Source organism: Lolium perenne, chromosome 2 (assembly GCF_019359855.2).
Source record: "Lolium perenne isolate Kyuss_39 chromosome 2, Kyuss_2.0, whole genome shotgun sequence".
Taxonomy (NCBI): Eukaryota; Viridiplantae; Streptophyta; class Magnoliopsida; order Poales; family Poaceae; genus Lolium; species Lolium perenne.
The window spans coordinates 290,136,778-290,208,227 of NC_067245.2; the positions used below are offsets into that span (position 1 = coordinate 290,136,778).

At 44.9% G+C, this 71,450-nt stretch overlaps 3 protein-coding genes and 2 long non-coding RNA genes across 6 annotated transcripts; 2 read left to right on the forward strand and 3 right to left on the reverse strand.

Annotated features, from left to right (window-relative positions):
• Nucleotides 1–11,191: 11,191 nt before the first annotated feature.
• On the forward strand, nt 11,192–13,333 carry LOC127336298 (uncharacterized). The gene is made up of 3 exons (XR_007873242.1): nt 11,192–11,373; nt 12,442–12,527; nt 12,934–13,333. It is a non-coding gene; the product is annotated as an uncharacterized lncRNA (long non-coding RNA).
• A 9,929-nt stretch (nt 13,334–23,262) lies between these two features.
• Nucleotides 23,263–27,009, reverse strand: LOC127336296 (cation transporter HKT1;1-like). Its single transcript, XM_071826731.1, has 4 exons — nt 26,628–27,009; nt 24,548–25,490; nt 23,757–23,981; nt 23,263–23,580 (listed from the first exon to the last, which is right to left on the reverse strand). The coding sequence occupies exons 1-4, from the start codon at nt 26,944–26,946 to the stop codon at nt 23,307–23,309; spliced, it is 1,761 nt and encodes a 586-aa protein (XP_071682832.1). The 5' UTR covers nt 26,947–27,009; the 3' UTR covers nt 23,263–23,306.
• A 2,851-nt stretch (nt 27,010–29,860) lies between these two features.
• On the forward strand, nt 29,861–33,277 carry LOC127336297 (uncharacterized). Its single transcript, XR_007873241.1, has 3 exons — nt 29,861–30,048; nt 32,409–32,494; nt 32,907–33,277. It is a non-coding gene; the product is annotated as an uncharacterized lncRNA (long non-coding RNA).
• Nucleotides 33,278–33,489: 212 nt separating this feature from the next.
• On the reverse strand, nt 33,490–36,317 carry LOC127336293 (cation transporter HKT1;1). 2 transcript variants are annotated; one of them, XM_071826732.1, is made up of 4 exons: nt 35,941–36,079; nt 34,835–35,738; nt 34,009–34,233; nt 33,490–33,832 (listed from the first exon to the last, which is right to left on the reverse strand). In XM_071826732.1, the coding sequence occupies exons 2-4, from the start codon at nt 35,722–35,724 to the stop codon at nt 33,595–33,597; spliced, it is 1,353 nt and encodes a 450-aa protein (XP_071682833.1). In that variant the 5' UTR covers nt 35,725–35,738; nt 35,941–36,079; the 3' UTR covers nt 33,490–33,594. The 2 variants fall into 2 exon arrangements, with proteins under 2 accessions (XP_071682833.1, XP_051219050.1); XM_051363090.2 differs by having other exon boundaries at nt 34,835–36,317.
• A 1,147-nt stretch (nt 36,318–37,464) lies between these two features.
• LOC127336294 (probable cation transporter HKT1;4) lies at nt 37,465–45,047 on the reverse strand. Its single transcript, XM_051363092.2, has 3 exons — nt 43,740–45,047; nt 39,300–39,521; nt 37,465–39,152 (listed from the first exon to the last, which is right to left on the reverse strand). The coding sequence occupies exons 1-3, from the start codon at nt 44,972–44,974 to the stop codon at nt 38,954–38,956; spliced, it is 1,656 nt and encodes a 551-aa protein (XP_051219052.1). The 5' UTR covers nt 44,975–45,047; the 3' UTR covers nt 37,465–38,953.
• Nucleotides 45,048–71,450: the final 26,403 nt, after the last annotated feature.

The following is a 71,450-nucleotide window of genomic DNA, read 5'->3' on the forward strand; positions in this document are numbered from 1 at the left end:
TACCATGAAGGAGTGCCTTTTTATTTTAGTTTTATTATGATGATGACACTCCCCCCAACCTTTGCTTACACAAGCCATGGCTAACCGAATACTTCGGGTGCCGTCCATCAATCACATACCATGGAGGAGTGTCTATTAATTTAATTAATTTGGGACTGAGAATCCCATTGCCAGCTCTTTTTGCAGAATTATTGGATAAGCGGATGTAGCCACTAGTCCATTGGTGGAAGTTGCCCAACAAGATTGAAAGATAAAACACCACATACTTCCTCATGAGCTATAAAACATTGACACAAATAAGAGATACTAAGTTTTGAATTGTTTAAAGGTAGCACATGAAGTATTTACTTGGAATGGCAGAAAATACCATGTAGTAGGTAGGTATAGTGGACACAAATGACATAGGTTTGGGTTAAGGTTTGGATGCACGAGAAGTATTCCCTCTCGACTGGTCTTTGGCTAGCAAGGTTAATTAGCAAGCATAAGAGTCGAGGGAAACAAACTAATATACATGTGATAGAAACAATCATGCATCTTCCTTGTAAGCACAAACAATTTTACTTCAGAATAGTAAGCTATGAGCTAACAAGAAAGACAATGAAACATCTACAGGTATTTCTCTTTTCTATTTAAACCTTAAAGTGTTGTTGCTATTGACCCATGCTAAGTTTGCCAAAACCAAATAGATTTATTCAATGCTCCCAAAGTGATACCAATACTAACAACAAGGTGAATCATATAGTAAAGATTGCAAACTAAAATAAGATGTGCAATATGTAAATGATAAGTCTTCTCATTAATATTCCATAACGATAACTCACACCAAGGGATACATAGACAACCAACTAAAGGAGAGATACTTCCAAACGCAACCCATCTTATATGATAACTTCCCTACTCATGATATGACACTACTTGACAATAAAAGTAAAAGGTAGTGATAATGTGATACCGCGGCACTCCCCCAAGCTTGGAACAAACCAAGGGGATGCCAATACCGATGATGAATTACTCCTGCGGAGATGGTGGTGATGAATTCCTCCCGAGCTTCTTAATAAGCTCCTTCGTCTTGATTTCTCAGCTTGATAATTCTGCACTAAGATTCGAAGAGATTCATTGTTATCCGAAGTTGGCGATGACGACCTTGTAACGCGAATCGAGTGGTATTCAATCAATCTTCGGAGACGGCAGTTCTCCTCCTGGAGTATCTCCACTTCTCTTTTCGAGCCCGATATTGATCACACAACTCATCGGTAACCCGTAGAACGTCTTCCATCATGGGGAAAGAGTCGAGGCTGAGAGCGGGTGGTAGAGGTCCCTGCAAGTTATGAGAAAAAGAACGTCGAGTGTCAACAGATCCCACCAAGATTTGCTTGCTCCCTCCGGCTTGCTGATCTTGTCTTGATGGCACCTCCTTCTCTTCCTCCGAAAGCCCCTTGCCCTTGTTGTTGGAGGCCATGGTGCTTCTAAACCGAAAACAGATCCTGGCAGACACAGCTCGCAACAACACACGGCAACAACACCATATACGCCCCTCCAGGGGTACGGGAGATTATAGAGCACCAATTTTCGCGAAATAAGGACCATACCAGATCGAACCCAGTCGGAAAGGAGCGACGGGCGGCCAAACCATAGGCGGCGCGGGCCCAGTCAGCCGCGCCGCCCTATGGTGGCACCCCCTCGTGCGTCCTTTCCACTCCGTTTCGAACTCGTAATTTCGCATATTTTCCAAAAACAGCAAAAATATTGTTCGGAAAGTAAATTGCGTACTTTTCATTACAGTCATCATTACCTATTCAAAGTCGAGTTACGTGGATTTGTCAATTTGCCCTTTGATGAAATCCTCCGGTGTTTCCACTTGAATAATATCAACATCAACATTATAGGAATCACCTGAGATATAATGCTTGAGTCTTTGTCCATTCACCACTTGCGTAGCATTGCCTTGGAGAGAGCTAATTTTGATTGCTCTGAACGATACACCTCCTCGACAACATATGGTCCTTCCCATTTCGAGAGTAATTTCCCCGCAAAGAATGCGAGACGAGACCGATACAATAGGACTTTATCCCCAATATTAAATTCTCTTTTGATAATCCTCCTATCATGCCATTTTTTAACTTTCTCTTTAAAGAGTTTAGCATTTTCATAAGCTTCACTTCTCCATTCATCTAGGGAACTCAATTGCAACAACCTCTTATCACCGGCAAGTTTAGGATCTTTATTTAATTCTCTAACAGCCCAATAAGCTTTGTGCTCTAGTTCTAAAGGTAAATGACAAGCTTTCCCATAAACCATTTTATAAGGTGACATTCCCATGGGATTTTTATAAGCAGTTCTATAAGCCCAAAGTGCATCCTTCAATTTACTAGCCCAATTCTTTCTAGTTTTATTAACGGTCTTTCCCAAAATAGATTTAATCTCTCTATTTGATAATTCTACTTGACCACTAGTTTGAGGATGATAAGCAGAAGCAATTCTATGATTAATACCATACCTAGCAAGAGTTTTTCTAAAACCTCCATGAATAAAATGAGAACCTCCATCAGTCATAATGTATCTAGGTACTCCAAATCTAGGAAAAATAATATCTAAGAGCATTCTTAAAGAGGTCTCACCATCAGCACTTTTTGTAGGTATAGCCTCCACCCATTTAGTAACATAATCAACAGCAACAAGTATATGAGTGTTACCTTCTGAAGACAGAAAAGGTCCCATGAAGTCAAATCCCCAACAATCAAACGGTTCAATAACAAGAGTATAATTCATAGGCATTTCATTGCGTCTGGAGATATTACCAACCCTTTGGCATTCATCACAAGATAAAATAAACTTTCTCGCATCTTTGAAGAGAGTTGGCCAATAAAAACCTGATTGTAGAACCTTTTGCGCGGTTCTTTCTCCGGCGTGATGTCCTCCATAAGCACTACCATGACATTTACTCAATATCTCCTGTTGTTCATATTCGGGAACACATCTTCGCATAATACCATCCACTCCTTCTTTATATAAGTGTGGGTCATCCCAGAAATAATGCCTCAAATCATAAAAGAATTTCCTCCTTTGCTGAACTGAAAAGGTTGGAGGCAAGTACTTGGAAACAATAAAGTTAGCATAATCAGCATACCAAGGACTGTCTCGCGAGCTCACCTTTATTACAGCCAATTGTTCATTTGGAAAACTATCATTAACAGGACCAGGATCATAAGCAATATTTTCCAATCTAGACAAATTATCAGCAACAGGATTATCAGCACCTTTCCTATCTACAATATGTAAATCAAATTCTTGCAAAAGAAGTACCCATCTAATAAGCCTTGGCTTAGCATCTTTCTTTGTCATTAGGTATCTAATTGCAGCATGATCAGTATGAATAGTAACTTTTGAATCAACAATATAAGATCTAAATTTATCACAAGCAAAAACTACAGCTAATAATTCATTTTCAGTTGTAGCATAATTTCTTTGAGCAGCATCAAGAGTTTTACTAGCATAATGAATAACATTCAGTTTTTTATCTACTCGCTGTCCAAGAACAGCGCCTACAAAGAAAATCACTAGCATCACACATAATTTCAAAGGGTAAATTCCAATCAGAGGGTTCAACTATAGGAGCAGTTGTTAAGGCTTTCTTAAGAGTTTCAAACGCTTCCTTACAATCATCATCAAAAACAAATGGTACATCTTTTTGAAGAAGATTAGTAAGAGGCTTTGAAATCTTAGAGAAATCTTTAATAAATCTCCTATAAAACCCAACATGACCAAGAACACTACGAATACCTTTAACATCCCTCGGATAAGGCATCTTCTCGATTGCTTCAACTTTAGCTCTATCAACTTCAATACCTCTCTCAGAAATTTTATGTCCCAATACAATTCCTTCATTAACCATAAAGTGGCATTTCTCCCAATTAAGAACAAGGTTAGTTTCTTCACATCTCTGCAAAACTTTATCAAGGTTTCGCAAGCAGCTATCAAAAGAATTCCCATAGACGGAAAAATCATCCATGAATACCTCTACAATACTTTCACAAAAACCATGAAAAATAGCAGACATGCATCTTTGAAAAGTAGCAGGAGCATTACATAAACCAAAAGGCATGCGTCTATAAGCATAAGTTCCATAGGGACAGGTAAAAGTGGTTTTCTCTTGATCTTTAGCTTTAACAGCAATTTGTGAAAACCCAGAATAACCATCAAGAAAGCAAAAATGAGTATTTTTAGATAATCTTTCTGGCATTTGATCAATAAAGGGTAAAGGGTAATGATCTTTTTTAGTAACTTTATTAACTTTTCGAAAATCAATGCACATTCTATACCCTACAACTACTCTTTGAGGAATGAGCTCATCATTATCATTAGGCACAACAGTCATACCTCCTTTCTTGGGAACACAGTGCACAGGACTAACCCATCTAATATCTGCAATAGGATATATAATACCAGCTTCAAGGAGTCGTAGTACCTCATTCCTTACCACTTCCTTCATCTTTGGAATTAGACGACGCTGAGGTTCAACAACAGGCTTTGCATCATCTTCCATATTAATAGCATGTTGGCAAATAGAAGGAGAAATCCCCTTCAAATCATCAAGAGTGTAGCCAATAGCGCCTCGATGCTTCTTCAATATTTCCAATAACCTTTCTTCCTCAATCTCTGAAAGCTTAGAACTAATAATAACAGGATATATTTTCTTATCATCAATATGAGCATATTTAAGATTATCAGGTAAAGGCTTTAAATCAAAAACAGGATCTTCCTTTGGTGGCGGTGTTGTACCCAAATCTTCCACCGGTAAATCATGCTTGAGAATAGGTTGGCGAAGAAAAATTTCCTCAAGCTCATCTCTTTCTTTCCTAAAAATTTCGCTCTCGCTATCCTCCAAATGTTGCTGCAAAGGATTATTAGGAACAAGAACAATAGATGCACATTGCTCCATTTTAATATCATTACTAGGCAAATCAGCTTTATAAGGAGTTTTAGTAAATTTAGAGAAGTTAAACTCATAAGATTCACCAGCAAATTTAGTCAAAATTTTCTCTTTCTTGCAATCTATAATAGCTCCACAAGTATTTAGAAAAGGTCTACCAAAGATAATAGGACAATAATCACTAGCGGCAGAACCAAGTACCAAAAAGTCAGCAGGATATTTAATCTTACCGCATAAAACTTCCACATCTCGAACAATACCAATTGGAGAAATAGTTTCTCTATTAGCCAGCTGAATAACCACATCAATATCTTCAAGTTCACAAGAATCAATTTCGTGCATAATCTCCGTGTAAAGCTCATACGGAATAGCACTAACACTTGCACCAATATCACATAATCCATAATAGCAATGATCACCAATTCTAACAGATAGCATAGGAACACTAGCTTGTTTGGGTTTATTAGGATGTGAAACAATATGAGAAGCATCTTCACAGAAAATAATATGACCATCCTCCACATTTTCAGTCACAAGATCTTTAACTATTGCAACGAGTTCAACTTTTATTTGTTCTTCAGGTTCTACAGGTTTCTTTTCACTTTTATGAACCGCACTATTTATAACAGAGTACTCCTTCATTTTAGCAGGGAAAGGAGTTTTTTCAATATAAACCTCAGGAATAACATGATCAGCAGTTTCAACTACAGCACATTCATTAATAGATGAATCAATTTTATCTTTATACGGTTCATGATACTTATCAAAATTCTTCTTTGGCAATTCATAATGAGAAGCAAAAGCTTTATAAAGATTTGCAGCAACTTGAGAATCAAGACCATATGTAGCACTCATATTACGAAATTTATCAGTATCCATAAAAGCTTCAATGCATTTATAATCATAAATTATACGATTCTCGATCTTTGTCGTTCTCCCATCCTTCAGTATTTTCTTGGATTCGATCAAGAAGGTCCCTTTTAAACTCTTCTTTGTTGCGTGTAAATGATCCAGAACAAGAAGTATCCAGCAAGGTCTTGTCTTGAAAAGAAAGTCTTGCATAGAAATTATCAATAATAACATTACCAGGAAGCTCATGAATGGGGCATTTGAGCATTAAAGACTTCAGTCTCCCCCAAGCTTGGGCAATACTCTCTCCATCATGAGGCCAAAAATTATATATGCGATTCCGATCCTTATGAATTTCACTTGGAGGATAGAACTTAGAATAAAACCGGGGCACAATATCATTCCATTCAAGAGAATCCCCATTATCCAGTAATTTATACCAATGCGCCGCTTTACCAGACAGCGATAAAGAGAATAGTTTCTTCCTCACTTCATCCATAGCAATACCTGCACATTTGAATAACCCGCATAATTCATGCAAAAACAGTAAATGATCACCGGGATGGACAGTTCCATCCCCTTCATAGCGGTTATCCATAACACGTTCAATAATTTTCATAGGTATTTTATATGGTATTACTTCCTCACCTGGCGCTTCATCCACTACCGTTGCAGTAGTAGTAGATTTCCCAAATAGAAATTGAAGAGAAGATCTCTCCATAATGACTTATAGCAAGAAAGCGAGAAATAAAATCAGCACTGTGATAAAGGTTTTCCTTACCAATTCCACTTACCAATAGCGCTTCACTCCCGGCAACGGCGCCGAGAAAATAGTCTTGATGACCCACAAGTATAGGGGGTGTATCGTAGTATCTTCGATAAGTAAGAATGTCGATCCCAACGAGGAGCAGAAGGTGTTGACAAGCAGTTTCGATGAAGGATTCACTGTAAATGCTCACAGACAAGTATTCAGGGGGGTTTGATGTAACAGTTGAGTAAAGTACGAGTATGTAAAGTGCGAGAGTAATAATTGAAGCGAGTGGCCCAATCCTTTTTAGCACAAAGGACAAGCCGGTTTGTTTACTTATAATGACCAAACGTTCTCGAGGACACACGGGATTTTAGTCTAGTGCTTTCGCTACATACGGCTAAATAATCTTCATTGTTGTGATAAGTGTTGTGTGGGTGAACCTATGCTAATGTACCGCCCTTCCTAGGACTAATACATACTTGTGATTATACCCCTTGCAAGCATCCGCAACTACAAGAAAGTAATTAAGAAATAAATCTAACCACAGCCTTAAACTCTGAGATCCTGCGATCCCTCCTGCATCGATATACAAACGGGGGTTTAGGTTTCTGTCACTCCGGCAACCCCGCAATTGGCAAACGAATACAAGATGCATTCCCCTAGGCCCATAAATGGTGAAGTGTCATGTAGTCGACGTTCACATGACACCACTAGAAGAATAACACCACAACTTAAATATCACACCATTGAATATTACTCATCCATAGTTCACTACTAACATTTAGACTTCACCCATGTCCTCAAGAACTAAACGAACTACTCACGAGACATCATACGGAACATGATCAGAGGTGATATGATGATGAATAACAATCTGAACATAAACTTGGTTCAATGGTTTCACTCAATAGCATCAACAACAAGTAGAAATCGATACCGGGAGAGTTTCCCCTATCAAACAATCAAGATCAAACCCAAATTGCTATGGCGGTGACGGTGTCCAGCGGTGATGACGACGGTGATGATGGTGGAGATAATGATGATGGTGATGGCGATGATGTCCAGCTCGATGACGGTGACGATGGCGTCGATTTCCCCCTCCCGGAGGGAATTTCCCGGCCAGTTCACCGCCCGCCGGAGAGCTCTTTTCTCTCTGGTGTTCTCCGCCCCGCAGAGGCGGCTGTAACTCTTCGCGAGGTACCCTCTGTGGCTTAGGTCTTCGGGACGAAGGGTTTGGCGAAGAAAAGGAGGCGAAAGGGGCCGTGGGCCCTCCACACTACATGGCGGCGCGGCCAGGGCCTGGGCCGCGCCGCCCTAGGGTGTGGGCCCACCCTGGCTCCTCCTGGCTCCTCCTTCTGGCTTCCTCCGTCATCTTGAAAAATAGGATTTTTGGTATAATTTCCTTCCAGAGTTGATCTTCCGAAATATTGCGTTCTGACGGTGCTTTTTCCAGCAGAATCCTGGCTCCGGTGTTCGATCCTCCAATAATGATGAAACATGCAAAATAGATGAAATAACATAAGTAATGTGTCCCAATATGAAATATATCAATGAATAACAGCAAATTATGATATAAAATAGTTATGCAAATTGGACGTATCACGTGGCACACAAACAACTAGCAGCGATAAGGTGGCAATGATGTGGCGACCCGGGATGCGAAAAATCACTATGATGGCAAGTGTCTCAAACTGATCCCCGAGGTCTAAAAACAGTATAGCCTCAGAATTTTTTTTTTGAAATTTCGGAAGTGCCCTGGAAAGCGCGCATGCGCAAAAAAAAAGTCGCTATAATGGCCAGTGGCGAAAAGTGATCGCCAAGGTCGAAAACCAATGTAGCCAGAAATTTTTTCCAGACTTTTTTTTTGCTCTCCTTCATAATTCTTTACCGGCGGCCGAAACTTATCTCTCGGAAATTTTTTGAACAGCATGGACGAAATTAGAAGGCAACGGCTAAGGAGGAAAAACAATAAAACCTAATTCTACACGTACTCTGTCGCGGCAGAGAAACAACAACAATCTGTGTCACGGTAGGGAACATGGTATATGGTAGATGTGGAAGTATATGGCAGGTGTATATGGTAGGTGTATATGGCGATGACGGAAGTATATAGAGGGTGTATATGGCAGTGGCAGAAGTATATGGTAGGTGTATATGGTGATGGCAGAAGTATATGGCGGGTGTATATGGCGATGACGGCGGTGATCTGCATATGGTGCGAGCGGCGGCAGTGGCGTGACTAATTATGAACAGAACTCGAAACTCTAGAGGAACTAGACGCTAAGACCAGCAACTCGACACGAAGATGCAGACACAAATTCAACTATGAAAAACTGAAAAGACAATGTAAGGCGTGGCAGGGGGTTTATGGGACGATGATCTAAAACCCTAACAGTATTTTTGGCTTTTTCGTGGTTTATGTGTATGATGGCAGACGCAATCTATACTAGGAAAACTGTAAAATCTCACCGAGCAACCTGAAATCTGATACCACTTGATAGGGCAAAGGTGGCCGATCTTTCGATGAGACGTGGATAAATTGATTTGTTGGTGGAGTTCATGCTTGACGATCCGACTACACGTGCAAAGCTCGTGCGCCAATGCAATCGCTGGAACAATCTCCAGGAGTTACTGATCTTGCAGATGCACGATCAGCTTGACCAGCGAGGGTCTTAATTCCTACATGAAATCGGGAACAAGTAAGAAATAATGATGCAATCAGAATATTGCGGATATAGATAAAAGATTTATTGAAAAAAGGTGGGATTCCGAATAGTCGGTCTTGTTCTGGGCGTTGGCCTCAAAATAAGTACACAAGAGTTGCAGCAATGGCTAACTTTTAATCTAATCCAAATCCGAGTATAAACGTGACGGCTATGGGGGTATTTAAATGAGGAAAAGGTGGGGGTTCGGCCAGCTATATGTATGGTGGCCGAACCAAACCCTAGAGGATCTTTCTCTCTTCAATACGGACTCTAAAAAGTGGCTGACTTAATTCCTGCGAAAATGACATGGGCCTGACCCAAAACTAAAGGTGACACAACACCATATTATGCTATGGACGAAATTATGAAGTGTAATCTTGTATATTTCGTCCAAGTCTTCAATCATCATTATGGTGGCTTCAAAGTTCTGAAATCTTCACTTGCGTCCTCTTCAATCCTCACATGTTTGCTGCCATCTCCTCCATGCGTGATCATGCTCCAATGCTTGTCCTCCTCGTCCATGCTAGGTCCATCATTCCTAAGAGTAACAAACACATCTAATTTAGGCAGCACTATATTCTCATGTATGTGAGGAATAGTTTCAAGAAACGAAAGTACCTGATAGTCAAGTTGTTTAGCACGAGCTCGAGTGATTGGTCCTTTTATTTGTGTGGCTATAGGTACAACGGTTGTATCAACAGATGAGATGTCCTCATCAATGCATGTTGGTTGTGGTTGCTTCTTTTATTGGGATGACACTTAGACATCATTGATATTTCATTTTGTTATTTCTAGTGTAAACATTGATAAAAAAATTGCAACATAAATGACAAAATGGACTATAAGTGCGATTTAGGTGGGTTCCCATTTACACCTATTGCCGCAAGAGAGTTCATGATATTTTGAAGTGAAGCATTTTAGATTAAGGTCAGCTACAACCTGGAGAGAGTTGAACATCTTACTGTGACTTGGTTAGGTTTGGGACCTGATGTTGTTCTTCAGTTTCTTAAGAAAGACCATCTTGCAACCCTCTGTGAGTAATAAAGCTTATTCTTACCTAAAAAAAGTTTTCCAAAAAATAGAGCTTATGCAACCTCATCACCATGTCATCCCCAAGCAAGCCACTCTACCAGGCCGAACCCTATTTTATCGCCCGCATGCGTGTGTGGCCACTTGGGCCACGACCCATTTAACGCGGTGATATGTTATTTTTCCAGTTTTGGGAAGGTTTTTAAAATCTTTTGGTTGTGGTTGTGGTTCTCTCATTTTTCTAGTTCCTTCGGTTATTTGGTGGTTCTTCGAGTTCATCATTTTTTCGGTTTTTGTCATTTTTATGTATTTTTTCTTTACTTTTTTTTATTAAAAATGCTATTTTTAAAATATGAATATTATTTAATTTGATTTTTTTATAAATTTTGTTCCCATATGTTGAACAGTTTCCAAATTGAAAAAATTTGTAATTGAAAAAATTGAAAAATTGTAAAATTTTCAAAATCTATAAGTTTTTCAAAAAGAAAAGCAAAAACAAAATAACAGAAAAAAGAAAAACAGTAGGAAGCAAGCTGTTACCTTCATGAACAATTGTCAGTTTTGAAAACTTCTCAAATTTGAACATTTTTAAATTTGAATATTAATAATTTTTAAATTTGAACAGTTTTTGAATCTGAACAATAAAAAAACCGAATAATAGAAAACCCTAGAATCCGAAACAGGGGAACGACGCCGCCCATGTTCGTGTGAAGGAACATAGCGATGCTGCCTACGGACTGGTAAATGGGCCGTCCGGATCCTTTTCTTTTCAGCGGCGCCAAGCTTAGGGGCCGCACGAAGCGGCCTATAGGAGCCCGTGAGAACCCTATCTTGCTAACATGGCCCATTTCCACCGGGGCCATAGTCCGGCGCGCTTCTCTTACGCTCGTCGTCTACCTGCTTCGTTACCCCCTCCGACCGCTCGAGAGAAAAAAAAAAATCCCACCCCGATCCAAATCCCTCACCGGCCGGCGTCGGTGGGGTGGTGACCTCAGCTTCCCCGACGGAGCGGCGGCCGCGGGGGGGAGGGATGATGGTTTCGGTAACGCACCCAATGAAGCAAAAGCCGCGCGGCGGAGCTGCAACGGTCGGAGTCGCCGGCAGGTCGGGTAAGCGGTGCAGTACAGTGAAACCTTTAGTCCCGCATCGATAGTTTTGGGGTTGACAACGCCGGGTTCTACTTCATTTCTCTTCTCAGTACTTCATTTGGCTTCCAGTTCTTCATCTACACTTTTCGACGGCAAGCACTGCAAGCACGCCATCTTCACAAAAAGAAGGAGCATTTGATGTGTGAATAAACGAAACATCAGCTTCATACTAAATCCTTTACTACATCGTCAGGATCATTTTCATGCATATAGATCAACATATCCAAGCCAGTGGAAGAAGCATCAGGAAATCTTCATGGTGTCCAGCAATATGCGCTGGCGGTGCTGATGCCGATAGTTTCACTGCAACTCTACCAGTCAAGACACCGATGTGCTACATCTACATTGGGGCATCTTGGACGCGACACTGCTGTCACGCGGATGGGCTGACAGCAGCTCTGCTTCGATTGGCTGCAGTACATGTCAGACATGAGCGTGGGCTGCTGCCATACAAGTCTAGCCCCCAACCCTGCTCGGCGAGCTCCTCATCGACCAATCCCACGCCGGCACGCTTCGCCCTCCCTGCACCCTGCTCGGCCGGCAGCACCCATCACCTCCCCTGCCTCGCGCTGCGGCGCCCCTGCTTTTCGTCATTCAGCTATGACGGGTGTATATGTGGGAGCTATGCTCAGGGTGGTGGTAGGGGTATGGGGCTATGCCTCCCAGCTCCCAAGACGGTGGAGGGGGGTATAGGGGGCCCTATGCCCTAGGGGACGGGCTGGGGCGGGTGCTGATATTGGTTCTGCGCACCCAAATAACAAGGATTGATATGGTTGTGCAACCATAAAAGAAATTTAAATAAGAGAACAAAATGTCCCTTTCCACTTTTTGTCCTCAACTCTCCAATCCTTTTTTTTTGTTTTCCCCAATTTTTGTAGGTCTCTAAAGATTAGATTGCCATTTTTGCGTTTTCCCTTTTTTTGAGCGTCTAACTTGGCAAGTTTGACTAACCAAGAAAAAATCTCAGTACTTTTGACAGTTCTATGTTTTTCAGTACCCTATCATTGTTTAATCTCCTTTGAATCGCAGGATTCCCCTAGCAGAAACTATGAGGTAGTGACAGTTGCAAGCCTGCAATGACTATATCCTGATCTTTCAACAACGACGAATATGATGTGAGCCTTCTGCCTTTCTCCCTACTGAAATAGCTACACAATTCAGTGTCGTGGTTCTCTAAAATGAGAAGAATTAGCAAGTTCAACGATGGTTCTTTATGTTTCAGCCCGTCCAAGTTTTTTTAAGAGTATGCACTCTTTAGAAATGTTAGAGCTTTTACCACCTTCATGGTTATTAAATTATCCAGTCTTGGTGGCTACAAATCTTTGCTTATTTTTTTCGGCTACGTGTAGAAACTTTAGGTATTAGTTTTGTACATGGTTAATAAGATGAAAGGTGCCAAACAGATCCCACTAAACAACGTGACCAGGAAGTGTGCCATTTGCGTGCCCTGGCATTTAGTCTGTGACCATATCTAGAAAACTTCTCTATTGTTTTTAATGTACCAATTATTACTTCATGCAGAATCATCTGAAGCAAAGGCCATCTGAGCAGATGAGCATCATCAGAGTTATGCAGTTGTAAATCAGAAGAGCATCACCTGCAATTTAAATGCCGAACACGGATAAGATGCGAGGTACCAAATAGGATGTAAAATAGACAATGTGATCAGGAAGCACACCATTTGCGTGGCCCGACATTTAGCATCTTACCCGCAAATTCATCCTATTCTATGCTTATGTGCATTCTACATGTATTTATTTTCTATTGTGGCTAGTTGTGGAAAATGTGATCATGGCGTACGTTGTGATGTTAGTATGTCGAAACATACGAGGCTTGTGTTGTGGTGTTAGTATGTAGAAATATGAGGCGTATGCTGTGATGTTAGTATTTCGAAATATACAAGTCAGTAATTTGTATTGAATCTGAAATTGTCAATAGCATGAATAGTGTATGCAATTCTTTACCCTTTCGAGAGGCATGCTATTTTTTTGCCACAAATCTCTCTGAGGCAGACTGCTGGGTCTGCATTGGCATGTTATTAATTGACTATGTTGTTTTTCTGAACCTGGTGTGTCTTATAAAACACAAGAATAGATTGGTTTGCCGTATGCAACCGCATAGGCCTGCCTCTGTATTTATATGTCAAGGGATTAGGTTACAAGGTACAGAATCAATCTACAACAGAATTGATGTCTATCTAAACAGCTATACAACGTGTACCTGCTAATCTAGATACACCAGGATCGATATGTAATCTGTTAGGATCTTGCTCACTAGCGCACGCCAACCTTTGCCGATTCCCATTAGATCGGTTGCTTAACAGTCCCCCTCGATCACGACCGGTCAAGCACAGGTTGAGATCGTACTTCAAACGAACAAAAGCATCACGAGGCAAGGCCTTGGTAAAGATGCCAGCTATCTGATCAGCTGACGATATGAACCGTACCTGTAGAGCACCAGCTGCAACCTTTTCGCGAACGAAGTGGAAGTCTATTTCGATGTGTTTGGTGCGTGCATGAAACACGGGATTAGCAGCGAGAAAGGTTGCCCCAAGATTGTCACACCACAGTGTAGGAGCCTGAACTTGTTTTACACTAAGTTCTTTCAACAGTGACTGCATCCATGTAATCTCAGCAGTCGCATTGGCAATTGCCTTATACTCGGCTTCGGTGCTTGATCGTGAAACTGTGGGTTGCTTTCTCGCACTCCAAGATACCAGATTGGGGCCAAGATAAACCGCAAAACCTCCAGTGGAACGCCGATCATCTGGGCATCCTGCCCAATCCGCATCGGAATATGCACTCAGCTCCACTGATGCTGATCGCCGAATGGAAATGCCGAGATGCAATGTGCCCTTTATGTACCGAAGAACTCGCTTTACTGCTGCCCAGTGCACATCTGTGGGTTGCTGCAAAAACTGACATGTTTTGTTGACTGCAAAAGCCAAGTCTGGTCTGGTTAAACAAAGATACTGAAGCGCGCCTACAGTACTTCTGTATCTGAATGTATCTTCAGTATTCAGTGGTGTTCCGCTGCCTTTGCTGAGACGATCAGTACTGGACATTGGTGTTGGTGCTGGCTTGCATGCGTGCATGTTCACCTTACGAAGCAAATCTTCAGCGTACTTTGATTGACTCAGAGCTAGTCCATCTCGTGTAGGTGTTACCTCGACTCCAAGAAAATAAGTGAGTGGACCAAGATCTTTAACTGCAAAGGCCTCCCGCAACTGAATGATCAACCGATTTGTGGCTTGAGAACACGAACTTGCAATTATAATGTCATCCACGTATATGATCATGTAGACTGTAACTTTGCCGCGCTTGAAGATAAATAATGATGTGTCCGCCCTGGACCGTACAAAACCGAGCGATTGTACCTTCTGGCTCAGAGTGGAATACCAAGCCCTCGGAGCCTGTTTCAAGCCGTACAAAGATTTCTGAAGCCTGCACACATAATTCGGTCGAGTCTGATCTACGAATCCAGGCGGCTGATGCATATAAACTTCCTCATGTAGCTCCCCGTGCAGAAAGGCGTTCTGGATGTCAACTTGTCGAAGAGTCCAGTTCCGAGAAACAGCGAGCGCAAGAACGATGCGGACAGTAGTAGGCTTCACCACGGGGCTGAAAGTGTCAGCATAGTCAATTCCATAACGCTGAGAAAATCCCTGAGCCACCAGACGGGCTTTGTACCGGTCAATGGTGCCATCTGGTTTTTGTTTGATCTTATAGATCCACTTGCATCCCACAACATTCTGTCCAACCGGTGGTGCAACAAGACGCCAGGTTGCATTCCTTTGAAGAGCAGTGAATTCATCCTGCATAGCGGAGCGCCATTCTGGTGTAGCCAGGGCATCAGCGAGACCAGACGGTTCAGCTGTGGCGAGGAAGGACCGCTTGGTGGCATCGTAGCGCACGATTCCATCAAAGAGTTTGATAGGGCGAACCACACCAGCACGTTGGCGCGTATGCATCGGATGAGACGGGCCAGCAGGCGGCCCATCATGGCCAGCGGATGACGGCACATCGGAAGGAGACTTGGGGCTCAGCTGAGCAAGCGACACGGGGCTCGCAGGAGCTGATGACTCGGTGGAGGACGGCGAGCCAGGCGAGGCAGATGGTGTGACCGGTGGAGTACCAGGTGAAGCCGGTGGGGAAGGCGGTGCCGAAGCCGGCTCCGGAGCCGGACGATTGCATGGCTGCTCACCAGAGGACCCCCCTGCATGCACAAATGGACGTTGATCTGCATGATCCATATTAGTCACGGAAACAGGAGACATATCAGCACAAGTTGGCAATAATACAGTTTCCGGTTCTGGGTTATTTGGAAGAAGAACGGCATCTTCATGATAGGGATTAATAGGAGATGTAGGGCCATCAGAGAAAGGAAAAATATGCTCATCGAAGACGACGTCTCGGGACAGATATACACGGCCGCTCGATCGGTCCAGACATTTGTAGCCATGATGGATAGGAGAGTATCCGAGAAACACACACTGCCTAGATCGAAAGTCAAGTTTGTGGGCATTATATGGGCGAAGGTTGGGCCAGCACGCACATCCGAACGTGCGCAAAAATTGATAGTCGGGTTTGTGTTTAGTGAGGAGTTCCATAGGAGTAACATTGTTGAGAACACGACTAGGCATGCGGTTAATAAGATAGGCAGCAGAGAGAATGGCTTCATCCCAGAAACGTTTAGGCATAGAGGCTTGGGCTAGAAGACTAAGTGCGGTTTCCACAAGATGCCGATGTTTCCTTTCGATGGCACCATTTTGCTGGTGCGTGTGTGGACAGGACACGCGGTGTTCAATGCCAATGTGCTGGAAAAAACGATGAAGTTTGTGATATTCACCTCCCCAGTCCGTTTGAACCGAGCGAATTTTGGTGCCGAATTGTCGTTCAACACGACTTTGAAACTGATGAAAAACTTTCTCAACGTCAGATTTATGCTGAAGCAAGTAAACCCAAACAAATTTGCTGTAGTCATCCAAAAAACTCACATAATACTGAAAACGACTCGACGATTTTATTGCAGGCCCCCATACATCAGAGTGTACAAGAGCTAGAGGTTCACTAGAAACACGATTGGAAATTTCAAATGGTAATTGACGCGCCTTGGCCTGTTGGCAAGCATCACAGACATGGGGCTCTCCCAATGCAGCAGAATCTAATTTATTTGTTCGGAGAATAGAAGCTACGACTTGAGATGATGGATGTCCTAATCTCCTGTGCCAGACGTCACGGGATGGTTTGGTGGCATGGAAGGCTTGGCGATGTGTGTTGGCTGGAACAGGGTAGAGACCGCCACGGCATTCACCTCCCAGAATTGTGGCCTTCGTTGTTCGATCCTTGATAAGAAAATGATACGGATGAAGTTCAATGTAAGCATCATTATCAAGAGTAAGCTTATGAGTAGATAGAAGATTTTTACGAAGCCTAGGTACTCGAAGAATATTTTTGAGATGAATAGAACGGGAAGAACCAGAAATTGTAGAATCGCCAGTATGTGAGATATTCAAACCTGATCCATTTGCGACGTGGACCTGATCATTGCCCTTGTAGCGGTCGTGGGTGGAGAGGCGCTCGAGGTCGGCCGTCATGTGATCGGTGGCGCCCGAGTCCATGTACCAATTTGGGTCGACGGAGTAGTAGTCGGAGGAGGAAGATGGCGCCGAAGCATGCGCCGTGGAGCGTGATGTAGGCTGGATGCTGTGGTCGAAGCGCGAGTAGCACCGAAGTGCATCATGCCCATAGACACCACATATCTGGCACGTGGACTTCTCACGCCCACGTCCTCCGTTGTTGCCGGTGTTGCCGCGTCCAGCTCCTCCGTCGCCGCGGTTACCATCTCCGCGGTTGCCTCCGTTGCCGCCGTCGCGGCCGCCGTAGCCACCGTACTGGCCACGGCCACGTCCCCGACCTCCGCGCATGAAGTTGCCACGTCCGCCTCGCATGGCGTTGTTGCCGGAGTAGGAGATCTCCTGGGCCGGCTGCACCGGTCCGTTCCTGGTCTCATAGCTGACCAGCTGCGCGTACAGATCATCGAGGGTGAGATTGTCGTGGACGGTGATGGAAGTGACCAGGGAGTCGTACCGCTCGCCGAGGCCGGCGAGGATGTAGGAGGCCGTCTCTTCCTCGCCAAGTGGATAGCCGATGGAGGCCATCGTGTCCGCCATGGTCTTCATGCAGTTGAAGTACTCGCTCATCGTCTTCTCCTTCTTCTTGGTGTTGCCAAGTGCAGTACGGAGCTGCACCATGCGGGCCTTAGAGCGAGAGGCGAACATGTTGGCGAGCGTGGTCCATACCTGCACCGCCGATGACAGGAAGAGGACCTGCCCGATGGTCTCGGGCGTCAGGGAGGCGAGCAGCGCGCTGAGGACGAGTTGGTCGCGGCGAAACCACTCTGCATACGCTGGGTTCGGCACAGGCTCCGCGTCCGCCGTGGCACCGGCGATCGTCTTTGCGGGAGCAGTGCAGGTACCGTCGATGTACCCGATCAGCTCGAAGCTGTGGAGAGTCGGGATAACCTGCGCCTTCCAAAGCAGGTAGTTCTCCCGATCGAGACGCACTGTGATGGCGCTGCAGAGCGAGGACAGGGAAGGGTTTGAGGTGGAAGAGGTGGAGCTGATGGAGGCGGAAACGGTGGAGCTCTGCGTGGATGTAGTCATGGTTGGCTAGGAGCAAAGTAGCTCTGATACCATATAAAACACAAGAATAGATTGGTTTGCCGTATGCAACCGCATAGGCCTGCCTCTGTATTTATATGTCAAGGGATTAGGTTACAAGGTACAGAATCAATCTACAACAGAATTGATGTCTATCTAAACAGCTATACAACGTGTACCTGCTAATCTAGATACACCAGGATCGATATGTAATCTGTTAGGATCTTGCTCACTAGCGCACGCCAACCTTTGCCGATTCCCATTAGATCGGTTGCTTAACATGTCTTTGTATGTCCTTTTTTGAGCGAGCACAACTTTCGAGGTCTCCATTTTAGAGATGGGTGTGTCCCTCTCACGCGCAAAGCGCTGGCAGTGAACAGATTTACAAACTCAGAGTTGTCTTATGTTCGTAAAAAAAGATTCTAACATCATACTACTATCCAACCACTTCTGGCCTCTGATGTTGTGTTTGTTAAATTTAGGAAACAGGGTATGATTTGGATCTACTCGGATACTTAGAGCAGCCCGCAGCGTCAAACTCGCAAATCTGCACACCGACATGGTGTGTTCTTTTTTTTATGGTTGCAGTCCTAGTTAGCTGAACCTGATAAGTACGTAGCACCAAGATTATCACACCACAGACAAGGAACTTGTGTCAACCGTACACCAAGTTCAGCTAACAAGGACTGCAACCATATTACTTCAGCAGTCGCATTGGCAACAGATTTATACTCAGCTTCAGTGCTTGACCTGGAAACTGTAGCCTGCTTTTTAGCACTCCAAGAAATTAAGTTTGGTCCAAAGAACACTGCAAACCCTCCTGTGGACCGCCGATCATCAACACAACCAGCCCAATCTGCGTCAGAGAAAGCACTAACCAAGGTAGAGTTAGACTTCATGAAAGTAAGTCCAACGGTAATAGTGTGCTTGACATATCGCAGAATACGCTTGGCAGCAGTCCAATGCATAGTGGTAGGAGCATGCAAATACTGACATACTTTGTTAACTGCATAGGACAAATCTGGTCTGGTGAGAGTGAGATACTGTAGTGCTCCTACAATACTTCTGTACTTGGTGCTATCTTCAGGACCTAGCAAATCACCTTGAGCAACGATTTTTTCCGAAGAAGAAAGAGGTGTTGGCATACTTGTACAATGTTCCATTCCAACTCGTTTGAGTATATCACGTGCATACTTGGACTGATTTAGAACTAGTCCATTGTCAACTTTCTGTACCTCAATGCCCAAGAAGTAACTAAGATCTCCAAGATCCTTGAGTGCAAACTCTTGACTTAGGTCCTTCAACAGAGCATCAGTTGCAGCCTGTGAGGAGCTAGCAACAATAATGTCATCAACATAAATAAGCATGTAAATTGTGGTGCTAAACTTCCGATAGATGAACAATGACATGTCAGACTTGGAAGCAACAAAGCCAATATTGATGAGTTTAGCACTCAACCGAGAGTACCATGCTCGAGGTGCCTGTTTCAGACCATAGAGCGCCTTGTCGAGTTTGCAAATATGACTAGGTTTCCCCTTATCTTCATACCCTGGTGGCTGTCTCATGTAGACCTCCTCTTCCAGAACACCATGAAGAAACGCATTCTTCACATCTAACTGTCGCAAACTCCATCCCCTGGAAACAGAAACTGCTAGAACCAGACGAACAGTAGCAATTTTGACAACAGGACTGAAAGTGTCCTCATAGTCTATCCCATAGCGATGTTTAAATCCTTTGGCCACCAACCTCGCCTTATATCTGTCAATGGATCCATCTGCCTTGCGTTTGATTTTGTAAATCCATCGACAATCAATAATGTTTTTACCTTCACGAAACGGCACAAGTCTCCAAGTTTTATTTTGCTTGAGAGCATCAAACTCCTCATTCATGGCAGCCCTCCAGTTTGAGTCTTGTAAAGCCTCGTCAAGATTTGCGGGCTCAGCTGTAGAACACGACAGAGCCCAGCGAACAGTGCCATCTTTGTACTCACGCGGTTTAACAATGCCTCTGGAAGCCCTTGTGACTGGTCGTGGAGGCGGAGCAGCAGTTTGGCGAACAGACGATTCAGGCACAGAAGATCCCATCCCAAGCGCGTCAGGGGAGCCAGAGCTGGCTGCGTCAGGCGAGGTTTCAGACGGATCTGCTGTGGCTGTGGCACTCGGTGTGGCCGTTTGTGAGGGTGTTGGGGAGCGACCAGGCGCAGACGATCCGGGAGCAGCAGGAGAGGGCGCCCGACCGTGCGCGGGAGTGGCCGACCGGCGCGACGTGGCACGCGCGGACCCGCTGTGTCCGCTGTCACGCTCGCGATCCAAGCCGCGGGAACCGCTGCCAGGCGCGTCAGACGACGCGGTTTCCGTCGATCCCGAGGAAGATCCGTACGGAGAATCTGCCTGGGATCCAGGTCTTCCGTTATTTTCACCTGAACTGTCAGATGAGCCTCCAGGTCGATCGGAGCGACTGTTTTGGGCAGAATTTTCGCCAGGCGCTGTATTTTGAGGAGCTGCATCCTGCAGAACAGAACAGACGGGTCTAGACAATGGATTAGTAGCATGATTATTGTCCACATGTGAATCATCAATAGTATCATCTCCTTGCTCAAAATTGTGAAGAGATGGATCAAGGAGAAGTATTTGTTTGCGAAGAAGTGCACCAGCATTGGGGTGAAGATTTTTGAATGGGAAAACGGTCTCATCAAAAACAACATCACGAGAAATATAAACACGACCGGTGGACACTTCTAGGCATTTGACCCCTTTGTGACGCGGACTATAGCCTAGAAACACACATTGTGTGGAACGGAAGGCAAGTTTGCGCTTGTTATATGGACGAAGATTGGGCCAACAGGCGCAACCAAACACACGAAGAGATGAGTAATTTGGGTGTGTGCCTAAGAGACGATGTACAGGTGTGTCATTGTTGATGACTTTGCTGGGTAGCATATTGATAAGATATGTGGCTGTGAGAAACGCTTCATCCCAAAATTTGAGAGGCATACTGGCATGAGCAAGAAGAGAGAGACCAACCTCAACAATGTGGCGGTGTTTTCGCTCAGCTGCCCCATTTTGCTGATGAGCATGGGGACAGGACACAAGATGAGAAATTCCTTGTTTCTGAAAGTGAGAATTAAGAGCAATGTACTCTCCTCCCCAATCAGATTGAACAGCAAGAATTTTTTTATCAAGTTTGCGCTCAACAAGTTTTTGAAAATTCACAAAGGCAGCAAGAGCATCAGATTTTTTCTTAAGCAAATAAATCCAAGTAAACTTGCTATAATCATCAATGAAGCTTACATAGTAATCATGGCGACCAACAGAGGTAGGTGCAGGACCCCATACATCAGAAAAGACTAATTGTAAGGGAGCTGTAGATACACTAGTAGAGATGGGATATGGCAACTGATGACTTTTAGCTTGCTGACATGGATCACACACTAATTCATGACTAGAATCTCTAATACACGGGAGTTTATTTTTGCTAACAATATGTCTAACTATGACAAACGAAGGATGACCAAGACGACTGTGCCACCGAGACTGTGATGGCTGAGCGGCGACAAAAGCATGCTTCTGTGAATTTGGTGACTCCAAAGAAGAAATAAGAGGGTAAAGCCCTCCAACACACCGTCCTCTATGAATTATTTTCCGGGTGACCTGATCCTTGATCAAAAAGAAGAACGGGTGAAATTCTATGAACACTCTATTATCATATGTGAAGCGATGAACAGAGAGAAGATTTTTGGAGGCATTAGGGACATATAGGACATTGCGAAGATGAAAATTTCGAGCATGGTTATGAACTAGAGATTGACCAACATGGGAAATAGTCATACCTTGTCCATTAGCGGTGTTAACCTTGTCGTAGCCCTTGTATGCATCCCTCATTGTGAGATTGTTGAGTTCACCAGTAATATGATGGGTGGCACCGGAGTCCTGGTACCAATTAGTGTCAACCCCGTAGGCAGCGTTGATTTCCTTGTCACCATAGCCACCGTCATCATCTTCATAGCGAGACCAGCAGTCTTTAGCATAGTGGCCTTCTTTGCCACAAATCTGGCAGGTGACATTGGCCCAAGGGGTAGTGCGGCGACGGCCACGGCCGCGTCCTCGACCCCCTCCTGGAGGTCCACGGCCACCACCGCGGCCTGAAATATATGGGCGATCGTCTCCTCTGCGACCGTCCCGGCGCTCATCACGGCGCTCATCACGGCGCTCATCACGGCGATCACCACGGTCACCGCGCGGTTTGCCAGAGCCAGTATTGTTGGTGTAGAACTGGCGGCGCTGCCGATATGCAGCGTTTGCAGATGTCTCAAAATCATCCGGTGGCGAAGAATTCAGCATCTCTTGACGCTGATCATATGCTTGAAGTTGAGAGTACAACATGCTCAGGGAGATCGGCGTGGTAGACACGCCCAGAGCGGCGACCAGCGAGTTGTAACCGCTTCCAAGGCCGGCAACGATGTATGAGACAAGCTGGCGATCATGCAGGGGGTGACCAGCCGAGATCAATTCATCGGCGAACCCCTGCATCTTCGTGAGAAAATCTGCAGTAGTCATCTGGAGCTTCTTCGTGTTGGCCAGTGCGATGAGCAGATTTGTTATACGAGACTCACTTTGTGCAGCAAACATCTCCTCCAAGGCTTTCCAGACGCCATGGCTACTCTCAATACGATGAACGTGAGGCAAGATCTCAAGAGAGAGAGATTGAAGGAGATACGACAGCACGGTTTGATCTTTTGCAAGCCAGACTGCGTATGCCGGATTCGGCACCGGTTTCGCCTGGGCATCGGCTTCCTTCTCTGCCGTGGTAGGGGGGAGCTCTTGTGGCGGTGCTGCTTCTGTTCCGTCGAGAAACCCGACAACTTGAGCGCCACGTATGGCGGGGAGCACTTGGGAGCGCCACAGAGGGAAATTTTTCCTCGTCAATTTGTCTGACGGAGGTGTCCCGAGATTGATCTGGGGAGCATAGCTTGATGACGACGCCATGGCCATCGATCTGAGGAACGAGGGCGGAGCGAAGCGCCGAGAGGTGGGCGGAGGGTGATGAACACTTGGCGTCGCTGAATTTCCGGCGACAGAGACGGAGTTTGATCTCGTCGATTTCGATCAGGTAGATGCGGCGGAAGAGCCTGCTCTTGATACCATGTTAAATTTAGGAAACAGGGTATGATTTGGATCTACTCGGATACTATGCCGAGCCTGTTGTGGTTGTATTTATAGTATGGTGCTATGGGTCACCTTGCCGTACAAGAATAGGACACAGATACAACGATATGTAAAAAACAGATAAACTCTAACAGTGTTCTACGTGGATGCACATTCAGTGGTTTCTTCCTTTTGAGTCTGAACGTTTTGAACCTTCCCAGGAACATCACCAAGATGATGATGAGCCTTCCTTCATCAGACCACCTGCCGACAAAACCGTACGAAGCATCTCTGCATGTGGCGTCAGGCTTCAATAACTTGTCGCAGCTGTACCCGAGTGAGTAGCCAACATTGCCGTAGGCGCTGCAAAAGAAAAAATGTGCATCAATTGTTTGGAAGCAACGTACATGATGTTCTTGATTGCAATTTCCTATTTCTGCGGCTAACATAGTTCAAACTTTTCTTATGCTGTTAGCTATTATTTAGCAATACCTTATTTCTAGTATGGAATAAAATTTTGGTTAAAGATGTCAACTTGCCTGATCACTTCAAATATTACGCTGAACATGCTGAAATTGAGTGGATCGGCGGACATTGACTTCCTTTCAGTTATACATGCCAAAATTGTGAATATTGCTAAACAAGCAGGCTTGGTAATGACAAACTTCTCCCATGTTGCTTGGTTATTTGGATTTTCCTCTTTATCTGTCAAGGTTTGACTTTCACCACTGGTAGTGAGGAATGAAGTACCAGAAGGAAGGTACCTGCAAGTCAATGATCTGTTAAAACCATAAGGAAAATACTGATGTAGCATGCTGGTAATTGTCTTCTTGTTCAAAATAGTTAGACCTTAAAATCTCCTTTTCTGTGAACACAATAGTAGCGGCGCTGTTAAAATTTATTGTCATCGGTTACTGTGGAGCGGAACAATTATTCTGTCTTTGCTAGCTCAGCCTAGAAGAGTTCTATAGTTATTTTGGTTGCAGTTTAGGTGTGTCATCGGTTTTGAATGCACTTTTTCCGATTTTGGTCTAGGTAGCATGAGACATGTTCTGTGTTGTAAGACTGACATTTTTGCAAGCTGAGATAACTACTTTGGCAACAATTGCTATTGTCAACTTCAGATATAACTAATGCAATCTGAGATAACTAGCTTGGAACTATTTATGTTGTTTTGGTTACTAAAAGATGCACTCTATTTATTATCTGCCACTTTTATGTTCAAACAAGCATAGTTTTCTCTGCCATCTATAAGAGCTAATCTCAGTATGCTTCTGAACTTCATTAAATTCATCTTGAAGGCTTGAATATGTGTTGAGGAGATACTTACATGACAGCTGCAAATATCACCAAAATTGGCGGCGAAAGGCCTGAGATGTCAATGACAGTTTCACCGGCATGTCTTGAACTAGCACCCTGGAACACCGAGGCTACCAATTTCTGGAACCATTTCATTCCCTTGAAGGCCTTTGAATCCGACTCAAAATAACAAAGACACACTGCTTGCAGCAGAATTAGCAAAACTCCAGTCAGAACCAAGTAGAAAGAATTCTTATGTGTTCGCAAATGCCTGTATCCAATCTCCTTTGGGTGCCGAAGGATGTAAGCATATTCTTCTCTTTTGCTGACCTTTCCCAAGGCCCATATGCTTAACCTCAACAGTGGTGCAAACAAAGTGTTGCCTACTAGAATCTGTGGGGTAACTAGAAGCAGAAAAGTGGATTTATTTCTGAAAATCGCCATGTTATGATTTACCGGAGTGAAGCCGCAGTTTGCAAACGAAGATATTGCTGTGAAGACCGAGAAGGTCCATATCTTGATATCTTTATTCTTCAGTAGATGTCTTGCATCAGAGTCAATCCACAGGTAGATGACAATGACTACAAAGCCGCACAAAATTGCTGCTATGAAGTAGCCTGTCACTACATGAGCTAAAATATTGCGGGAGTTCTGATTCATTCCCTCTACCTGACTGTGTGGCATGGTTGCCTCTGACTGGATGCCTTCGATATTATTCTGACTGTTATTAAAAACATCGGAGGATTCAATGTCCCTGCTTATGAAAGCCAATCTTCTCTGGAGGGCATCATCAGTATTGGCCCTAGCATTTTTGAAGTGCAGCCCTAGTATTGAAGTGAACACTTCTCCTCCTAATATCATCAATATGATCAAAACCCAGAGCTGCTGGTCGGAGAAGTCCTCCATCTCAACTGTTGCCATGCTTGACACTGTCACTGTGGACACGGAGGTGAACATCAGATCCAAGTTCCTTCCTCGAAATAGGCTTTCGCCCCGCTATATTAATATAGCAAACGACCCGATACAACGAACGCGCTGGGGCCGCAGCACAACCAAGCCCAAAAGGAAAGAAAAAGAAAGGAAAGAAGAAAAAATGCCGACACCGGCAGATCGACGAAAACGATGATGACCCGCAACCGCTGCGCCCTCCGGAGAAGTACCACCACGCTCCTAGCACGCCGAGGCACCGCATACCAAGCAACACCTTCACCAAGGAGACGACGATGACGCCGCTGCTGCCCGGACTAGTCCTAGGGTTTCCCCCGGTATGCGGAGGGGATTGGGGAGGAGGTACACCCGACGCCCTTCAGGAAGGAAAGGTGACACCCGTAGGCGTCACCGCGTCGGTGTCGAGCATGCCGACAGGGATTTCTCCCGACCACCAAACCGACCACCCCAGACGCTCCGACGTGCTCCACCTAACATGCCGCCCACCCGCACACGCCACCACGGTCTTGTAGCCATCCTCGCCGCCTAACTGTGGTCACCGGAGCAAGGCCTAGACGAAGAAAAGGGATGCGGCGGGGACGGGGGTAGCAGCACCGCAGCCACGCGGGAGGGAACTGCCTCCACTGCTTTCGCGGTAGCCGACCGGACGAGGCTACGAGGCAGACCAGGCCCGAACTGGCCCGCCGGACCCAAAAGGGCCCGTAAAGCCCCGCTGCTACGCTGCAGCTGGCCGGCCGAAGTGCCGCCGCCGCCCACCCACCGCCGCCCTGCCTTCTCTTCCTCCAGGGAGCGCCGCCAGCGTGCCAAGAGCAGAGACACCGCCGTGCCCCTCCGGGCCCCGCTGGCCCAGATCTGGGCCGAGCGGGCCCTGCCATGGCGCCGCTGTGCAGCTCCGCCGCCAACGGCCGCGCCGCCACCCCTCCTCCCACCCGACGTGGGGATCTCACCCCGCCACGCCGGACCGCCGCCGGCCGAGGAGCACCTCCCGGCCGCACCTACCCCAGCGCAGCGCAGCGCCGAGAGGGGAAAGTCGAGGGGCCGCCGCCGCCGGCGCTGCCCGGGCCTTGCCCGGCGACGCACGCCGACGACGGCGGAGGAGAAGAGGAGGAGGGGGGAGCTGGACGAGGGTGGGTGGCGGCGCGGCCCCGTCGCCCGCGGGGGACGATCCAAGTTCCTTCGAGTTGGCTTATTCAGGGACTTGAGATTCTTCAGGGCAAGAAAACCAGCAAAGGATATCGACATGAAGTAAATAAGCTGGACTATCAAAGGATTGCTTTTGAAGACCAGAAACTGGTAAGAGCGTCCGAACAATTTTGCTGTACACTTGGAGAGAAAACCTAGCCTTCTGGACAAAAACTCGTGGAAATGCTTCACTTTCTCCTTGCTAGTTCTAAATGCTTCAAAATTGGATATTGAGAGCTTCATGGCTATGTGTGGTGGCAGATTCTGCAAGGTAACTACGACTGAACTGAATCGATGCATTGAGGTTTGTGGGCTTTTGAGTTCCGACTTACAAGTGCTGGAGTTGGCAACTGGTAGCTGTTTTCATGGTGTGTTGTGCATTAAGTATTCCCCCTGCAAGCACTGCCCAGGTTGATCAAGTTCTGGAGCTCAATATGTAGGTTGGAGCAAGACAAGTGTGTCCACATGTATAATCATGATGCTGATAGTGTCGACAAGGGCCCAGTCTCAAATATAATTGATTCATGGACCAGCATGTGCTTCTAATATTATAGCAAATAGCCAACGACTTATGAGCTGATTGAAAGGATTTTTTCAGCAATTATTATCATTCATTTAACACTTTCTGCATCTGAAGATATCCTTGATTTGATTTAGCACTTTATCTTCACAAGCAAAACCTTATATGCCAATAATCCGCACTTCAGATTTGAAACTGCAAAGCAATTGTTGCATTATTCTGGTTTATCCTAAAATCTACCTTAACTTTAGGTGTACTCACTACTGTGATGCTGAAATTGACTACCATTTAAATTTACTGCTGCAAAATGGTATGTGCATTACATCCTATGGGATGCTCCATCCAAGAGACACGTCAGTAGAGATTGAAATAGTTGCCGATTGTGAAGTTGCGTTGCAACATTTGCATTCTGCTGATCGTATTTTCAATCATCAGAGCATCCTGAATAAATTGTTCCGTTTCATCCATTTCCCTGAAAGCTCCACACAAGACACGGCTGCACTGATTGAAGATATGACTGGTTGTGAGAGCTTGTGTTGCCAAATTTGCATTCTCTTGATTAAATTTTCAATTATTAGTGGGGGTTGGGATTTCTGGGCTGATGTTTATCGATATTTTTACATAACTCTTCTTTATGTATCAGATCCCACTAGACTGGATATGTATCTTCATTACTGTAGAATAATGCATCCCCTGTTGTGGGAGTAAATGTGCAAGCATGCACACAAGTGTGTGGTGCAATTTTTCTTTTCATTCTTTTATTCCATTTTCTGTTCATGTGGCACAATCTAGTTGCACGTGTGTGCTACTTTTTATGTCAAAGAAAAATGTGTGGCTAATGAAGTTTGCGGTAAGATAGCAAATTAGCAATATAATGCTTTTCCATAAAGCAGTACTTGTGGCCTCAGGTACTTCCGGGCATATAATATGAACCCAGCTCCTCTTGGTTGGAGTCTTTCTTTACACGCTTACGCGTATATTTGTGAGTCCAGATGTGTGGCAGCCAACTTTTTTGGCGCCACCTAGTTGTCAGAAATTACTAGTAGCCCATCTCCGCGTATCAAGAGAATCAGGCGTGCTTTCATATTCTTATGATCTACTTTCATTCACCTAATCATAAATTGGCAGCACATGTAGGTGGTTCTGTACAAGGATGACAAGTAGAAGGTTCCCTTCTACATCTAAATGAGTACTGTTTGGGGTAACAGAAGAGAGGAAAAAGAGAGAGGAAATAGTATGTGTGCCTGCAACTGCAATGGTCACCAGGTGATTCATCTAACTAAGCTTCCATGCTTTGCCTCCTTTCATACTGAACTTCTTGAGCCTCCCGAAGAGCATGACAAGAATGAGGACAAGCTTGCCAGAATCGCTCCACCTTCCAACTAAGCCGGTCCATCTATCTGTGCATAGCTTGTCCGGGTTGATCTTTCTGCTGCAACTGTATCCAATGGAGAATCCTACGTTCCCATAAGCACTGCAAAATGGACTATAAGTTCATTTTGTTATTTCTAGTGCAAACTTTGATATAAAAATCTGCAACATAAATGACAAAATGGACTATAAGTGCGATTTAGGTGGGTTCCCATTTACACCTATTGTCGCAAGAGAGTTCATGGCATTTTGAAGTGAAGCATTTTAGATTAAGGTCAGCTACAACCTCGTTAATCTGGAGAGAGTTGAACATCGTAATGCGACTTGGTTAGGTTTGGGACCTGATGTTGTTGTTCAGTTTCTTAATAAAGACCATCTTGCAACCCTCTGTGAGTAATAAAGCTTATTCTTACCTAAAAAAGGTTTTCCAAAAAATAGAGCTTATGCAATCTCATCACCATGTCATCCCCAAGCAAGGCACTCTACCAGGTCGAACACTATCTTATCGCCCGCGTGCGTGTGTGGCCACTTTGGCCACAACCCATTTAACGCGGTGATGTGTTCTTTTCCAGTTTTGGGAAGGTTTCTAAAATCTTTTGGTTGTGGTTCTCTCATTTTTCTAGTTCCCTTCGGTTCTTTGGTGGTTCTTCGGGTTCGTCATTTATTCGGGTTTTGTCATTTTATGTATTTTTATTTACTTTTTTTTTATTAAAAATGCTATTTTTAAAAATCTGAACATGTTTAAAATATGAACATTATTCAATTTGAACAAATTTTAAATTTTGTTCCCATATGTTGAACAGTTTCCAAATTGAAAAAATTTGTAATTGAAAAAATTGAAAAATTGGAAAATTTTCAAAATCTATAAGTTTTTCAAAAAGAAAAGCAAAAACAAAATAACAGAAAAAAGAAAAACAGTAGGAAGCAAGCTGTTACCTTCATGAACAATTATCAGTTTTGAAAACTTCTCAAATTTGAACATTTTTAAATTTGAATATTAATAATTTTTAAATTTGAACAGTTTTTGAATCTGAACAATAAAAAAACCGAATAATAGAAAACCCTAGAAACCGAAACAGGGGAACGACGCTGCCCATGTTCGTGTGAAGGAACATAGCGATGCGGCCTACGGACTGGTAAATGGGCCGTCCGGATCCTTCTCTTTTCAGCGGCGCCAAGCTTAGGGGCCGCACGAAGCGGCCTATAGGAGCCCGTGAGAAGCCTATCTTGCTAACGTGGCCCACTTTCACCGGGGCCACAGTCCGGCCCGCTTCTCTTACCCGCGTCGTCCTGCTTCGTTAATCGTTACCCCCTCCGACCGCTCGAGAGAGAGAAAAAAAATCCCACCCCGATCCAAATCCCTCACCGGCCGGCGTCGGCGGGGTGGTGACCTCAGCTTCCCCGACGGAGCGGCGGCCGCGGGGGGAGAGGGATGATGGTTTCGGCAACGCACCGAATGAAGCAAAAGCCGCGCGCCGGAGCTGCAACGGTCGGAGTCGCCGGCAGGTCGGGTAAGCGGTGCAGTACAGTGAAACCTTTAGTCCCGCATCGATAGTTTTGGGGTTGACAGAGGAAATCGCATGTAACACCACAGGGGCATAGGTTGGGTTTTTGCTGCACAAAACACCAACATTTGGTGTAATGACTAACACAAATAGAGCCATTAGCCAGTTTGACAACAAATTAGCTGGTAACGATGTCTGCGGACATATCGCTGGCGGCAGTGCGCCGACAGCTTAGTTTCCGTAGCCAACGCCGGGTTCTACTTCATTTCTCTTCTCAGTAGTGTACTTCATTTGTCTTCCAGTTCTTCATCTCAGTTCTCGACGGCCATCTTGTCAAAAAGAAGGAGCATTTTTTTTTTGAACATAAGAAGGAGCATTTGATGTGTACTAAATCCTTTACTACATCGCCAGGATCATTTTCATGCATATAGAACAACATATCCAAGCCAGTGGAAGAAGCATCAGGAAATCTTGGTGGCGTCCAGCAATATGCGCTGGCGGTGCCGATGCCGATGGTCTCGCTGCAACGCTGCCGGTCAAGACACCGATGTGCTACATTGAGGACATCTTGGACGCGACACTAGCGCTGTCAACCCGGACGTACGGGCCAACAGCAGCTCTGCTTCCATTGGCTGGGCGGTACATGTCAGACTCGAGCTTGAGCTGCTGCCATACAAGTCTGGCCCCAAACCCTGCTCGGCGAGCTCCTCACCGACCAATCCCACGCCGGCACGCTTCGCCCCTTCCCGCATCCTGCTCAGCCGGCTGTTACCATCACCCCCCTGCCTCGCGCCGCTTCTCGGCGCACTCTCCCCCGTCAAAGTCCTGATCCCCCGCGAGTCCAGTTTCTGCCGCCCTAGGAGACTAGGACTAGGCGCTCCGCCCCAAGATCCCCTCCTTCCTCAGGCGACAAGATGCATGCCGCCGATTCAGTGGCTGCAAGTGAATTTCAAGGTGGATGCCATGTATGTGTTGGAATTCACCCACGGATCGATCACATCAAACTAGACGAACACACGCAAAAAAAAAATTTATCGCCAAAGGCGCGTATCGTGCCTTGTCTTTTTTCTGTTTATTTCTCAACTCTTGCGTTTTCAAGTAGCAGCCAGGCTCGTGTATATATACACGTCCAAACAAGCTAGAGTACTCCACAACTCAGAAACCTAACCGACCTGAAAAACTACTACGACTAGAACTTCCTAATTCCACTCAAACTCAGCTAGCATCCTAGGACACGGACTATACTACTACCAACTAGACTCGATGCACGCAAACGTGCATCAAAGACCAATGCTAATACTACTAGAACAAGAACTCATACACCCTACACGTAAGCTAGGAAATTAACTAATACTCTTTAATCAAGATTAACTCTAACAGTATGTGCTGCCTGTGGCCCCAACTAGTCCAATTCAGCGTCAAAGCCTGCTAACGGATAGATTTGTTTCTCTCCAGGCGACATTGGTGTAAAACAAACCTTGTTGTGGTACTGTGCAACAAAAGCCCAAACATATGGTGTTATGTGCATTTTCCTCGTTTTGATGGGAATACAGTGGTATATAGACGCAGCCTTTAGCAGGGTTATCACCAAGTAGCATTAGAGTCTTGCTATAGGGTTAGGAGGAAAGGTTAGAGGGGCGCGAGTACAGGGGGAGCTAACCCCTTGTTGAAGCTCTTTATGATAAGCTTCTTTGGATCTGGGAAGTTTCTCTTTCACGGTAATTGGATTGTTTGATGGATTTCATTGAATTGGTTGCTACTTAAATGATTGCTTTTAAAGGATACAAAAAGGGGCTACGTAGTCATTTTTTCAGTCATGTATTTTTTTTTTTTACGTGAGAGCAATAGCGGTTGGGATACATCTATCTCTTCTCAGCAACCTCTTTTGGTTTCTTAAGACCACCCTTGCAGTCGGATACCATCTTTATTATCTCCTTCGAGGGATTTTTAGGATCTATGACGGTAGGGATGTGTATACCTGGGAGCTATGCTCGGGCGGTGGTAGGGGTACGGGGATATGCCTCCCAGCTCCCAAGACGGTGGAGGGGGGTATAGGGGGGCCCTATGTCCCAGGGGATGGGCTGGGGCGGGGTGCTATTATTGGGGCTGCGTACCCAAATAAAAGGATTGCTATGGCTGTGCAACCATAAAAGAAATTTAAATAAGAGAAAGAAATGTCCCTTTCCACTTTTTGTCCTCCACTCTCCAATTAGTTTTTATTTTCCCCGATTATTTGTAGGTCTCTAAAGTTAGATTGCCATTTTTTGCCTTTTCCCTTTTTTTGAGTGTCTAACTTGGCAAGTTTGACTAACCAAGAAAAATTCTAAGTATTACCCTATCATTATTTAATCTCCTTTCAATTGCAGGATTCCCCTAACAGAAACTATGAGGTAGTGACAGTTGCAAGCCTGCAATGACTATATCCTGATCTTTCAACAACGACGAAAATGATGTGAGCCTTCTGCCTTTCTCCCTACTGAAATAGCTATACAGTTCAGTGCCGTGGTTCTCTAAAATGAGAAGAATTAGCAAGTTCAAAGATGGTACTTTATATTTCAGTCCGTTCAAGATTTTAAGAGTATGCACTCTTTAGAAATGTTTGCGCATTTACCACCATCATGGTTATTAAATTATCCTGTCTTGGTGGCAACAAATCTTTGCTTAGTTTTCGGCGACGTGTATGTCTCTGTAGAAACTTTAGGTATTAGTTTTGTACATGGTTAATAAGATGAAAGGTGCCAAACAGATCCCAATAAACAACATGACCAGGAAGCGTGCCATTTGCGTGCCCTGGCATTTAGTCTGTGACCATATCTAGAAAACTTGTCTATTGTTTTTAATTCACCAGGTATTACTTCATGCAGGATCGTACATCAGTAAAGACCAGCAAAGGCCATCTGAAGCAGATGAGCATCACCAGTTATGCAGTTGTAAAGCAGAAGAGCATCACCTGCAATTTAAATGCTGAACACAGATAAGATGCGAGATACCAAATAGGATGCCAAATAGACAATGTGATCAGAAAGCACGCCATTTGTGTGGCCCGACATTTAGCATCTCACCTGCAAATTCATCTTATTGTGGCTAGTTGTGGAAAACGTGATTGTGGCGTACGTCGTGATGTTAGTATGTCGAAACATACAAGGCGTGTGTTGTGGTGTTAGTGTGTAGAAATATGAGGTGTATGCTGTGATGTTAGTATTTCGAAATATACAAGTCAGTAATTTGTGTTGAATCTGAATTTGTCAATAGCATGAATAGTGTATGCAATTCTTTACCCTTTCGAGAGGCATGCTTTTTTTTTTTTTTTTTTTTTGCCACAAATCTTTCTGAGGCAGACTACTGGGTCTGCATTGGCATGTTATTAGCGTTGAATATGTTGTTTTTCCAAGCCTGGTGTGTCTTTGTATGTCCTTTTTTGAGTTAGCACAACTTTCGAGGTCTCCATTTTAGAGATGGACGTGTCCTTCTTATGCGCAAAGCTCTGGCATTGAACAGATTTACAAACTCAGAGTTGTCTTTTGCTTGTAAAAAGATTCTAACATCATACTACTATCCAGCCACTTCTGGCCTCTGATGTTGTGTTCTATGTGGATGCACATTAAGTGGTTTCTTCCTTTTGAGTCTGAACGTTTTGAACCTTCCCAGGAACATCACCAAGATGATGATGAGCCTTCCTTCATCAGACCACCTGCCGACAAAACCATACGAAGCATCTCTGCATGTGGCGTCAGGCTTCAATAACTTGTTGCAGCTGTACCCGAGGGAGTAGCCAACATTGCCGTAGGCGCTGCAAAAGAAAAAAATGTGCATTAGTTGTTTGGAAGCAACCTACGTGATGTTCTTGATTGCAATTTCCTATTTCTGCGGCTAACATAGTTCAACCTTTTCTTATGCTGCTAGTTATTATTTAGCAATACCTTACTTCTAGTATGGAAGAAAAATTGGTTAAAGATGTCAACTTGCCTGATCACTTCAAATATTACGCTGAACATGCTGAAATTGAGTGGATCGGTGGACATTGACTTCCTTTCAGTTATACATGCCAAAATTGTGAATATTGCCAAACAAGCAGGCTTGGTAATGACAAACTTCCCCCATGTTGCTCGGTTATTTGGATTTTCCTCTTTATCTGTCAAGGTTTGACTATCACCACGGGAAGAGAGGAATGAAGTACCAGACGGAAGGTACCTGCAAGTAAATGATCTGTTAAAATCATAAGGAAAATACTGATGTAGCACGCTGGTAATTGTCTTCTTGTTCTAAATAGTTAGACCTTTAAATCTCCTTTTCTGTGAACACAATTGTAGCAGCGCTGTTAAAATTTGTTGTCATTTATGCATTATTGATTTCCCGTAATCTCTTACTGTGGAGTGGAACCATTATTCTGTCTTTGCTATCTCAGCCTAGAAGAGTTCTATAGTGTTTTGGTTGCAGTTTAGGTGTGTCATCTGTTTTGAATGCACTTTTGCTGATTTTGGTCTAGGTAGCATGAGACATGTTCTGTGTTCTAAGACTGGCATTTTTGCAAGCTGAGATAACTAGTTTTGGTCTACTTTGGCAACAATTGCTATTGTCAACTTCAGATATAACTAACTGCAATCTGTGATAACTAGCTTGGAACTATATATGTCGTTTTGGTTACTAAAGATGCACTCTATTTATTCTCTGCCACTTTTATGTTCAAACAAGCATATTTTTGTCTGCCATCTATAAGAGCTAATCTCAGTATGCTGCTGAACATCATTAAATTCACCTTTAAGGCTTGAATAAGTGTTGAGGAGATACTTACATGACAGTTGCAAATATCACCAAAATTGGCGGAGAAAGGCCCGAGATGTCAATGACAGTTTCACCGGCATGTCTTGAACTAGCACCCTGGAACACCGAGGCTACCAGTTTGTGGAACCATTTCATTCCCTCGAAGGCCTTTGAATCTGACTCAAAATAGCAAAGACACAGTGCTTGCAACAGAATTAGCAAAACTCCAGTCAGAACCAAGTAGACAGAATTCTTATGTGTTCGCAAATGACTGTATCCAATCTCCTTTGGGTGCCGAAGGATGTAAGTATATTCTTCTATTTTGCTGACCTTTCCCAAGGCCCATATGCTTAACCTCAACAGTGGTGCAAACAGAGTGTTGCCTACTAGAATCTGTGGGGTAACTAGAAGCAGAAAAGTGGGTTTATTTCTGAAAATCGCCATGTTATGATTTACCGGAGTGAAGCCGCAGTTTGCAAACGAAGATATTGCTGTGAAGACCGAGAAGGTCCACATCTTGATATCTTTACTCTTCAGTAGATGTCTTGCATCGGAGTCAATCCACAGGTAGATGACAATGATTACAAATCCGCACAAAATTGCTGCTATGAAGTAGCCTGTCACTACATGAGCTAAACTATTGCGGGCGTTCTGATTCATCCACTCTACCTGACTGTGTGGCATGGTTGCCTCTGACATGATGCCTTCGATATTATTCTGACTGCTATTAAAAACATCGGAGGATTCAATGTCCCTGCTTATGAAAGCCAATCTTCTCTGGAGGGCATCATCAGTGTTGGCCCTAGCATTTTTGAAGTGCAGCCCTAGCATTGAAGTGAACACTTCTCCTCCTAATATCATCAGTATGATCAAAACCCAGAGCTGCTGGTCGGAGAAGTCCTCCATCTCAACTGTTGCCATGCTTGACACTGTCACTGTGGACACGGAGGTGAACATCAGATCCAAGTTCCTTGGAATTGGCTTATTCAGGGACTTGAGATTCTTCAGGGCAAGAAAGCCAGCAAAGGATATCGACATGAAGTAAATAAGCTGGACTATCAAAGGATTGCTTTTGAACACCAGAAACTGGTAAGAGCGTCTGAACAATTTTGCTGTACACTTGGAGAGAAAACCTACCCTTCTGGACACAAACTCATGGAAATGCTTCACTTTCTCCTTACTAGTTCTAAGCACTTCAAAATTGGATATTGAGAGCTTCATGGCTATGTGTTGTGGCAGATTCTGCAAGGTAACTACGACTGAACTGAATTGATGCATTGAGGTTTGTAGGCTTTTGAGTTCCGACTTACAAGTGCTGGAGTTGGCAACTGGAAGCGGTTTTCATGGTGTGTTGTGGGTTGAGTATTCTCCCCTGCAAGCACTGCCCAGGTTGATCAAGTTCTGGATCTCAATATGAAGGGTGGAGTAAGACAAGTGTGTCCACATGTATAATCATGATGCTGATGGTGTCGACAAGGGCCCAGTCTCGAATATAATTGATTCATGGACCAGCATGTGCTTCTATTATTATAGCAAATAGCCAACGACTTATGAGCTGACTGAAAGGATTTTTCGGCAATTATTATCCTTCATTTAATATTTTCTGCATCTGAAGATATCCTTGATTTGATTTAGCACTTTATCTTCACAAGTAAAACCGTATATGCCAATAATTCGCACTTCAGATTTGAACCTGCAAAGCAATTGTTGCATTATTCTGGTTTATCCTAAAATCTACCTTAACTTTAGGAGTACTCACTACTGTGATGCTGAAATTGCCTACCATTTAAATTTACTGCTGCAAAATGGTATGTGCTGTACATCCTATGGGATACTCCATCCAAGAGACACGTCGGTAGAGATTGAAATAGTTGCCGATTGTGAAGTTGCGTTGCAACATTTGCATTCTCCTTATAGTATTTTCAATCATCACAGCATCCTGAATTAATTGTTCTGCTTCATCCATTTCCCTGAAAGCTCCACACAAGACACGGCTGCACTGATTGAAGATATGACTGGTTGTGAGAGCTTGTGTTGCCAAATTTTCATTCTCTTGATTAAATTCTCAATTATTAGTGGGGGTTGGGATTTCTGGGCTGATGTTTATCGATATTTTTACATAACTCTTGTTTATGTATCAGATCCCACTAGACTGGATATGTATCTTCATTACTGTAGAATAATGCATCCCCTGTTGTGGGAGTAAATGTGCAAGCATGCACACAAGTGTGTGGTGCAATTTTTCTTTTCATTCTTTTATTCCATTTTCTGTTCATGTGGCACAATCTAGTTGCACGTGTGTGCTACTTTTTATGTCAAAGAAAAGTGTGTGGCTAGTGAAGTTTGCGGTAAGATAGCAAATTAGCAATATAATGCTTTTCCATAAAGCAGTACTTGTGGCCTCAGGTACTTCCGGGCATATAATATGAACCCAGCTCCTCTTGGTTGGAGTCTTTCTTTACACGCTTACGCGTATATTTGTGAGTCCAGATGCGTGGCAGCCAACTTTTTTTTGGCGCCACCTAGTTGCCAGAAATTACTAGTAGCCCATCTCCGCGTATCAAGAGAATCAGGCGTGCCTTCATATTCTTATGATCAACTTTCATTCACCTAATCATAAATTGGCAGCACATGTTGGTGGCTGTGTACAAGGATGACAAGTTTTTCGATAAAGGGAATATATTAATATCAAGAGGATACCTATTACACCTAGTCTCTGCAACAACGCACCACCCTAATGGCACTACGGATGCACACAATAAAAAAAGAAAAAAAACTGAGAAACAAAAGTCCCGCTACAGTATCTCAGGCCTAACAACAACAATACATCCACCGCCAAGACAACACCTGAATTACAGACTCTCCAAAAAACGACGCCTCCAAGAAAGGAACAGTGCTCAAACACCGTCGTCGCCCGATCAAAGATCTTAGGTTTTCACCCTGAAGATAGTCCCCGCTCTCAAAACAATGCCTCCCCAAGGCCATTGCCAGGCACAACTAGTTAAGGCCAGACCTTGGGTTTTCACCCTGAAAGGTAGGACTCTGCACTTCACCCGTGTTGTCGCCCCCACTTTCATACCGCTGGTGTGAAGCCCGGAACACCAAGCGAGTCTCTCAACAGCGTGGAGACTTGAACCTCCCTTAGCTAGTCCTCCACTCCGGCCTTCATGAAATTCTCTTCTTCCGACTTTCATCATGGATCCATAGTCACTTGATGTCAACACAGAAAAAGAGCTTCGTGCCGCTCCCTACAGAACCAATTGGTCGGAATAAAAGCATGGGTGCGCACGACCGAATACCTTCGATCCAGAAAACTCCAGGCAAAGCACTGTTACATTCGCCGGCGGAGCCTTCCGGAACTCAACCCACCGGCCAGATTACGAGTCCAGGCCTCCGGTAGGTCCTCCTCTTCACGCAAGAGAGGCCCTAGGACCGCCGCCTTTATACAGGTCGGACCCCCACGTCGGCGACCATCCCGGGCTGGCCAATCCAACCCTCCACCGGCGACACCATCGCCGGCTTCCATGCTCCTCCATCTCGCCGCCGGATCGCGGTGATAGATCAAAAGATCCACCACCACCAACCACAGGCCGACCCTCTCCAGCATAGAAGAGAGCCACCTCCTCCGTCGAACCCAAGGCTGTTGCCCCGGGCGCCCTCGTGACGTGGAAGAAGCCCGAGGTTGCATCCACGCACCGACGAGAGGCGGGGGGAGGGCATGGCGCAGACCGAGGGCCTGGCCGCCGCCCACCACCAGCCCCTGCCGGTGTGCTGTGGATGGAAGCCTACGGGAGGGGAAGGGGGGACCGCATCGCAAGAGCCGCCGCCGCCCATAACCATCCGCGTCGGCCGCCGCCGCGTGCGCTGAGGAGGGGAGAGCCCGTCCGCCGTCCCCCACGTCGGCGAGGAAAGGCCCCCGCCGCCGCCACGCCCCGTGGGTCTTTGCCCCGGCGGCGGCGGCGGTTAGGGTTGGGGAGGGGTTCGGGAGAGGAGGGGGTTCGGGAAAGGAGGGGGTCACGTACACCACAAGGATGACAAGTAGAAGGTTCCCTTCTACATCTAAATGAGTACTGTTTGGGGTAACAGAAGAGAGGAGAAAGAGAGGAAATAGTATGTGTGCCTGCAACTGCAATGGTCACCAGGTGTTCATCTAACTAAGCTTCCATGCTTTGCCTCCTTTCATACTGAACTTCTTGAGCCTCCCGAAGAGCATGACAAGAATGAGGATAAACTTGCCAGAATCGCTCCACCTTCCAACTAAGCCGGTCCATCTATCTGTGCATAGCTTGTCCGGGTTGATCTTTCTGCTGCAACTGTATCCAATGGAGAATCCTACGTTCCCATAAGCACTGCAAAATTTGAATAAAACACGTCAGCTGGCTTCCTTTGAAGGAAATCACGAGATATGGAAAGGAACCATGAATTTGTCTGGTATGACCATATGATTGATAAATGTGTTTTCTCTTTTCAGGTTTTAATCCCTCGGAGTGACTTGCCTGACGACCTCAACAACAATGCTGAGCAAGTTAAAGTTGAGGGGATCTTCTTTGAGCTTTGTCCTCTCGGTGATGCAGATGGCGATGACAAAGATAGTCAGGTAAGATAGTTGTGACAAAACTGTGCCCTCGAGCAACCCGATCCCCTGGCTCTCCGCGGGATGATCCTTTATGCTGGAGCTCTCTTTAAATGGAAACCATGTTGTGTATGGAGGTAGGTACCTGGAAACAAGAACCTCTAGACTGTGAGACAACAATGAATGCAAGTCCATGCCAGACATCCACATGGACAAGTTCTGAATGCAACCACAACTGCTTACCAAAGACACAAGTAGCCACAGAAAAGTAGTTGCTTCGTAGCTTTGGATCACATGGACAACTGGCATGAATGGAAATTAGAGGACTATACGACTCGCTTATCTATTCCTGGTCTGGAAAATAATCAGTGCTGCTGACTGGGCATGTGAATGATTGCCACTAGACGGAACAATCGAGGTCTGCTTCAGCCAGAGGTGAAGCCATTTCTAGATGCTCTGGTTTAGTGGCTAGCATGAGCAGTTGAGCACATGGCAGATCCGATTGTTATCTTTCAGCGGTTGTTAACCGCGAGACGGGAGCTCATTTCTTTCGCAAAATTAAGAATGATGTGCCATTTGCTCGTGTCGTCCCAAGAATGATCGGTCCATCACTGTCACAGTGTGAACCTAGAAATCGAGTGTTGATCCAGTTTAACTACCTACACGGGGTAGACCTTGACATAACTCTGTTCAGTGGCGGCAGCGTGTGCCACGGAACCATCCTACTCTACAGAATTTTCTGGACCCCATATATCCCGCAAAACCATATGTTGCTTTCATTTTAGGGCGGCCATTTTGCAACGATTTAAGTTACTCGATTGCTGGTGGGATCTTCCTCAGATTCCTGCAAATAGCACGTGGCTGATGTGCGAAGGTACATTTCACCGCTAGCGATTTGCTGATGAGGAATCATTCACATGGCCAGTCAGCAGGGAAAAATAGTTCTTTCTCATCTCGTGGGAATCAAGTTCAATTACATCAGCACATAATCTCTTATTTTTTACATGCACTTAGCTTGTTGGAGGTGGGGAATTAAAGATGAGCGTGGGTGATACCTTAGGGCATCTCCAACGCGGCGACCCAAATGGACGCGTTGGGCTCTCCGTTTTGAGCTGTTTAGGTGACCGCGCGGATATGAGGACAGTGCCCCGCATCTGCGTGTCCGATTGGGTCGCACGCTGCGTCCAACGCGGCGGCCACCCATTTACCTATTTGGCATATTTTTTTTTGGGAAATAGGTCATTTGGCCGCACATACTTATAAATAATATCTAAAAACTATAGAATAATATCTAAAAATATAGAATAATATCAAATAATATTAAATAAAATGTAGCATGATCAAGAAACGAATGTGCCATAGTTTGAACAAATAAAAATTACAAATTGAGATTGTCAACTCAATTTGTGCGCTCTAGGATCTCCTTCTGCCTCTTTTCGAATCAAGCTCTCTTCCACCTTGTTCATGGTGGTCAAGTCGGCGTTCATGATCATGTTGTTCTCGGCTTGCCGTTTCAACTCAACTTCCTTCTCCTTTAACTCTACCTCTTTGGCCCTTGTTGTTGCTATGAGCTTCAATTCTTTCTCTTAGAGCTCAATTTCCCTAGCATTCGTTCTTCGCCTTCACCTCTTCAATCTCAAGCTTCCTCTTTTGGACATCGAAGTAGTTCTTCATGTCCTCTTCCTTCTCCCGGCGCCTCCCCTCACCCCTCTTGTCCGTGGACACCTCTTTCTCAGCATACATCTCCTTCAAGGTGCCGAACAATTTCATGGCCGAAGCATCACGCTTCATGTCGGCCTTGGTTGCCTTGTGGCCTCGTGGACAGCTTGCACGAGAAGCGGAGCTACCACAAGGCTGGCCACCATCAAGGTCAATGACCGTGGCATCTTTGGCGGTCTTGTTGCCAGTCAAGGTCGCCATGTACCCCTCGTACCCCTCCTGGAACTTGGGGTGCCCTCGAGTTCCTTCCAACAATGAGGAAAGCTAAAGGTCTTTCCTTCATTCACATTTTTGAAGAAATCCTTGCCACACCAAGTCCTTCACGCCGAGGCCGCTAACGGGAATCCGATTCACGTGAGCATACGCTGCATGAAACTTGTTGCATTCCGTTTGAATTGTTGCCTACCTATTTTGGAGGGAGCACTCGTTGCGGTCGCTGTCAAATGACTCCTATCCGTAGCGGCGATGTTCATGGAAGTAGTCATGGATTCGACGCCAGAATGCGGTCCCCTTCTGCTCGGCACCTGTCAATGGATCTTGCCCAATGGTCAACCATGTGTCGTTTTCCTGATGCGTGTAGTTGCTGGTTCTTTTGCTAACCCGGCGACCTCGACCTTGTGCAGCTGCGGCTTGTGTGAGCTCGTCACCGAACAACAGCTCCTGGTCGATGTTTATGGTGCCGGGATGGCCATTGGTGTCCTCCTCTATGTCAATGCAAGGTGGAGGGGGAGCCTGCTCGGTCGACGGATATGGCATGGTGGTCGGCATCATCGGCGGGTAAGACGGAGGAGCTGCATGGTGGAAGCTGCCTGCATAGATGGTGGCGCCCGCTCGCCCGACAAACGCCGAACAAGTTGCGGGCACCGGACATCGATGCTGCTCCCAGGTTCTTGGGGGCCTTGGAGTGCGCTGCCGGCGCACGGTTGAGGTTAATGGACGAAGGCGACGGCCCCGTCATGGACTCGCCCACATCCGGTGACCCATCCCGTGAAGGGTACACGTACCACCCCGACGGCGCCATCATATCCTACACGGCGGGCGTGTACCCAAACGGGGCAGTCGGCGGGGCTGTTGACCTTGGAGGAAGGGGTCGGGTCACGGACGAGGCAAAGCTTCCTGCCGAGGCCGTGCCGGCGCCCGGGACGATCATGTGCCGAGCGAGCGCGGCGTGGCCATAAAAGAGCATGTCATGCTCTTGCAAGGCTGTCGCCTTCGCCTTCGTTTGGAGTTGGAGGAGCTGCGCCGGTCGACCCGCTTCTTGCTCTCGATCGCCCTCTGCTCGCGGTGAGCTCGGGCTTCGCCTTCTTCGTCGCCGCCGCGGGCTGCGGGACCACAAGAGCGTCTAGGACAGGAGCCTCCTCCACGGCAGGAGCGACAACGGTCGTGAGCTGGGCCTCGTCTCCAACGGTGGCGGCGGCAGGAGCTTCATCGGCCATCTCTAGGTTTTGGGAGTGGAGTGAAGTGGGTGTGTTTTGGGAGGCAGACAGACAGGCCAGGGGAGGACAAGGGGAGGACGCGAGAGGGTAGCCCTCCGTGTCCGCGGCCACGCAAACGCGGGACATATTTGGACCGGCTTTGGATCATCCCGGACGCTGCGGCCATCCGTTTTAGGAATGGGTCCGCTCGTTGGGCTGGGCTTTTGTCCATTTCGATCCATCCGAACGCGCGGACACGGGATGGGTCGCTGCGTTGGAGATATCCTTACCAATGCATTTTCTACCCCACTCCATAATTTATTCTGAAATTCCTACACATCAACTTATTTGGGGAGGGTGAGAGTAGCCGTGAATCAAAGAAGTGGGCACAAATGGTCCAAACACTATCACAGAGAAACTTCTCTGTCACATGCTTCTGCCAACCTACTTTTGGAGTGATTCATGAGTCCAACTACTTTTTGGCCTGTAGCGCGTGGTGCCTGTCGGGTTTCTAAACAAGAAAATACCTTATTATGTTCAATAATTCAGCAGCATTTTGTAGTTTCTCCCCTAAGCGAGCCTCACAAATTGCAGGTAAAATACATCGATGCCAGTTGTCAATACTTAATAAGCCAAACAAAATGTCCGTATGATCAGAAGAGACACCTACGGTCCTCACCAGCTAATTTAATTAAAACTGTCTAGGTGGTCAATGTACTTGTACTAGTATAAAATTGTAAATTGCACATTTGCCATATACGTATGCAGTATATTCAGCTCTGGTCAATGTACTTGTACTAGTATAAAATTGTAAATTGTACATTTGCCATATATGTATGCAGTATATTCAGCTCTCGTCAATGTATTTGTACTAGTATAAAATGTGGCACTTGAGAGTAACTGAACGAGTTGTGCTTCACTAATTACATTTTGGCAAATATTGTCAAAGATATGCAGCTAATGTATGTGGCAAGACTGACAGACTCGTATTCTTGATTCCATTTTTTCTTTGGTCAAGATGAATCTCTTTTATCCGAAAAGGAGAACCTCTTAGGCGATCGATGCACACAGAAATGGATGGTCAAGATGAATAAAGTTCAAATTTGAATCATGAAGGGATATGAACCTTTTGATTAATTAATTAGTTATATGCACCTAGAGATAGCATTGCACTCTCGTAAGCACCGAGAGCTATTTGGAGTAGAATGAGAAAGAGACAGATGACTCACATCATAAGCACGAAGAGAACGAGGATGGCCGGCGCGAGGGTGGAGAGGTCGACGGTGGACTCGCCGGTGTGCCGGGCGTTCACCGCCAGGAACAGCGCGTTGGACAATTTCTCCCACGGGCTCATCCCCGGCAGTGCACCGCCCCACTCCATGCCGCACATCATCGCCATCTGCACGGCGATGAGCCCGGCCACCGTGGCCACCAGCATCACGCACCGTCGCACCGGGAGCAGGTGGTCGTACCCCGTCAGCTCCGCGCCGTTCTCACTGGCCGTCACGACCAGCTCCGGACGCCGCGTCGCTGCAGCTGCCGCGTGCACGCACGCGGCCAGCAGCGGCGCAAACAGCGTGTTCCCAACGAGCACCAGCGGCACGAGCAGCAACTGCAGTCCGGTGTCCCGAGGGAATGAGATCATGTTCTCATTGTTCGGCATGAAGCCGCAGTTCGAGAATGTCGAGACCGTTGTGAATAGGGCAAAGGTCCACACGTTCAGGGCCTTGCCCTGAAGCGTCCGTCTCGGGCCCGGCGACGAGTAGACGTAGGCTGCAATGGCGGCTGTGCCGAGCCCGTGCACCGTAAGGAAGATGGCGAGGACGATGAAGAACAGAGAGCGCACAGCGTTGAGCCGCAGCCGCTTCGCATCCACCGGGCTGACGCTGCTCGTCGACGTCTTGTCAATGTCGACGGCATCGGCGACCGGTCGCATCTCAAGCTCATCGTGGCTCTCGACCCGCCCAGAATTTTCTGTTGCTTGTTTCCTCAGCGTGGACCACTTGGACGCGAGGCCCATTAGCGACACGAACACCTCGCCACCGACGAACATGAGCAGAGTCAGGACGAGCAGCTGGCCGTTGGTGAACACCTCCATCTCGACCACGGCCATGCTCGACACCGTTGCGGCCGAGACGGAGGTGAAGAACAGGTCGATGCCGCTGGGCCGGCTCCCGTCGCCGCCAGGTGCGCGGAACTTGAGATCCCCGAGGAGTATGTACCCGCACCAGGAGATGGCGAGGAAGTAGGCGACGTGGACGAGCAGCGAGCCGAGCCGCGGCGGCCAGACCTGCCGCGTCCGCGCCATCCGCTCCGTGACGTCGTGGTGCGCGTGGTACTTGGAGAGCGAGCGGAGGAGGGATAATGCCTTATCGAGCGCCGCCGCAGTGCGCCGGCGCACGTCGTGAAAGAGTTCGCCGAGCTTATGAGCTCCGTCCATGCGGTTTGCACTATTTTTGGACATGAGAGCTATATTTGGGATTTACGTACGCGCCTTCACGAACGTGCATGCACGGGCGGCGTACGTGTGTTTGGCCGGTGGAGACGTCCGTCAGTCCGTGGTCAGCTAATATATACTAGCTGAGAGCTCAGCCCAGGACAGTAGGACGCGGTGTTGTTTACGCATTTTAGCGAGTTGTAAGTGCAACACGCAGAAGTTGAACCGAGGTACCTCGCCGCCGCGCGCCGCCGTCGGGAGAGACTGGAGACAGTTGCCAACCTCTAGGGATTTGAGTTGGCGGCCAATTCTCGACACTTTTTTTTAACTGTTTTGTTAATTCTAAGTCGTCTCTAACTCTTTAGCTACTTACATTTACCTTGCGATTCCTACTGATCTGACAACTGCTTGTGGGTTTTAACTCAGAAAAAATGTTGCAAAATATATACATACATTTGGGACATAGTTTAATTTGATAGCTATACAAACGAGAAAGCTACAAAAAAGAAGATAATTTATAGCTTTTTTTGGTTGTGTCCCGATGACTCTGATGTACCTTTGAAGGACAAAATGGATAGACTAGGGGAAAAATTGACGTTGCGCTGCACGGCAAAGGGTCTGGACGTTGCCGTGGAGCCCCCTTTGCCGTGCGGCCAGACATGATGCACGGCAAAGGCGCCTTTGCCGTGCGATTCTTTCTTTGCCGTGCGCCACCATTCATTTTATTTTTTTCTTTCTATTTTATTTCATCTAATACTTATATTTATTTTTTTAATTAGTTTTACTTTTTGATGACTATTTATTACTGTTACTTAAGACAATATGCAATACAAAATTACTCTCCATGTTCATCCCCCACATATATGAGGGTTTCGGAGCAATCGCCCAAATGTGAGGAAGGCCACGCCGGGGAGCTAATTTTGCACCATTACACCTTCCACCACACTTTCACACATATCATATGTCCACATTCAAGATTTGGTGGGATTCCGGTGCTCCGGCGGTCGTTCTCCCCCTCCTCCCCCCAAAACAGCGGTATGTGTGCCCCGGCGGGTCTACCCCCTAGATTTCTCCGCGCGAGGGTGCACCAATGTACTTTTTCATTCTTTTAGGTTTGTTTAGGACATATACACATGGAGAACCAAGATTGGGACTGATAAGGGGTTGCCCGATCTTCTCAGTAAGCGACGGGTGTTGATGAACACGTGATGGTAGCAGCGGATGAAGTCGATGATGATGAGGAGGATAACTTGTATGACGCGACGAAGTCTCTCGATTGATTCCTGATACCAATGCAACAGCTCTCAACCCTGCAAGATATTCGCAACTCCACACACTTGCGCACGTAGCCGCCGACCACGAAGCGGTAGATTGCAATCTTCTAATCCCCAATGGAACAGCAGATCACACAAACTTTCAGTAGCATAAAACTCCAGATCGCAACGAATTGGAGAGTAGTATTCAATAGTTTTGCGTAGCAAACAACTAAGAACTAGGGTTTATCTTAAACGTGGTCTAAAGCAGCTAGGGGGTCGTCCAAGGCACTTATATAGGCATCCGGGACGAGTTCTGATCGAAAGATACAAGTAAAACCGACCCAGAAATAGATCTGATCGAGACAGACTCGGACTGGTCCGGTCTGGAATCCGGTCAACCGGGCCAGGGACCGGGCTGGCCGGTCTGGGGTCCGGTCAACCGGGCGCCAACCGGAAATGTCGCAAAAACTTCGTCCGGTTTGGCCCCGGTACGATGCATCCGGTTGCCGCCCGGTCAACCGGGCCAGGGACCGGGCGCGCCGGTCTGGAGGCCGGTCTAACCGGGCGCTGGACCGGCCTGGACGCCGACTTCTCCTCTCGCGCATGCCTCCCGCTCCTCCCTCGCGCGTCCATGAGATATCTTCATGTCCAGCTCCATGTCCAGCTTCACGTCCATCTTGACGTCCGTCTTCATGTCCAGCTGCTCCTCTACTCCTCGTGCGATGCTCGTCTCCTCTTGATACCTGATGATACATAAGTAATAGGACTTATGCAGTATAAAGTTCTCATCAATCAAAGTATCGTTTAGAAACAAGTTCACCTGTTGTTTAAGTAGCTTCGCACGAGCCCTTGTAATTGGTCCAATCCGAACTTCATTGGACTTGAGCTTCACAGCAGGTTCATCTTCATCTATCAATGACGGAGGTAGTGGTGTAGTAGGGATGTCCTCATCATCTCCCCCCCCTTCAAAAGGCGTCGACCTCGAAGCTCCAAGGTCTTCTCCGTCATATGGTGTCAAATCAGCAACATTGAAAGAATTACTGACACCAAACTCATCACCTTAAAGATCTATCGAGTATGCATTATCATTGATCTTGGCAAGCACTTTGTAAGGACCAGCACCACGAGGCTTCAACTTAGACTTCCGCAGCTTCGGGAACCTATCCTTGCGAAAATGTACCCAGACCATATCACCAGGCTTGAACAACATCTCTTTGCGCTTCTTGTTCATCCTTGCAGCATTGCTCTTGCCTTTCTTCTCTATCAGCTCTTTAGTCTTCACATGGATTTTTCGCACAAAATCTGCCCTCTTGGATGCCTCCATATTAACTCTCTCATGTATGGGCAAAGGCAACAAGTCAAGTGGAGTAATGGGTTTGAAGCCATACACCACCTCAAAAGGACACAGCTCCGTGGTAGAGTGTACCGCCCTGTTGTAAGCAAACTCCACATGCGGCAAACACTCTTCCCACTCCTTCAGGTTCTTCTTGATCATGGATCTCAACAGTTGTGACAAGGTTCGATTCACCACCTCAGTTTGACCATCAGTTTGGGGATGACAAGTAGTACTGAACAGTAGCTTTGTCCCCAGCTTTCCCCAAAGTGTCTTCCAGAATTAGCTCATGAACTTCACATCACGATCAGAAACAATAGTCTTCGGGACTCCATGTAGTCGAACAATCTCCCTGAAAAACAGGTTAGCAATATGCGACGCATCGTCGCTTTTGTGGCAGGCAATAAAGTGTGACATTTTAGAAAATCTGTCCACTACCACAAATATAGAATCATGGCCTCTTTTAGTACGCGGCAAACCCAACACAATATCCGTACTAATATCTTCCCAAGGTGTAGTAGGTGCCGGTCACGGAGTATACAAACCGTGAGGCTTCAGCTTGGACTTGGACTTGTTGCAAGTAATGCACCTCTTCACATACCTGTCCACGTCCCGCCTCATCTTTGGCCAATAAAAGTGGTCAGCGAGCATGAGTAGCGTCTTCTCACGCCCAAAGTGACCCATCAAACTTCCAGCATGTGATTCCTGCAATAAGAGCAAACACACAGATGATTCTGGAACACATAGTTTGTTAGCTCTAAACAAGAACCCATCGTGTATGTGATATTTTTCCCATGCTTTACCAATAACACATAAGCGGTATGGTTCAGCAAAATCATGATCAATCGCATATAAATCACATAACACCTCTAATCCAGGAATTTTAACATCAAGATGGGTTAATAGCATAGTCTTCCTAGATAAAGCATCAGCAACAATATTATCTTTTCCCTTCTTAAGCTTAATAATGTATGAAAAAGACTCAATGAACTCAACCCACTTAGCAAGACGCCTATGCAAAGTAGATTGGGCTTTCAGATATTTCAAAGCTTCATGATCAGAATGTATGATAAATTCTTTTGGCCACAAATAATGTTGCCAAACCTCAAGAACTCTAATTAAAGCATACAATTCTTTATCATAAATAGGATAGTTCAACTTAGCACCAGAAAGTTTCTCAGAAAAATATGCAATTGAGCGACCCTCTTGCATCAACACACCACCAATTCCAATACCACTAGCATCACATTCAATCTCAAATTGCTTATTGAAATCAGGAAGTGCAAGCAACGGTGCAGAAGTTAACAATCGTTTCAGTTCATCAAAAGCATGATCTTGGGCAACGCCCCACTCAAATGCAACACCCTTTTTAGTCAATTCATTCAAAGGTGCAGCAATAGTAGAAAAATTGGGCACAAAACAGCGATAAAACCCAGCTAGACCATGAAAACTTCTAACTTGACTCACATTCATGGGAGTAGGTCAATTTTGAATAGCTTCAATTTTAGACACATCTACTTCTACTCCAAGCTTAGAGACAACATAACCCAGAAATATGACCTTATCTTTGCAAAATGTGCACTTCTCAATATTACCATAGAGTTTACTATCACGCAACACTTGCAAAACATTTCGAATATGTATAATATGATCATCTTCATTGCGGCTGTAGATTAATATGTCATCAAAATACACAACCACAAACTTGCCAATAAAATCACGCAAAACATGGTTCATCAGTCTCATGAAAGTGCTAGGTGCGTTAGTCAAACCAAAAGGCATTACTAACCACTCATATAAACCAAATTTTGTTTTAAAGGCGGTTTTCCACTCATCCCCTTCTTTCATCATAATTTGATGATAACCACTACGCAAATCAATTTTAGTAAAAACAGCAGCACCACTCAATTCATCTAGCATATCATCTAAACGGGGAATAGGATGATGATATCGAATAGTAATGTTGTTTATCGCTCTACAATCTACGCACATACGCCATGTACCATCTTTCTTAGGAACAAGAATAACAGGAACAGCACAAGGACTAAGGCTTATGCGGATATAACCTTTGTCGAGTAGCGCTTGTACTTACTTCTGTATCTCCTTCGTTTCTTCGGGATTCGTCCTATATGGCGCCCTATTGGGCAGCGAGGCGCCGGGGATCAAGTCGATTTGATGCTCAATACCATGCAATGGTGGTAGTCCCGCGGGTACCTCCTCCGGAAACACGTCATGGAATTCCTGCAAAACATTAGAAACACCAAGAGGAAGAGGGGTCATGTCGTTAGAAACCAAAACCGTACCCCTGTACATGAGCACAAGAGGCATGGCTGTAGGATCCTCACTAAATTCTCTCATGTCTTGTTTGGTGGCTAATGAGACTAAGGAATTCACTCTCTCACTTTTCGTTATATCACTCACGGCATTACAATTCTCTCGCCTATCTATGGATGCATCCTCCAAGTTTACTTCAATCTTCTGACGAGACTCATTGAAAATTTGCTGTGGTGACATAGGTTGTAAGTTAATTTTCTTGCCCTTGAACTCCAAGTGATATGTATTGGCGCGGCCATTGTGTTGCACAGAACGGTCAAAGAGCCATGGCCGGCCCAACAGTAGGTGACAAACCGTCATAGGAACCACATCAAAGTCAATGGAATCCTTATACGGTCCAATCTCAAAATCAACACGCACCATGTGGCTCACCTTCATCTCACCATTACTGCTCAACGACTGAATATAATATGGATGCGGGTGCGGTAGATACTTCAGTTTCAGCTTGGCACATAACTCTTTGCTTGCTAGATTGCGACAACTCCCGCCATCAATTATGACTTTGCAAGCCTTGTCAGGACCAACTAGTGCCTTCGTTTGGAACAAATTATAGCGTTGTGTAGATGCACTTGGCTGCACATTAAGAACACGCTGCGAGACAACAATAGTTTGAGCTTCAGAAGGATAAGCATCAAAACCATCACTATCATAATCATCCTCATCTGGAGCATTGGGATCAACATCATCTCCAGTTTCATACTCATTGTCCTCATTAATGATCATAACTTTGCGGTTAGGACAATCTCGCTTGAAGTGACCCTTGCCACCACATATATGACAAAGCATATCACGGTTGCGCGCTGTCGACATATTAGAACTAGTTCCACTTGCTGCAGGGACGGGCTTCTTTGTGTTAGACACATTGGAGACCGGCTTGCTAGACGAAGTAGGGACATCCGCAGGGCGCGAAAAGATGGCGCCATGGAGGGCGGCGCGCGGGGTGTGTAACGCCCAGCGCCTGTAGCACGGCCCTTCATTTGCATTTCTTCAGCCAACTGTGACTCAGCTTCTCTTGCATGATGTAGCAACTCATTCATAGTAGCATAAGTGTGATGACGCACAATGCCCTTGATGTTAAATCTGAGACCATTCAAAAATCATTGTAGTGTCATCTCAAGAGACTCACGGACACGGGCATGTTTCATAAGCATCTCCATCTCCATGTAGTAAGCATCAAATGTTAACACACCTTGTTTCAATTGGGTCAACTTGTCAAAGACGGAACGCAAGTAATTGGTAGGCACAAAACGAGCTCTCATTGCCACCTTCATAGCACGCCATGTGATAATAGGCAGCTCACCATCTTCTTCTCGAGCACGAACAAGTCCATCCCACAAACGCAATGCATAGCCATCAAATTCAGAGGAAGCAAGCTTGATCTTCCTGTCTTCAGTATAGTCAGGATGTAAACGCCATAATCTCTCAATCTTCAGCTCCCATGTAAGATATTCTTCAACATCAGTACCTCCTTCAAATCTGGGAATTGAGAACTTGGGCTTACCCAAACCATCTTCTTGTTGTTGAGGAATACGTTGGGCTCTGACGGGGACAAAACCACGACCACGGAAATCACCAACACCACGGCCAACACCAGGACCCATACCACGCCCTTGAACATTAGCAGCGTCAGCATTGTCACCTTGCACACTGCCATCGTCATCTTGCGGTGGTTGTTGTGGTTGCACCATAGTACGTATCTCACCAACGGCGTTAGTCAAATTCTGTATAGATGCTTGAAGAGTCGTCATGGATGTTTGAACGGTGTTAACCGCTGTAGTAGCCTCATCGACCTTCAAGTGTACACCTTGAATATCCTTGTCCAACACATCACTAGCAACTCGTATTTCACGGTGCATGTGATCACGAAGTGCCTCAAATTCACGCCAAGTAACTGGTGTAGCGGCGTCCTTTTTCTGCATCACATCAACATTCTCGGTAGAAGACATGATTAGTAGGTTAGTGCACTAAACAAAAATCTTTGGTGGTACTCTCACAACTCACTCAAAACTGATAAGAACGACAAATCTTACCGCTCCAAAGTGAATTAGTATTGCTTACCAACTTGGATTGACGGACTAGTGCACGGAAGTAACAAAGCGAATATCAAGGGTATAAGAACAATCACACGACAAAGCATGATATATGTGGGGCTGTAGGTGGGCTACCTATTTGCACCAATAACAAGCTCTAGCGCTGACCGTAGACAACCAATGATACTCACACAAGGCGATATAATGGGGCAATGCAACTATATGTAGGAAAGGTTGCAATGCACTAGAGAGACGCTAGCAAAGCTCAACGAGACAGGCACAAGATTGCTCAACTACGGGTGCAGAAAAGTAAACTTAGGCCTTCACTTGATTCTACTAGCACTTCACCTTTTCTTTTTGTATTTTCTTTTTGTATAACACGCAGCTATGTAGCTCTTTTTGCTTCTTTTCTATTTTCTCTTTTTTTTTTGATTTTATGAATCAAATCCTTGATAACACGGCCAACAGAAATTGCAAAGCACCGATAACCTAACGAGCAGCCTGTCGAGCGGTAAAACTAGTCTCTTCTGGGGAAGTGATGACCCACAAGTATAGGGGATCGCAACAGTCTTCGCGGGAAGTAAAACCCAATTTATTGATTCGACACAAGGGGAGACAAAGAATACTTGAAAGCCTTAACAGCGGAGTTGTCAATTCAGCTGCACCTGGAAACAGACTTCCTCGCAAGAGTTTATCAGTAGTAACAGTTTTGTAGCAGTAGCAGTAGTAAAATAATAGCAGCAGTGTAACAAAGACAACAATAGTGATTATAGTAAACAGCAGGATTAAAATACTGTAGGCACAGGGATGGATGAATGGTCGTTGCATGGATGAGAGAAACTCATGTAACAATCAAAGCAGGGCATTTGCAGATAGTAATAAAACGGTATCCAAGTACTAAACAATCCATAGGCATGTGTTCCATATTTAGTCGTACGTGCTCGTAGTGAGAAACTTGCACAACATCTTTTGTCCTACCAGCCGGTGGCAGCCGGGCCTCTAGGGAATCTACTGGAAATTAAGGTACTCCTTTTAATAGAGCACCGGAGCAAAGAATTAACACTCTGTGAACACATGTGATCCTCACATCACTGCCTTCCCCTCCGGTTGTCCCAATTTCTGTCACTTTGGGGCCTCGGGTTCCGGACAGTGACATGTGTATACAACTTGCAGGTAGGATCATAAAACAATGAATATCATCATGAAACAATAACATGTTCAGATCTGAGATCATGGCACTCGGGCCCTAGTGACAAGCATTAAGCATAATAAGTTGCAACAATATCATCAAAGTACCAATTACGGACACTAGGCACTATGCCCTAACAATCTTATGCTATTACATGACCAATCTCATCCAATCCCTACCATACCCTTCAGCCTACATCGGGGGAATTACTCACACATGGATGGGGGAAACATGGCTGGTCGATGGAGAGGCGTCGGTGGTGATGATGGCGATGATCTCCTCCAATTCCCCGTCCCGGCGGAGTGCCAGAACGGAGTTTCTGGTCCCGAGACGGAGTTTCGTGATGGTGGCGGCGTTCTGGATGGTTTCTGGCGACTTCGACTTCTCCTCTCGCGTTTTTAGATCGAAACCCTTAAGTAGTCCAGAGGAGGGCGTCGGAGGCCAGCCCAGGGGGGCACACGATAGGGCAGCGTGCCCCCCTCCTGGGCCGCGCCGTCCTAGTGTGTGGGGGCCTCGGGCCTCCACCAGGCTTGCCCTTCTAGCTCCGTAATTCTTCCGGAAAAATAAGACCTTCGACATAAATTTCGGGGATTTTCCTGAAAGTTGAATTTCTACACAAAAACGAGACACCAGGGCAATTCTGCTGAAAACAGCGTTAGTCCGTGTTAGTTGTATCCAAAATACACAAATTAGAGGCAAAACAATAGCAAAAGTGTTCGGGAAAGTAGATACGTTTTGGACGTATCAACTCCCCCCAAGCTTAGCTTATTGCTTGTCCTCAAGCAATTCGATTAACAAGCGAGTGCGATAAAAGAACTTTCACGAACACATTTGTTCATATGATGTAAATATTCTCATGATATGGACAAGTACTTAGGCAATTCATAATAAGATACATGCAAATAAGATCATCCAATAGCTATGTCAATCATGGAAAGGTACCAACAAATTAATAATAAGAATCATGAATCATGTCTATTAGCAGGATTGCAATGTTCATAAAAGGATATGATAAAGTGGTATCTCGCTTGCCCGTATTTGAATAGCAAAACATAAATGCTCAGACACCTCTGAAGTTCATGGAAAGACTAGAAGTAGAAATTGTCAAAGATAAAAGCATCAAAGTTATACCACAATTAATCACATTTTGGGACAAGCATATTATACTAAGAATGACAGCTGTGCTCTCAAGAAAGTGCTCAAAGAAAGGATTGTGACTCAACATAAAAGTAAAAGATTGACCCTTCGCAGAGGGAAGCAGGGATTAACATGCGCTAGAGCTTTTCATTTTTTAAACAGGAGTAAAAATTACTTTGAGAGGTGTTTGTTGTTGTCAACGAATGGTAATGGGTACACCAACTACCTCATCAACCAGACCTTCAAGAGCGGCTCCCATGAAGGACGTTATTTCTACCAGCAAGGTAGATCATCCCTCTTCTCTTTTGTTTACACACGTATTTTAGTTTTATTATGAGTGACACTCCCACCAACCTTTGCTTACACAAGCCATGGCTAACCGAATCCTCGGGTGCCTTCCAATTAATCTCATACCATGGAGGAGTGTCTATTTGCAAAATTAAGTTGCTTACTGATGAATCAGGGCAAAACATGTGAAGAGAATTTAGTTTGATTAATTTGGGCTGGGCACCCCGTTGCCAGCTCTTATTATGAAAGTCTGTTAAAAGTAAATGACAAGGTCGAAAGATAAACACCACATACTTCCTCATGAGCTATAAAACATTGACACAAATTGAGAAGCATTTCGAAGGTTTAAAGGTAGCGCATGAGAATTTACTCGGAATGGTTTGAAATGCCATGCATAGGTATTTATGGTGGACACTTTGGAATAACTTGGTTTTCAGGGGTTTGGAAGCACGAGCAGCGTTCCCGCTCAGTACAAGTGAAGGCTAGCAATAGACTGGGAAGCGACAATCAAGAGAGCAGTAACTGTCATAATCATGCTTGCGGCAAAATAAATTAACGGGGGCATAAAAGTGATACAAGAACTCTGAAGCAAATTAAATCATCAAGGCTTAGTTGACTTTTGTTCAGTCATATGCATGCGTGAGCATGTGCCAAGTCGATTCGAATGAATTATTCAGAGGAGGATACCACAATGTCATACCTATTTATGAATAAAACAATGCAAGCAAACATCTATGACATGCTACTCATATTAATAAACTGGAGCTAAACATGAGAGATCATGAACTATTAGACTTTCTTAAATGACATATACCTCACATGAACCAACTAAGCATGTTCACATGGATGAGTATATGTACAAAAATGAAAACAAATAGAGTTCATACCAGCCTCTCACCACAGTCGAATTATCGTAGATCGTCATTATTGATTTTCACTTGTGTAGCTCAAATAATATGGAATGAAAACCATGCTCCAGCCACCGAAGACCAATGAACTCCATAATAAAATTTACAAAACCAAAGAAGAACAGCAAATATTTTTGGTGTTTTAGAATTGGAAACAAGAACAAAAGGAAGCAAGCAAACAAAGCAAAATCTTTTTGGATTTTCTTATAGCAAACCAACGATAGCAAATAAAGCAAAATAAAAGCAAGAAACCAAAATAAGCAAATGGTGAAGAGAAACAAAAGAAATATTTTTGGTCTTTTTGTGTTTTAGGAAAGAAACGAAGCAAAAACAAGAAAATGAAAACTAGAAGAGTCACATAAACACAAAGCAGCAGGAATTCGTCAAACTTGACAGCAGTACAGTAATCGATTTTTAAGAAATTCTTCCGCTGCCCAGGTCGAAAAGTGTTCAACTAATGAAAGTTAGATAACAACCTGGGGAACATGCAAAAAAATTGGCTTTGCAAAATAACGTTCTGGCTATTTTTGAGAATTTTTATGGTATCAGTCCAGAATCTGTTTTCAATCAGCACTTCCCCAAATATCATCTCCCTCTTATTAGAAAACCACTTTAAGAAGCTAAACAAGTATGTACAAGTATCCAGCAATCATAATATGCAAAGAATGAGTGATGCCGGTATACCTCCCCCCAAGCTTAGGCTTTTGGCCTAAGTGGAGTTCAATCCCATGGTGCCCATGAAGTAGCACCTCCGTAGTACGACGAAGATGGATCATATTCCGGGTATGTGCTGGAAGAAGCACCCGGATACGTGACGGTGTAGTCGTAGGAGGGCTCGGCGTCCTCGGAGTCATGCTGCTGGTGGAAGCCTTGTATCTTCATTTGCTCATCCATCTCCTCCTTAGAGCGCGACCATGGTTTCCTGTCAACACTGAACAAATCTGGCTGTGGCAAAGGGACTTCCCTCTCATCCCCGTCAGCAAACAACATTCTATAGACCATATTATCTAAACTAGAGTCGGCTATAACAAATTGATGACTCTTCATAGCAGCAATATCAAGCCTTGTAGGAGTTAGTTTCACATCAGTAGGGTCAAGAGGAAGTTCTAGATATGCTAAAATGCGTGATGCAATAATTCCTCCAAAAATAGGCCCCCTGTTAGACAAGCGGCGGGCAACAAGAGCACCAAGATGATAAGGTGTCTCTCCAGTGAGTGCAGCAATTAAGAAAGCAAGATGATAGCTAGAAATATTGCTAGTGTTATCCCTACCAAGAATGCTAGTAGCAAGGTAATAAGCAAAATACTTAATGGCGGGGAGTTGGATGTTTCTTATCTTGCCACGCTGAATGGTGCGGCAATCATCATTGGTGATCTCCCGATAGAGCTCAAGCAAAGCCCTGGGATTGTCCTCGATCCTCTTCGCTGTACCTACAGGGGCAATATCCAATGCATTACAAAAATCTTCCAACTTCATAGTAATAGGGTTACCATAGATCTTGAATGCAACTGTCGGGTGGTAGTGCTTGTTGTTGAACTTAAAGCTCTCCACAAAGAATTTAGTGAGCATATGGTATTGCTCCCTCTCATCTCCCATATAGGTGGTTAAGCCCGCCTTACCAACGAGGGTCAAGAAATCATTCAGCAACCCTGCATTACTCAAAAAGTTATAACATGGGAAAGATGAAGCATTAGGGACTCCATTGTCCTCTTCGGGTTCGAAGCTTGGCGCGATGACGTCCTCATTATAGGATCGCCTGAATCGGGTAGCGGTCCTAGAGGGCCTTCCCGTGCTTGTCGACTCTCTTTCAAACACTTATCTAAAGTTATAATTATCCATCTTCCTTTTCTGAAATTTTTCAACAAACAATATAAAATTTGATTTGGTGACATATAATTGAGGGAAACTACTATAGGAACTTGCTAGAGTACTAATCATGCATCAAAACTAGTTTCTACAACTTAGAACAAGCATGCAAGCTCACTAAACATGTTACCTACAGCAGCAAAATATTCAAGATATACTCAACCAAACAAAATTCTACTTGGATAATCGGAGGAGTCACATACCGGAGAGCAAATGTGCCAAATTTCAGACAGAAATCTGGGCTGAGCAAAGAGATCGAGAAATCTTTAGCTCTTGAGCAGAAACGCGAGTGAGAGAAAGCTGGTGCAAGTTTTTTCGGGAGAGAGAAGAGAGTGGGAGGAAGAGATGAAGTGGTGGGGCAAGGAGGGCCCCACACAACAGGGTGGCGCGCCCCCCTTGCTGGCCGCGCCGGCCTGTGGGGTGCCACCCTGGGGTGCCCCACTGGTCATCCCCAGGTGCTCCCAGGTGCCTCTTCGAAAAATAAGACCAACGGTATAATTTTTGTGAATTTTTGAAAACTTTGAAAAATGCACATTTCTGGGTATTAAATTTATTATTACTGGGCAGAAAAAGATTTTGAAATCTCTAATTGACTAAAGAACCTTGCAAAACAAAAATGCTACAGCAAGTAGAACAAGTGGAGGAAGAAAGAGATGTTGTTTAACTCCTCTATGCATATAAAATGAATTTGTTAACAAGGTTGATCAAGTCTTGCCACCAAATAAATTTTACATAACATATGAAGAAATAAACCTCAATTCAATCATGTTACCTTGTATTGTATTGATATGGATCCAATCATAATACTTTGATATCCTTCTTTAGGCTCATATATAGGACAATCAATAGTTCCCACTTTGATAGTTCTCACATTAGAAATTGTATTAACTCCACATACTTTATCAATCCTCTTGGGGAAATAAACGGTATGCTCCTTGTCATCAACATTGAAAGTAACTTTCCCTTTATTGCAATCAATAACAGCCCCTGCGGTGTTAAGAAAGGGTCTCCCAATAATAATAGACATATTATCATCTTCAGGCATTTCCAACACAACAAAATCAGTTAATATCAAGCAGTTATTAGTAACTTGAACAGGAACATCCTCACATATACCAACAGGAATAGCAGTGGATTTATCAGCCATTTGCAAAGATATATCAGTAGGTATCAACTTATCTAAATAAAGTCTCTTGTAAAGAGAAAAAGGCATAACACTTACACCCGCTCCCAAATCACATAGAGCAGTTCTAACATAATTATTCTTAATAGAACAAGGAATAGTAGGTATACCTGGGTCGCCCAACTTCTTTGAAACTTTGCCATTGAAAGAGTAATTAGCAAGCATAGTGGAAATCTCCTCATTAGGAATTTTCCTTTTGTTAGTGACAATATCTTTCATATACTTTGAATAAGGAGGCAATTTAATAGCATCAGTCAAAGGAATTTGCAAGAATAAAGGTTTCATCCAATCGCAAAATTTATTATAGTGTTCTTCTTCCTTTGATTTTAGTTTCTTAGCAGGAAAAGGCATTTGCTTTTGAACCCACGGTTCTCTTTCATTACCATGTTTCTTAGCAATAAAATCTTCTTCAGTATACTTTTTATTTTTAGCATGCTTTTCAGGTTCATCTTCAACCTCTTCTTTATCAGAAGCATCATTCTTATCATTATCTTTATCATGTTCATTACCACTTTCAGTTTCAGCATCAGAAATAGAAATACTATTAGGATCATTAACAGGTTCAGAGGATTCTACAACATTTTTATGTTTCTTCTTCTTTTTCTTTGAAGGTGCACTAATTTCTTTAGTTCGTTGAGAATCTTGTTTTACTCTTTTGGGATGCCCCTCAGGATATAGAGGATCCTGAGTAGAAACACCGCCTCTAGATGTTACTTCATAAGCATGTTTTTCTTTAGAATTATTTTTTAACAAGTCATTTTACACTTTAGCGAGTTGATCAATTTGAGTTTGAATCATATGAAAATGTTTAACAATCATCTTAACATCATTGGAGGTTCTCTCCATAATACCATGCAATTCACTAATAGCTTGAGAATTTTCCATTAAATGATTTTCTACTCTCATATTAAAATTTTCTTGCTTAACAATATAATTATCAAACTCATCTAAGCATTGAGTAGGAGGTTTTGAATACGGAATATCTTCCCTAGTAAAGCGTTGAAGAGAATTTACCTCAATCATGGATGAAGGGGGAATTATCTTACATAAATCTTCTATGGGAGGTAAGTTCTTCACATCTTCAGATTTAATACCTTTCTCCTTAAGAGATTTCTTGGCTTCCCTCATATCTTCATCATTTAATTTAATCAAACCCCTCTTCTTCAATATCGGCGTCGGGGCTGGTTCAGGTGTAGACCAATCATCATGATTCTGGCCTATTTTAGCCAATAATTCTTCAGCTTCGTCTGGAGTTCTTTTCCTGAAAACACAACCAGCACAGCTATCCAAATATGCCCTAGACTCAATGGTTAGTCCACTATAAAACATATCAAGTAAATCATGCTTTTCCAGATCATGTCCAGGTCGAGCTCTGATAAGAGAGCAAAATCTTGCCCAAGCTTCAGGCAATTTCTCTCCATCTTCCTGGTCAAAATTATAAATTTTCTGCAAGGCAATATGTTGAGCACTAGCAGGAAAGTATTTTCGAAAGAAAGCATCAAGCAAACCTTTTGGACTATCAATAGAACCAGGAGGCAAACTATTATACCAAGTTTTAGCATCATCCTTTAATGAGAAAGGAAAAAATTTAGCGACAAAATAAGTATGCATCTTGACATCATCAGAAAATAAGCTACTCAAAGTAGAAAGTTCATCCATGTGTTCTACAACACTTTCTTTTTCAGTACCACAAAAGGGTGTTTTCTCAACAATAGCTATATGAGATAGATCAAGAGAAAAATCATAATCTTTATCCTTAATGTTTATAGGAGATGTGGCAAATTTAGGATCAGGAGACAACTTATATCTAACAGTATATTGTGCAAGCAACTTTTTAATTTTTCTTGCATCAGTAGTAGCATTGCATTTATCAATAAAATCATCATCAAGTTCCACATAATCCTCATCGGGATCATCACTAGAGTATTCAACAGACTCAGGTGAATTAACAGGTGTAGCAGCATTTTCATTAGGAGTTTCAGTATTTTCAAGTTGTCTAGACCTAGCAATTGTAGCATCTAGAAAAGATCCCAATGAACCACTATCATCAAGCACAGCAGAAGCATCATCAAAATTATAAGAGTTTTCAGATTCAGCAGAAGTACCAACATGTGCAGCTTGTGGTGGCGAAACAAGTTGACTTATCACAGATGGTGAATCAAGAGCAGCAGAGGTACTCAGAGTTGTACCTTTTCTTGTAGTGGATGGTAATATGGCAACTTTAGGATCGCGAGATTTACCCATGATGGAGAATTTGCAGCGAACAATATCAATCCAAGTGAACTTCCAAATAAAGCTATGCTCCCCGATAACGGCGCCAGAAAAGTGCTTGTTGTCCACAATTGGCGCGTGGTTGACGTGGGAGGTAGAAATCTCTGTGGTGTAGCTTTTCTTCGTTCCCCGGCAACGGCGCCAGAAAATAGTCTTGATGACCCACAAGTATAGGGGATCGCAACAGTCTTCGCTGGAAGTAAAACCCAATTTATTGATTCGACACAAGGGGAGACAAAGAATACTTCAAAGCCTTAACAGCGGAGTTGTCAACTCAGCTGCACCTGGAAACAGACTTGCTCGCAAGAGTTTATCAGTAGTAACAGTTTTGTAGCAGTAGCAGTAGTGAAATAACAACAGCAGTGTAACAAAGACAGAAGTAGTGATTATAGTAAACATCAGGATTAAAATACTGTTGGCACAGGGATGGATGAACAGGCGTTGCATGGATGAGAGAAACTCATGTAACAATCAAAGTAGGGCATTTGCAGATAGTAATAAAACGGTATCCAAGTACTAAACAATCCATAGGCATGTGTTCCATATTTAGTCGTACGTGCTCGCAATGAGAAACTTGCACAACATCTTTTGTCCTACCAGCCGGTGGCAGCCGGGCCTCTAGGGAATCTACTGGAAATTAAGGTACTCTTTTAATAGAGCACCGGAGCAAAGCATTAACACTCCGTGAACACATGTGATCCTCACATCACTGCCTTCCCCTCCGGTTGTCCCAATTTCTGTCACTTTGGGGCCTCGGGTTTCGGACAGCGACATGTGTATACAACTTGCAGGTAAGATCATAAAACAATGAATATCAGCATGAAACAATAACATGTTCAGATCTGAGATCATGGCACTCGGGCCCTAGTGACAAGCATTAAGCATAACAAGTTGCAACAATATCATCAAAGTACCAATTACGGACACTAGGCACTATGCCCTAACAATCTTATGCTATTACATGACCAATCTCATCCAATCCCTACCATCCCCTTCAGCCTACAGCGGGGGAATTACTCACACATGGATGGGGGAAACATGGCTGGTCGATGGAGAGGCATCGGTGGTGATGATGGCGATGATCTCCTCCAATTCCCCGTCCCGGCGGAGTTCCAGAGCGGAGTTTCTGGTCCCGAGACGGAGTTTCGCGATGGTGGCGGCGTTCTGGATGGTTTCTGGCGACTTCGACTTCCCCTCTCACGTTTTTAGATCGAAACCCTTAAGTAGTCCAGAGGAGGGCGTCGGAGGCCAGCCGAGGGGGCCACACAATAGGGGGGCGCGCCCCCCTCCTGGGCCGCGCCGGCCTAGTGTGTGGGGGCCTCGGGCCTCCACCAGGCTTGCCCTTCTGGCTCCGTAATTCTTCCGGAAAAATAAGACCTTCGACATAAATTTCGGGGATTTTCCTGAAAGTGTAATTTCTGCACAAAAACGAGACACCAGGGCAATTCTGCTGAAAACAGCGTTAGTCCGTGTTAGTTGTATCCAAAATACACAAATTAGAGGCAAAACAATAGCAAAAGTGTTCGGGAAAGTAGATACGTTTTGGACGTATCAGGAAGTTCCTAGTCACTTATATCGAATGGATGTGTCTATGGTTGGGAACAAGCACATTGTACGCTATGTGGACTCGGAGTAACAAAAACTGACACTACTTGATAATGTAAACACAAGATGATAGAGTAAACTCAAACCCTAAAAACTAGATGGAAGACAAAGGTACGCAAAAACAACTACGAAAAGCAACTAAAACTCGAAATTAGTGCAATCTAAGGCTATGGCAAACCCTAACCCTAATATTTTTGGCTTTTTCTGGATAGGAAAACACTCACAACTCAACTATGGGGTGGATTGTGGATAGCTTACCGAGGAAAACTGGAAATCTGATACCAAGATGATAAGGGGTTGCCCGATCTTCTCAGTAAGCGACGGGTGTTGATGAACACGTGATGGTAGCAGCGGATGAAGTCGATGATGATGAGGAGGATAACTTGTATGACGCGACGAAGTCTCTCGATTGATTCCTGATACCAATGCAACAGCTCTCAACCCTGCAAGATATTCGCAACTCCACACACTTGCGCACATAGCCGCCGACCACGAAGCGGTAGATTGCAATCTTCTAATCCCCAATGGAACAGCAGATCACACAAACTTCCAGTAGCATAAAACTCCAGATTGCAACGAATTGGAGAGTAGTATTCAATAGTTTTGCGTAGCAAACAACTAAGAACTAGGGTTTATCTTAAACGTGGTCTAAAGCAGCTAGGGGGTCGTCCAAGATACTTATATAGGCGTCCGGGACGAGTTCTGGTCGAAAGATACAAGTAAAACCGACCCAGAAATAGATCTGGTCGAGACAGACTCGGACTGGTCCGGTCTGGAATCCGGTCAACCGGGCCAGGGACCGGGCTGGCCGGTCTGGGGTCCGGTCAACCGGACGCCAACCGGAAACGTCGCAAAAACTTCGTCCGGTTTGGCCCCGGTACGATGCATCCGGTTGCCGCCCGGTCAACCGGGCCAGGGACCGGGCGCGCCGGTCTGGAGGCCGGTCTAACCGGGCGCTGGACCGGCCTGGACGTCGACTTCTCCTCTCGCGCATGCCTCCCGCTCCTCCCTCGCGCGTCCATGAGATATCTTCATGTCCAGCTCCATGTCCAGCTTCACGTCCATCTTGACGTCCGTCTTCATGTCCAGCTGCTCCTCTACTCCTCGTGCGATGCTCGTCTCCTCTTGATACCTGATGATACATAAGTAATAGGACTTAGGCAGTATAAAGTTCTCATCAATCAAAGTATCGTTTAGAAACAAGTTCACCTGTTGTTTAAGTAGCTTCGCACGAGCCCTTTAATTGGTCCAATCCGAACTTCATTGGACTTGAGCTTCACAGCAGGTTCATCTTCATCTATCAATGACGGAGGTAGTGGTGTAGTAGGGATGTCCTCATCAGGGACCCTTTGGCACATATACCCGCAGCTACAGTCATTATCACACGATCGAGGGTGTGCCTGATCTACTGGTTAGGGTTAGCTTTAGGGTTATGGCTAGGGTTTAAGGGGTAGGGATAGGTTTTAGGTTCAAGGTAAAGATTTATGGTTAGGTATAGGTTTAGGGTTTAGGGTTAGGTTTAGGGTTTAGGGTTAGGTTTAGGGTTTATGATGCAGGGTTTTGCAGCGCCGGTGTCAGCACGTGTAGTTAATGGTTTAGGGTCTAGGAGTTTAGGGCTCGAAGCCTCCCTAGTTTAGGGTTTAGGGTTTATGGGAGCTACTTTTGCACCATTACACCTTCCACCACACTTTCACACATATCATATGTCAACATGCAAGATTTGGTGGGATTCCGGTGCTTCGGCGGTCGTTCTCCCCCTCCTCCCCCCCCAAAAACAGTGGTATGTGTGCCCCGGCGGGTCTACCCCCTAGATTTATCCACGCGAGGGTGCACCAATGTACTTTTTCATTCTTTTAGGTTTTTAGTACATATACACATGGAGAACCAAGTTTGGGACCGTTTGGCACATATACCCCGCAGCTAGAGCCATTATCACACGATCGAGGGTGTGTCTGATTTACTGGTTAGGGTTAGGTGTAGGGTTAGGGCTAGGGTTTAGGGGGTAGGGACAGGGTTTAGGTTCAAGGTAAGGATTTATGGTTAGGTATAGGTTTAGGGTTTAGGGTTAGGGTTTATGATGCAGGGTTTTGCAGCTCTGGTGTCAGCACGTGTAGTTAATGGTTTAGGGTCTAGGGGTTTAAGCCCCAGTTTAGGGTTTAGGGTTTATGGGAGCTACTTTTGCACCATTACACCTTCCACCACACTTTCACACATATCATATGTCCACGTGCAAGATTTGGTGGGATTTCGGTGCTCCGGCGGTCGTTCTCCCCCTCCCCCCCAAAACAGCGGTATGTGTGCCCCGACGGGTCTACCCCCTAGATTTCTCCGCGTGAGGGTGCACCAATGTACTTTTTAATTCTTTTAGGTTTGTTTAGGACATATACACATGGATAACCAAGATTGGTACCCTTTGGCACATATACCCCGCAACTAGAGCCATTATCACACGATCGAGGGTGTGCCTGATCTACTAGTTAGGGTTAGGTGTAGGGTTAGGGCTAGGGCTAGGGTTTAGGGGGTAGGGATAGGGTTTAGGTTCAAGGTAAGGATTTATTGTTAGGTATAGGTTTAGGGTTTATGGTTAGGGTTAGGGTTTGTGATTCATGGTTTTGCACCTCCGGTGTCAGCACGTGTAGTTAATGGTTTAGGGTCTAGGGGTTTAGGGCTCGAAGCCTCCCCAGTTTAGGGTTTAGGGGAGCTACTTTTGCACCATTACACCTTGCACCACACTTGCACACATATCATATGTCCACATGCAAGATTTGGTGGGATTCCGGCGTTCTCCCCCTCCCCCCCAAAACAGCGGTATATGTGCCCCGGCAGGTCTACCTCCTAGATTTCTCCACGCGAGGGTGCACCAATGTACTTTTTCATTATTTTAGGTTTGTTTAGGACATATACACATGGAGAACCAAGATTGGGACACTTTGGCACATATACCCCGCAGCTAGAGCCATTATCACACGATCGAGGGTGTGCCTGATCTACTGGTTAGGGTTAGGTGTAGGGTTAGGGCTAGGGTTTAGGGGGTAGGGATAGGGTTTAGGTTCAAGGTAAGGATTTATGGTTAGGTATATGTTTAGGGTTTAGGGTTAGGGTTTATGATGCATGGTTTTGCAGCTCCGGTGTCAGCACGTGTAGTTAATGGTCTAGGGGTTAAGGGCTCGAAGCCTCCCCAGTTTAGGGTTTAGGGTTTAGGGGAGCTACTTTTTCACCATTACACCTTGCACCACACTTTCAAACATATCATATGTCCACATGCAAGATTTGGTGGGATTCCGGTGCTCCGGCGGTCGTTCTCCCCCTCCTCCCCCCAAAACAGCGGTATATGTGCCCCGGCGGGTCTACCCCCTAGATTTCTCCACGCGAGGGTGCACTAATGTACTTTTTCATTCTTTTAGGTTTGTTTAGGACATATACACATGGAGAAACAAGATTGGGACCCTTTGGCACATATACCCCGCAGCTAGAGCCATTATCACACGATCGAGGGTGTGCCTGATCTATTGGTTAGGGTTAGGTGTAGGGTTAGGGTTAGGGTTTAGGCGGTAGGGCTAGGGTTTAGGTTGAAGGTAAGGATTTATGGTTAGGTATAGGTTTAGGGTTTAGGGTTAGGGTTTATGATGCATGGTTTTGCAGCTCCAGTGTCAGCACGTGTAGTTAATGGTTTAGGGTCTAGGGGTTTAGGGCTCGAAGCCTCCCCAGTTTAGGGTTTAGGGTTTAGGGGAGCTACTTTTGCACCATTACACCTTGCACCACACTTTCACACATATCATATGTCCTAATGCAAGATTTGGTGGGATTCCGGTGCTCCGGCGGTCGTTCTCCCCCTCCTCCCCCCAAATAGAGGTATATGTGCCCCGACGGGTCTACCCCCTAGATTTCTCCACGCGAGGGTGCACCAATGTACTTTTTCATTATTTTAGGTTTTTTTAGGACATATACACATGGAGAACCAAGAATGGGACCCTTTGGCACATATACCCCGCAGCTAGAGCCATTATCACACGATCGAGGGTGTGCCTTATCTATTGGTTAGGGTTAGGTGTAGGGTTAGGGTTAGGGTTCGGATTTAGGGCTATGGTTTAGGGTTAGGGTTAGGGTTTAGGGTTAGGGTAAGGATTTAGGGTGAGAGTTAGGGTTTAGGGTTAGGGTAAGGATTTAGGGTGAGTTAGGTGAGGTACTTAATATATTTATGCGCAAAGCTATGTTGACAAATGCACACATAAATCAACTCAAATATTTGAAATGCTTAATTTTTTTGAAATATAAAGCATCATACATACATTATTAAATAATACACATGTTGAAAAAAACAGGTTTAATATAATGTAGAAATAGAAATGAATGTTGTTGACAATTAAAATGATAAAATTTTAAAAAATATCTTTGTCGTGCGCAGGCGCACGGCAAAGAAACCTGCCGCACGGCAAAGGCCTCTTTGCGCATGGAAAAGGGCACCCTGCGCACGGCAAAGAACCCCCGCACGGCAAAGGGCTGCGCACGGCAAAGGGTGCGGATAAGCACCTGGTCGGGCCACGCGCAGCCACAAACGCGAAGCCCTCGATCCTCTTCCCCTCTCGCACCGCGCCGCCGCACGCACGCCCGCCGCACGCCACCTCCTCGATCTGCCCGGCCCGACCCGGCCCTCCCCCGCCGCTGCCGCTCCCTCGCCCGCCCGACCCGGCCCTTCCCCGCCGCTGCCGCTCCATCGCTCGGCCCTCCCCCGCCGCTGTCGCTGCCGCTCCCCCGCCGCTGCCGCTCCCCCGCCGCTGCCGATGCTTCTCCCCCGCAGCTGCCGGCCCTCACCCGCAGCTGTCGGCCCTCACCCGTCACTGCCGCTGCTGCTCACCCGCCGATGCTGCTGCTCCCCACGGCATGTGCCTCTTTTTTTTGGAAATTTGCATATTACTTATTGTATTTAGGGTAGTTACATATTATGGATGCTAATTTGTAGTTAAAATAAAATTGCATCAAAAATAGGGTTGTTTAGTATAGAAATTATTTTAGAAATGGGATTTAGGGCACAATTTATTAGAAGTAGTGTATTTATAATAGTCGGATTTAGAACAAACAAATGGTCTTCATCGCTAATTAATTTTCTCGCTATGGAGACGATGTTTCGAGGTGGACACAGGGGCCGGTGTTGTCGGGGTGCTTGAGGAGCGTTGCTCAGAGAGACCGTTCTTCCGGAGGGGATTTTGCCGGAGGGTCGTTGGTCTTCTTCGCCGGCTGTCGATCACGCTTCGAGGGTGAGAATCCATTCGCCTCTCTTGTACCTAGGTTTTTTTGTGGGTCTAGATCACCAAGTCTATCGCGATACCTAGGCGTCTCTTCCCGACCATAAGGGTTACGCGGATAAATATGTGATGACCCACAAGTATAGGGGATCGCAGCAGTCTTCGCGGGTAGTAAAACCCAATTTATTGATTCGACACAAGGGGAGACAAAGAATACTTGAAAGCCTTAACAGCGGAGTTGTCAATTCAGCTGCACCTGGAAACAGACTTGCTCGCAAGAGTTTATCAGTAGTAACAGTTTTATAACAGTAGCAGTAGTAGAATAACAGCAGCAGAGTAACAAAGACAGCAGTAGTAATTATAGTAAACAGCAGGATTGAAATACTGTAGGCACGGGGACGGATAACGGGCGTTACATGGATGAGAGAAACTCATGTAACAATCATAGCAGGGCATTTGCAGATAATAATAAAAAGGTGTCGAAGTACAAAGCAATCAATAGGCATGTGTTCCAATTATAGTCGTACGTGCTCGCAATGAGAAACTTGCACAACATCTTTTGTCCTACCAGCCGGTGGCAGCCGGGCCTCAAGGGAATCTACTGGATATTAAGGTACTCTTTTTAATAGAGTACCGGAGCAAAGCATTAACACTCCGTGAACACATGTGATCCTCACATCACTACCATCCCCTCCGGTTGTCCCGATTTCTGTCACTTCGGGGCCATTGGTTCCGGACAGCGACATGTGTATACAACTTGCAGGTAAGATCATAAACAATGAATATCATGATGAAACAATAACATGTTCAGATCTGAGATCATGGCACTCGGGCCCTAGTGACAAGCATTAAGCATAACAAGTTGCAACAATATCATCAAAGTACCAATTACGGACACTAGGCACTATGCCCTAACAATCTTATGCTATTACATGACCAATCTCATCCAATCCCTACCATCCCCTTCAGCCTACAGCGGGTGAATTACTCACACATGGATGGGGGAAACATTGCTGGTTGATGGAGAGGCGTCGGTGGTGATGGCGGCGATGATCTCCTCCAATTCCCCGTCCCGGCGGAGTGCCAGAACGGAGACTTCTGGCTTCCGAGACGGAGTTTCGCGATGTGGCGGCGTTCTGGAGGGTTTCTGGCGACTTTGACTTCTCCCCGTGCGTTTTTAGATCGAAGGCAATAAGTAGTCCGAAGGAGGGCGTCGGGGGCCAGCCGAGGCTGCCACACACTAGGGCCGCGCGGGCCCCTCCTGGGCCACGCCGGCCTAGTGTGTGGGGCCCTCGGGCCCCCACCTGGCTTGCCCTTCTGGCTCCGCCAATATTCTGGGAAAATAGGACCTTCTGCATAAATTCTGAGGATTTTCCTGAAAGTTGAATTTCTGCACAAAAACGAGACACCGGAACAGTTCTGCTGAAAACAGCATTAGTCCGTGTTAGTTGCATCCAAAATACACAAATTAGAGGCAAAACAATAGCAAAAGTGTTCGGGAAAGTAGATACGTTTTGGACGTATCAACTCCCCCCAAGCTTAGCTTATTGCTTGTCCTCAAGCAATTCAGTTAACAACTGATGCGATAAAAGAACTTTCACGAACACATTTGTTCATATGATGTATGTATTCTCATGATATGGCTAACACTTGGGCAGTTCATAATAAGATGCATGCAAATAAGATCATCTAACAGCTATGTCAATCATGGAGAAGTACCAACAATTAATAATAAGCATCATGAATCATGTCTATAAGCAGGATTGCAATGTTCATAAAAGAGTATGATAAAGTGGTATCTCGCTTGCCCATATTTGAATAGCAAAACATAAAGGCTCAGGCACCTCTGAGGTTCATAGAAAGACTAGAAATAGAGATTGTCAAAGATAAAAGCATCAAAGTTATACCACAATCAATAATATTTTGAGAAAAGCATATTATACTAAGAATGACAGTTGTGCTCTCAAGAAAGTGCTCAAAGAAAGGATGGAGACACAACATAAAAGTAAAAGATTGACCCTTCGCAGAGGGAAGCAGGGATTAACATGTGCTAGAGCTTTTCATTTTTAAAGCAGGAGTAAAATTATTTTGAGAGGTGTTTGTTGTTGTCAACGAATGGTAATGGGTACACCAACTACCTCGCCAACCGGACTTTCAAGAGCGGCTCCCATGAAGGACGTTACTTCTACCAGCAAGGTAGATCATCCCTCTTCTCTTTTGTTTACACACGTATTTTAGTTATATTATGGCTGACACTCCCCCCAACCTTTGCTTACACAAGCCATGGCTAACCGAATCCTCGGGTGCCTTCCATCAATCACATACCATGGAGGAGTGTCTATTTGCAAAATTAAGTTGCTTACTGATGAATCAGAGCAAAACATGTGAAGAGAATTATTAATGAAGTTTGATTAATCGGGGCTGGGAACCCCATTGCCAGCTCTTTTTGCAAAATTATTGGATAAGCGGATGTGCCACTAGTCCATATGAAAGTCCGTCAAGAGTAAATGACAAGGTTGAAAGATAAACACCACATACTTCCTCATGATCTATAAAACATTACACAAATTGAGAAGCATTTTGAAGGTTTTAATGGTAGCGCATGAGAATTTACTTGGAATGGTTTGAAATGCCATGCATAGGTATTTATGGTGGACACTTTGGAACAACTTGGTTTTCAGGGGTTTGGAAGCACGAGCAGCGTTCCTGCTCAGTACAAGTGAAGGCTAGCAATAGACTGGGGAGCGACAATCAAGAGAGCGAATCGTCATAATCATGCTTGCGGCAAAATAAATTAACTGAGGCATAAAAGTGATACAAGAACTCTGAAGCAAATTAAATCATCGAGACTTAGTTGACTTTTGTTAAGTCATATGCATGCGTGAGCATGTGCCAAGTCGATATAAATGAATTATTCGGAGGAGGATACCACAATATCATACCTACTTATGAATAAAACAATGCAAGCAAACATCCATGACATGCTACTCATATTAATAAATTGGTGCTAATCATGAGAGATCATGAACTACTAGACTTTCTTAATTGACATATACCTCATATGAACCAACTAAGCATGCTCACATGGATGAGTATATGTACAAAAATGAAAACAAATAGAGTTCATACCAGCCTCTCACCACAGTCGAATTGTCGTAGATCGTCATTATTGCCTTTCACTTGTGTAGCTTGAATAATATGAAATGAAAACCACGCTCCAGCCACCGAAGACCATTGAACTAAAAATGAACTTTACAAACCAAAGAAGAACAGCAAATATTTTTGGTGTTTTCGAATTGGAAACAAGAACAAAAGGAAACAAGCAAATAAAGCAAAATCTTTTTGGATTTTCTTATAGCAAACCAACGATAGCAAATAAAGCAAGATAAATGCAAGAAACCAAAACAAACAAATGGTGAAGAGAAACAACAGAAATATTTTTGGTATTTTTGTGTTTTAGGAAAGAAACAAAGCAAAAACAAGAAATGGCAAACTAGAAGAGTCACATAAACACAAAGCAGCAGAAATTCGTCAAACTTGACAGCAGTACAGTACTCGATTTTTACGAAATTCTTCCACTGCTCAAATCGAAAAGTGTTCAACTAATGAAAGTTAGATAACAACCTGGGGAACATGCACAAAAATTAGCTTCGCAAAATATCGTTCTGGCTGTTTTTGAGAATTTTTATGGTGGCAGCCCAGAATCTGTTTTCAATCAGCACTTCCCCAAATATCATCTCCCTCTCATTAGAAAACCACTCAAAGAAGAAAAACAAGTATATACAAGTATCCAGCAACCATAATATGCAAAGAATGAGTGATGCCGGTATACCTCCCCCCAAGCTTAGGCTTTTGGCCTA

What these genes read in the sequence shown, in the direction of transcription:
- LOC127336296 (XM_071826731.1), bottom strand. Translation starts at nt 26,946, where the DNA reads ATGCATCGATTCAGTTCAGTCGTAGTTACCTTGCAGAATCTGCCACCA. An exon ending in AACTCGAAGGAACTTGGATC is followed by an intron (nt 25,491 to 26,627) that starts GTCCCCCGCGGG and finishes GCCTATTTCGAG; the next exon opens with GAAGGAACTTGGATCTGATG. An exon ending in GTAATATTTGAAGTGATCAG is followed by an intron (nt 23,581 to 23,756) that starts GCAAGTTGACAT and finishes TTTCTTTTGCAG; the next exon opens with CGCCTACGGCAATGTTGGCT.
- LOC127336293 (XM_051363090.2), bottom strand. Translation starts at nt 36,081, where the DNA reads ATGCATCAATTCAGTTCAGTCGTAGTTACCTTGCAGAATCTGCCACAA. An exon ending in GTGATATTTGCAACTGTCAT is followed by an intron (nt 34,234 to 34,834) that starts GTAAGTATCTCC and finishes ATTTACTTGCAG; the next exon opens with GTACCTTCCGTCTGGTACTT. An exon ending in GTAATATTTGAAGTGATCAG is followed by an intron (nt 33,833 to 34,008) that starts GCAAGTTGACAT and finishes TTTCTTTTGCAG; the next exon opens with CGCCTACGGCAATGTTGGCT.
- LOC127336294 (XM_051363092.2), bottom strand. Translation starts at nt 44,974, where the DNA reads ATGTCCAAAAATAGTGCAAACCGCATGGACGGAGCTCATAAGCTCGGC. An exon ending in GTTCTCTTCGTGCTTATGAT is followed by an intron (nt 39,522 to 43,739) that starts GTGAGTCATCTG and finishes TCTTGTTTCCAG; the next exon opens with GTACCTACCTCCATACACAA. An exon ending in ATTGTTGTTGAGGTCGTCAG is followed by an intron (nt 39,153 to 39,299) that starts GCAAGTCACTCC and finishes CAAATTTTGCAG; the next exon opens with TGCTTATGGGAACGTAGGAT.